Below are 68,856 nucleotides of genomic sequence, written 5' to 3'. Positions count from 1 at the left end.
GCTGCAACAGTGTTTGCCACTCCTCCTACTTTTGTGTCGTCTGCAAATTTAACAAGTTTGCTTACTATACCAGAATCTAAATCATTAATGTAGATTAGGAATAGCAGAGGACCTAATACTGATCCCTGTGGTACACCGCTGGTTGCAAAAGTTTTAGGCAGGTGTGAAAAAATGCTGTAAAGTAAGAGTGCTTTCAAAAATAGACATGTTAATAGATTATATTTATCAATTAACTAAATGCAAAGTGAGTGAACAGAAGAAAAATCTACATCAAATCAATATTTAATTTATAATTTCGTAGTTGCCGAGTAGCATTGTTAAAAGAACCACGTAGCTCTCTGCATGTGTAGTTTGGATTTGAAGCCCCATGATGTCACAAAATGTCTTTATTGACACACAATCTGTGACTTGGTTACATTAAATATTTACATATATTAATCTTTGATCTAATGTGTGTGTAAAATTATTTCAAAAGGTTTGATTGTTTTCAAGTTCTGCCAGTCAACTATCACCAGTTTTGTGTTAGGAGTTGAAACTAGATGAGTTCATTTTAACACTACCTGATGTTTAATTCTTTCTTAAGTAATATTGGCTACAAATGTATGAACATGTTATGCACCATAGAGTAAGAGGGCTAGTACAGAACATATATGTATTTCTGGGTTACAGAATGTGCTGTATATCTTTATAAGCCACTTTTCACAATTTTTCTCTTGTATGTAATTATAAATATGTTGGTATAACCATAAGACATTTTCAGTCAGAAAATGTTGAGGCAGGTGGTCGCTTTAATAAGGGCTTCAGTCACTAGTCTGTATTTCTTTGAAAAAGCTGTTCTGTACAAAGTACTTTGTTGATGATAAATTAATGATTTCAATAATAATCTGTATCAGTATTTGTATTGCAAAATATATATTTTATATTTGGTAATAATGTTACACTGGATGTGTGTGTGTGTGTGTATATATATATATATATATATATATATATATATATAGATATATATATATATATATATATATACACATTGACAGATATTATTTCCAGTTAACTTTACCCAGGTTTTTAATCCTGGGATAATCTCTTCCAAGGATACACATGTGGTCTCGGTATGCTATATCAACCAGGGCGGTGGGATAGGGTTTGGTATCCCCATGTATACAGGTAATCCCTGTACTGAGATCATAATTCAATCGGGAGGTAGGCACTAATTCAGCTACTACGAAATTGCATTGCCTGTATCAATGAGAGCCACGACCTCATGTCCATTTACTTCTGCTGGGGCAAAGAAGGGGGCCCTGTCCTCTAGCTTCCCTGGAATTATTATACTACCACAAAAATAATCCCCCATGTTACTTTGCATAGGCTCATCCTGTGTGCAAACCCTAGCAATATGACCCATCTGACTGCATTTATAACAGCGATAAAAAGAGTGATCTATCCCATCCCTACTCCCAGTGGCCTCCTGTCTCACTGATTGTCCCTTCATGATAGGTAATCACTTTTCAGTTGCCTTTGAGGGTGGCTTACCCATCTGGTCGGGAACCCAAGGTTTCCAACGGACGTCCCGGAGTTGTCAATCTGCAACTCAAAGCTACAGGGCGCACTAGCTCTTCAGCCGCTAGTTGGTGCTCTACTAAGGCAATGAACTCATCCAACGTACTGGGGTTCTAATGGCCTACCTATTTCTTAATGGTTGGGGGTAGTGCTCAGTAATTAAACGTCCATCACCAACCATTCAACCTTTTGACTGTCATTCATTCTGGTTTTAACCATTTTTTGGCCAAATGGATCAGATCAAACAGCTGGGACCTGGGTTGTATGAACCCCTTGCAGCTCCAGCTGTGGTACTTTTGTGCTGGGAGAGCAGTAGTAAGGTCGGCAATTTGTCCTCTGCCAGGATTAAAAAAAAAAAAAAAACCTTCTGTAGGTCACCTGCATAAAAGCCTGCAGCTCTCTGCCCTCAGGGTGGCAGTACACTCCTGAAGGAGAGTACAAATCGTGATGTTCGCACTCCACTCTCTTAAAATTAACAGGTTCATCTCCAAGTCGGTTCCGCCAACGGCAATTTGTCAAACGTAAGCAATTTTGTTTAACAAATGTTAGATTTCACTCTGTGAGCCACTCGGTTCACAAAAAAAAAATTGTTGTCTTAAATAAATAACAACAAGAAATTTTGGTTTGGTACGCACAAGCAATGGTCGCACGCAACGGGCAGGGGAAGATTATCGTCAGGATTGGTTCACGTGGTACACATTTGCCTTCAAAATCACACACCAAGTTAAGCTGGCCTCCACCTGTGTTAAATTGTAGTGATTCACATGATTTCACGATAAATTCAGCAATTCCTGTAGGTTCCCTCTGCTGGGTAGTGCATTTCAAACCATGAGCACCAAGGCACTTTCAAAAGAACTCCGGAACAAAGTTATTGAAAAGCATAAATCCAGGGGATGGGTTTAAAAAAATATCAAAGGCCTTGAACATCCATTGGAGCACGGTCAAGATGATTATTAAGAAGTGGAAGGTGTATGGCACCACTAAGACCCTGCCTAGATCAGGCCGTCCCTCCAAATTGGATGACCGAGCAAGAAAGAGACTGATCATAGAGGCTACCAAGAGGCCAATGGCAACTTTGCAAGAGCTACAGGCTTTTATGGCCAAGACTGGTCAAAGTGTGCATGTGACAACAATATCCCAAGCACTCACAAATCTGGCCTGTATGGTAGGGTGGCAAGAAGAAAGCCATTACACAAGAAAGCCCACCTTGAATCCCATTGAAGTATGCAAAAAAAAAAAAAAAAACACTCAGGAGATTCTTTAGCCATGTGGCAAGAGGTTTTGTGGTCTGACGAAACTAAAATGGAACTTTTTGGCCTAAATGCAAAGAGTTATGTTTGGTGCAAACCCAACACAGCGCATTACCCAAAGAACACCATTCCTCCTGTGAAGCATGGTGGTGGCAGGATCACGTTACGGGGATGTTTCTCATCGGCAGGGACCGAGGCACTTGTCAGGACAGAAAATGAATGGAGCAAAGTATAGAGAAGGTATTAAGAAAAACCTGCTGCCTTCTGTAAGAAAGCTGAAACTGGGATGGCAGTTCACCTTTCAGCATGACAACAACTCAAAGCACACAGCCAAAGCTACACTGGAGTGGCTTAGGAACAAAAAAGTAAATATCCTTGAGTGGCCCAGTCAGAGCTCAGACCTAAATCCAATTGAAAATTTGTGGCATGACTTGGAAATTGCTGTCCATCAACACTCCCCAAGGAACTTGACAGAGCTTGAACAGTTTTGTAAAGAAGAACGGTCAAATAATGCCAATTCTAGGTGTGCAAAGTTGGTAGAGATCTATCCCAACAGACTCACAGCTGTAATTGTTGCCAAAGGTGCTTCCATCAAGTATTAACTCAGGGGGGGGTGGAGACTTATCCAATTATGATCTTTCAGTTTTGTATTTTTAATATAGAATTTTTTTTCTCAATAGAAACTTCTTTCCCCTTACAGTGTAGAGTAAGGTGTGGACAAAAAATCCTCATTTAAATGTATGAAACTGAGGCACTGACACAACAAAATGTGAAAAAAGTTCAAGGGGGTGTAGACTTTCTATAGGCACTGTATGCCTCACTTAGGCGAGAAAACATTTGCGATGTCTTGCTGACTTGCTTTATTATGATCAGATGTATAACATGCAGATTTGTTTTTAATTTGCTCTGGTGTTAAATGTAAGGTCGACTCGCCATGTTGTACTTTCTGTTTTGCTTTTGGAGCAGGAGTGTTGATGACATTGGTATGAACGTTCACTTAACAATGAATTAGAAAAGCGAGTCAAAGGTTAACGGCATAACTTTGTTGTTTTAATTGGCCATGATTATTTCGCTGGCGTTACAATGAGAGAAACTACAGTGCTTATATTTACTTTTGCTTGGCTGGGGAAGTTGGCGGATGGCGGACAGCGGGGTGGCGATATAATGGGTAAAAATAGCACTGTTTTTATATTGGTGACATTTGTTCAGAGAATAGTTGGCGATATGCGAGGGTGGCGTTATAATGCAGGACAACTGTACTAAAGTATTATTTAACCATGTTATTGCACGGATTGGTGTTTAGGTACCAAACACAATTTTCGTAATGTATTAAGCCCTATTGACCATCTGTGACAAAGTGCCCGCCCCTGTGTATATTATCTGTTATATGTTGCGTGTGGTGTGTTAAATGTTGGTGTATAGTCATTGGTACACGGGATATAAATGGGTCTGTGTAACACGAGTGTTTAAAATGCATATTTGTATTTAGGCATGAGGATTGCACAGCACTTCACGTGCAAGTAAAAAGTAATAATATGTGAGCATGGGGAATTGCACTTTATTAATTCACGTGCAGTTGTACCGAGACTCCAATTGAATGATTGATTAGCAATCGAGTCTTGGTACAGCTGCATAAAAACAACATGTTTTCACCCACTTGGGGTTGGGTGTTCGGTGAGTAGGGAACGGGAGAGAGAGAAGGAGAAAGTCAGATATATCAATTGCTATTACGTGCTGATGGGACCAGCACGATACTTGTTTATTTAAACTCACCTTTTTGTTAAGTTTTTGTTTGTATATTTATTTTGGTGTAAAGTGCCGTGTCCTGCCTTTTTGTCTGTTTAAACTGTTTATTTTCAATAAACCGGCGCAAGCAAGCGTCCTCATCATTTCAATTCACCCGTGTATTTTATTTCCTGGTTCTGACGCCGCCCACTTTGACTGTCTTTGTGACACGTGGTGTCCTGAGTGGGATTTAACAGTGCCTCCAAGCATCAGACCAACAGAGGTGTTTTGTGGGGTGGGGGGGGGGGTGGAGGACAAACATGGGGAAAAGTGGCCAGAGAAAGCAGGGGAAAGGAGAAGAGGAAGAATGCCTGCTGGTGTTGCCTTCAGAGGGAGAGGAGCTGTGTCCAGCACCAGAGGGAGAAGTCCCACCACTGTCTCCAGAGCCGCACTAGTCCCCTGCAAGAGAGGCAGAGCCACACCAGTCCCCTGCAAGTGAGGCAGAGCCACACCAGTCCCCTGTAATAAGAGTAGACTACATGCCGCTCCCACCTCCACCACCACTAGACTACACGCCGCTCCACTTCCGCCGCCAGCCAGGAGACTACACACCTCCTGCCACCTCCATCAGCAGGAACAGAGCAGCAGGAGCTGCCACAGCCTCCGCCACCTCCACCGCCAGGAGCAGAGCAATAGGAGCTGCCTCTGCCTCCTCCACCAGCAGAGGGTGAATGCCTGCTGGGTCAGTGTCCACCAGCAGAGTGAATGCCTGCTGGTATCGCTTCCCCCACTGCCAGAGGGTGAATGCCAAATTCCGTACACCAGCTTGTCCAAGGATGCCTGCCTGCTGGTATCGCCTTTCCCCACCAGCAGAGGGTGATTGCCTGGGGTTGCCACTTCCCCGCATCGCATGAGGAGAGGAGCTGGAGCTGCCTCTGCCTCCATCACCATCAGGGGGAGAGGAGCCAACCCCAGCAGCAGTTTGCTGCCGGAGATCGGGGGTCTCTTGTCTGGAGTACCAGGACTTGATGCTGGCATTCCTCAGCAGTCACTGCATAGTCTGCTGAGGGGAGCCTTTTAGTCTGCAGAAGGGGGCACTATCATGCCACCAGCCAGCTGCGGGGTGTCTACTAAGAGGCGCCGTCCCGCCACAGCCAGTCCTGCGGTGGGGGTTCACATCGGAACCACTTGGTCCAGTGAGTGACCGCCTCCGTACGCCCACAGTTGCCAGTCCTACGACGGAGACGTCCGGTGATCGGCCACCCCTGGCACTTCGGAGCGTAGCGGACTGTGGTCGCTGAAAGGCGTAGCGGACCCCCGCATCGCGGTGTCGCTCCCTGAACCGTCCCTGTACCTAGCCATTGTGGCCATGTGTGCCAGCAAAGCAAGGGGGACGAGGTATGGAGACCACCAACCCCAGCAGCAGTTTCGCCACCGGAGATCGTGGGGGAGGTCCGGAGACCTGCTCCCACTGCAGCTTCTTCGCTACCAGAAGTACTGTGGTCGGAGCCCCACCAAGGGGAGCTGCAGGCTCCGAAGGAGGGAGGTCAGGAGACCACCCCCCAAGCAGCCTTTCTGCTGCCAGGACTACACTGGCAGGAGTATGCCACCCAGCTGTCAGCATTGCTGCTGACAGCCTTACTACCTGTGGGCCCCTTGAAGCCTCCGGTCCTGGCCCAGGACTTTGTGCTGGACTTTTGGGCTTTTAAGGGGGGAGGTGGCCATTGTGGCCATGTGTGCTTTGCACAGAGTGGGTTGGGGGGAGTGGGGTATATGTGACAAAGTGCCTGCCCCTGTGTATATTATCTGTTACATATTGTGTGTGGTGTGTTAAATGTTGGTGTATAGTCATTGGTATACAGGATATAAACGGGTCTGTGTAATACGAGTGTTTAAAATGTATATTTGTATTTAGGCACGAGGATTGCACAGCACTTCATGTGCAGGTAAAATATAATATGTGAGCACGGGGAATTACACTTAATTCACGTGCAGTTGTACCGAGACTCCAATGAATGATTGATTAACAATGGAGTCTCAGTACAGCTGCATAAAAACAGCAAGTTTTCACTCATTCGGGGTTGTGTGTTTGGAAGTGGAGAATGGGTGAGAGTTTTGATTAGAATAACAACTGCTACAGCGTGCTGGAAGTGCCAGCATGGTACTTATTTGTTGGGTTTGTCCACATCCGTTTTGTCTGTTTGTTTGGCCAACGCACCCTTTATTTTCAGTGTTGTGTGTTTTGTTTAAATCTTTTGTTTGTTTATTATTTAATAAAACACTGGATGCCGTAGCGTCTCAGGTTCACCACCATTACCTGTTTTGGTTTCTGTGTGCTTCCGGGTCTGACGTCACCACTACAGTCATCCTTGTCATACAGGGTAATGATAATAACGTTTTCTACACATGAAGGTGGACTCAAGTTCTCAAGCAGCACTTTTCTTACTTTGCCTATCTGTAAATTTCGATTTACTAATCAATAGAAATATTTTTTCATCTGTTTGTGTGTGCAGTGAAATCAACGTTTACCTCGACAAATCGAATCCTTCCAAGCCTAGAAATAAACTATAAACTGCAATTACTGCATGTGATTTGTTTGGGGAAATTGTACAGTTACTAACCTGAACCTAGCTAAATAATTATTCGTATTAAAGGTAAAGCGTTACAAAACGTGATTTTTTTACCATGAGATTTTGCTTCATGAGCAGGAAAATGCCTATTTGTTATATTTACATTATATAGTGGCAAGGTAAGCTGATAGCTAGATACTAGGTCTGCCTTTTTGTGAACAACGAGAAAGAGCACCTTGCATTCAATATAACATTTAACTGTATATATTAGCATATAAATGATTTTAGTTGAACGAAACAGAAAAAAAGCATACTGAACATGACACTTTTGCCTTAGAAAGTGTTCAACACAGAGGACCAAATATATAACAGTTGCTTATATTTTGTAACTGAATTGAGCACTAAAATGTCCTACAATGAAGTGAGCATTAAGGATCAAGTAAATCCATGGCAAGTTGTGGGGTAAAACATTTGTTCTATGTTATTTTTTCACATTCATTAAGAGTAGTTGCAGGGGACAGGTTCATGGTACCACTGGTGTACCAGCTGTGCTTTTTTAAAAAAGTATTCAGGTAATATGATCAACAAATTAAAAAATCTAAACAATTACAATTTTTTATTTTTTTGTCCTCTCACACAGGCATGTTTTTTCAAACTAATAAGGGTACCAAAGAGTTAAATATTATACACTTCAAGGAGATCATATTGTGGCTTTGTCTCAGTACACTCAAGCAGCTTCAGATCCCAGGGTGTCAGAACATTTTCCCCTGATAGAGATGGATACACTTGGTAAGTACATCATACTCGGTACATTTACTGTGTGGCCCTTGGTACTTCATACCCAGATCAGGTTTATTTAAAAAAAAAAAAACACTTGCTGTTACAAATGTAAGGTGAGAAACAGTAACCATGTAAGTCTTGTTACAAACTTTCAGTACATTGTTCTCAAGACATTACGATCAGTTTCAAATGATTAGTCAAATAGTTACTACGAATTGTACTGCAAAAGTTCATAAGAGTAATTGATTACAAAGGGTGGGGGATGGTCAAAGTGTCACCATTATACGTCCCAGATATTATTATAGTCAGTTTATAAGGGTATCACATATGCTGCAACATAGGCACTTATAATATATATTATATATTTATATATATATAAGCCAGTGTACATTGAACCAAAAACCCAAACGTGCATATTTGTGGATGTTATATGTGGTCTGCACAGTAGTCCTGTTTCACTATGAATTCAGCTGTGTATTTATTGCCTTGGTCACAGCTGTCAGCACAGGTATAGACTGCTAGGGTCCCCCAGTCAATACTGGCTTCAGGACTGTCAACCTTCAGGTAATTCAGCAACTGAGGCATAATCTGAAAAAAAATAGCAAGAGAAACAATTAGGAGGGACAATGATATTATAAAGAAACTGACTATGTTCCCACTAAAACAAAACTAAAATACTGTAACAATACTGACTTTTCCTTTAATAGAAACTTTGTATATACAGTCACAGACAAAAGCATAGGCACCCTACACTTAATTCAAGAAAACATGTTAAATACAAGCACTTAGTAAACATTAGTCACTAATTAACAAAGACCAAAATACACAATTTCTGGTAGTTAGAAAGAAAAAAAGAAAACACACAACAAAAGCACTCAAACATGGATTACTGAAAAATATTTCAAGAAAACATTTTATTTATTTATTTATATATATATTATATATTAACAATACCAAAATACACAATTTCTGGTAGTTAGAAAGAAAAAAAGAAAATACACAACAAAAGCACTCAATATACTGAAAAATGTACATATATAATATATAAGTTATTAAATCAAAAGATATTATTGTTTGCATCACGTTTCCGTGATTGATTGTGTATATATATATATATATATATATATATATATATATATATATATATATATATATATATAATATATAATCAAGTAAGACAGTAGCTCATCGAATGATGACAGTAGCTATACTGCATTATAAAAGTTATTAAATCAAAAAGACAATTATTGTTGGCATTCACGTTTCAGAAAAGCACTAACTTCCAAAGACAATTACTAGTACAGCAGGTAGGATAAATCGTCCGAGAGCACCTAAAAAACAAAACTAAAAGACTAACAGCCAAAGACTTCAAGAACGATTTAGAAGAATCAGGCATAACTGTGCACGAAAGAACTGTACCAAGTATGGACGTAGACCTCTGCAAACCAAACATTTAAAAAATAATTTATAAAACAAACTAAAATTTGAATCTGAAGAATTCTTCAACAACATTCTCTGGTCGAATGAGACTAAATATAACTCCCCCCCCCAAAAAAATGGACCACAGCATGTTTTGGGGAAAAAAATTAAATAAAAAAACAACCTTGTACCTACAGTTAAATATGGAAGTGGATCGATCACGATAAGGTGTTTTAGCAGTTCGGAGACCGGAGAAATTCATGTGATTGAAGATCGAATGAATGTAGCCATGTAGCAAAACATTCTACAAAGTACAATGATACAATCTGCTTGTAGGACAATTGGTAGATAGTTTATCTTCCAATATGACAACTACCTAAAGCATACAGCTAAATCAACACTGGAATTCTTCCTGAAGTAAATATGCAAAAGTGGAGGCTCCTTAATTTCAATTTCAAAGTGAAAAAAATTTATTCTATAAATATATATATATATATATATATATATATATATATATATATATATATATATATATATACACACACACACACACACACACTTGTATTCAAAAGTTAACATACCCCAATGGAAATTTATAAGTTCTAGAAATTTCTCAAAAACAAAGAATTTTTGGAGAATATTTGTAGAAAAAGTTTTGCTTTTGTGGATGAGGAAAAAAAAGTTACAATAAATAGTGTCTACAATTATTTATTTGAGCATTTTTTGAATTTTGCAAAAAAATTGTTAATCCAAAAATATTCATACCCCGACAAGGAACATTTAATTAATAGCTAGCCGAGACACCTTTAGCAATAAGAAACCTCTTTTAATGATTAGGATATTTGTCATGAGCTTTTGGCTTGATTCTTTAGTGATTTTTGACCATTCTTCAACACCAAATTCATTCAGTTAATTCAAATTCAGAGGAAATCTCTTGTGCACAGCCCTCTTTAACTCATACCAAGGATTCTCAATTGGATTTAGACTAGGCCATTCCAGAACCTTCATTTTATTTTTCTTTAACCATTCTAAAGTAGATAAGAACGTAAGAAAGTTTACAAAACGAGAGGAGGCATTTTGCCTCATCTTTCTCGTTTGGTTGTTAGTAGCTTATTGATCCCTGAATCTCATCAAGCAGCTTCTTGAAGGATCCCAGGGTGTCAGCTTCAACAACATTACTGGAGAGTTGGTTCCCGACCCTCACAATTCTCTGGAAAAAAGTGCCTCCTATTTTCTGTTCTAAATGCCCCTTTGTCTAATCTCCATTTGTGACCTCTGGTCCTTGTTTCTTTTTTCAGGTCGAAAAAGTCTCTTGGGTCGACATTGTCAATACCTTTTGAATTCTGAATGTTAGAATCAGGGCGTGCAGTCTTATTTGTCCAAGACTGAATAGATTCAATTATTTTAGCCTGTCTGCATATGACATGCCTTTTAAACCCAGAATAATTCTGGTCGCTCTTTGCACTCTTTCTACAGCAGCAATATCCTTTTTGTAGTGAGGTGACCAGAACTGAACACAATATTAGATTATCTTATTAATACATTATACAGTTATAACATTACTTCCTTTGGACTTAAATTCAACACTTTTCACAATATATCTGAACATCTTGTTGGCCTTTTTTTATAGCCTCCCCACATTGTCTAAATGAAGACATTTCTGAGACAACTCCTAGGTCTTTTTCATAGATTCCTTATTCAATTTCAGGTTAGAGGTTTGTAAATTACTTCTTTAATTTCATTGAGTGCTACTGGGAGGATCTCATCCAGCCCAGGGGATCTGTTTATTTTAAGAGCTCCTAGGTCCTTTAACACTTCTGCTTCGGTTATACTAAAGTTATTTAAAACTGGAAAGGAACAGGTTGACATGTGGGGCTCGTTGGCCGTATCCTCCTTTGTAAAAACTTGTGAAAAGTAAACAATTTAATAATATATTTGCTATTTGTTTTCTTCTATGATTTTACCATTTGTACCTCTTAGACATTTAACCTCCTCTATGAATGTTCTCTTGCTGTTATAATATTGGAAAAACATTTTGGAATTGGTTTTATCCCCCTTATGATGTTCATTTCTATCTCTCTCTCGGCCTTTCTGACTTACTTTTTGACTTGCTTTTGCAGTTCCAAGTACTCTTTCTGTGTACTTTGTTTTTGGTCCCTTTTAAACACTCTGAAAGGTACCTTTTTTCGCTGAATATTTTTTTAATTGATCTATTAAACCATTTTGGCAATTTTGTTTTAGATTTAGATTTGTCTACTTTTGGAATGTAATTGTTTTGTACCTCTAGTAGTACATTTTTAAAAAACAGCCATCCTTTTCTGTGGATGTTTTCTCTATTTTACTCCAGTCTACTTCTGTTAGTCTCCTGTTTCATAACTTCATAATTTGCCTTTATAAAATTGTAAACCTTAGCTTTAGTCATTACTTTTTGGGTTTTAAAAATCACTTCAAATGAGACCATGCTGTGGTCTGAGTTTGCCAATGGTTCTCTGACCTCATTAGTTATTCTGTCTTCGTTATTATAGAAACAATAGTTGAAATTGGGATACTCATGCTTGTAAATCTTCTTGTCTCTTTCTTCAGCTTTACGACAATAAATAATTTTCTGCCTAAGGTCTTCAGATTGCTCTTTACTTTTTCCCCCCATATTGACTTATTGGTAATGACAGCAATCTTCCTATGCCTAACCCTTTTATACTCTAAGAATGTTCACCTACAATGTAGAAAATTCTAGAAAATGCTGGAATTAGATTCTGCATTATCATATTGAAATTTATAGCACCCTGTAGACAATAATATACTTTTGAATTAGTAATTTGGGAGTTTTGCAAAAAAAATTTATGAAATAATTGTAGACATCTCTTGTAACTTTCCTCTCACAAAAGCAAAACTTGCTACAAAAGATTTTTCTAAAAATCTTTGTTTTTGAGAGACTTCCATTGGGGTATGTAAACTTTTGACTACAAGTGTGTGTGTGTGGGTGTGTTCACATATACAGTGCCTATAGAGAGTCTACACCCCCTTAAACTTTTGTTCACATTTTGTTGTGTCAGTGCCTCAGAGTTTAGTGCATTTAAATGAGGATGTTTTTTCCCCACTTACCTACACACCATACTCTACACTGTTAAGGGGAAAAAAGTTTTTATTGAGAAAAAAAATTATATATTAACTCTTTGCGACCAGGTCCGACATCATCGAAAAGGCAAATAGCCAAGTGAGACCGATAGGAGCCAAATTAAACCGAAAAAAGAGAGCAATAGCTCTAGCAGCTGCATCACAAAGACAAGCGGACATAAACAAAGGAGTTAGCTGCTTCCGCATCCAGCGATCAAAGAATATCAGACATTTGCAGAGCTTTTTTGAGCATTATTTTATAATAATAAAATAATGACTTGGATCTCATTATTGAGAAGTTTGGCAATAAAACGAGTGATCAGGAGAGGATTTATCAGTATGCACGTCTATAAAGAGATATGTGGAAAATACAGCAAATAAGGGGTGGGGCTTGGCTGCAGATGCAGCACTGATGTCATTTTGACATGCAATCCCCTTTAAATCTGTTTTGCTCTGAAAAAAAGAAAAATTAAACACCGCGTGTAAAATAAACAGCACGTGTGAAAATAAATTCAACCTGACTCGTCTAACAGGCGCTGAATAAATAGACTGCAAATGGTCAAAAATACAAAACTGAAATACATAATAATTGGGTAAGTCTCCAACCCGAGGTAATACTTGGTAGAAGCACCTTTGACAGCAATTACACCTGTGAGTCTGTGGGGTAGGTCTCGACCAACCTTGCACACCTAGATTTGGCAATATTTAACCATTTTTCTTTACAAAACTGTTCAAGCTCTGTCAAGTTTCTTGGAGAGCGTAGATGGACAGCAATCTTCAAGTCATGCCACAATTTTACGATTGGATTTAGGTCAGGGCTCTGACTGAGCCACTCAAGGACATTCAACTTTTTGTTCCTTAGCCACTCCAGTGTAGCTTTGGCTGTGTGCTTTGGGTCGTTATCATGCTAAAAGGTGAACTTCCGTCCCAGTTTCAGCTTTCTTGCAGAGGGCAGCTGGTTTTGCCCCTTCTCTGTACTTTGCTCCATTCATTTCCCCTTCTATCCTGACAATTGCCCCAGTCCCTGCCGATGAGAAACATCCCATAACATGATGCTGCCACCACCATGCTTCACAGTAGGGATGGTGTTCTTTGGGTGATGCACTGTGTTGGGTATGCACAAAACATAACGCTTTGTATTTAGGCCAAAAAGTTCCATTTTAGTTTAGTTTCGTCAGACCACAAAACTTTTTATCACATGGCTACAGAATCTCCCAAGTGTTTTTTTGCATACTTCAAAACGGGACCCAAGGTGGGCTTTCTTGAGTAATGGCTTCCTTCTTGCCACTCTACCATACAGGCCAGACTTGTAGAGTGCTTGGGATATTGTGTCACATGCACACTTTGACCAGTCTTGGTCATGCAAGCCTGTAGCTCTTGCAAAGTTGCCATTGGCCTCTTGGCAGCCTCTCTTATCAGTCTCCTTCTTGCTCGGCCATCCAGTCTGGAGGGACAGCTTAATCTAGGCAGGGTTTTGGTGATGCCATACACCTTCCACTTCTTAATAATCATCTTGACTGTGCTCCAAGGGATATTCAAGGCCTCTGATATTTTTTTATACCCATCCCATGATCTGTGTCTTTCACAACTTTGTCCCAGAGATCTTTTGAAAGCGCCTTGGTGCTCACCGTTGGGTCTTTGCTTTGAAATGCACTACCAAGCAGAGGGAACCTACAGGAACTGCTGAATTTATCCTGAAATCATGTGAATCACTACAATTTAGCATAGGTGGAGGCCACTTAACTTGGTGTGTGATTTTGAAGGTGATTGGTTACACCTGAGCTAATTTAGCATTGCTATTACAAGGGGGGGTGGACATTTATCCAACTAAGCTATTTCAGTTTTTATTTTTAATTTTCTACAAATTTCTAGATTATTATTTTCACTTGGAAGTTGTGTGGTAGGAAGTGTAGATAAATGAAAAATATATATATATATATATATATATATATATATATATATATATATATATATATATATATATATATTTTTTTTTTTTTTTTAATGCATTTTAATTACAGACTATAAGGCAACAGAAGGTGAAAATTCTGGAAGGGGGTGTAGACTTTCTATGTCTGTGAGGTGGATGATCTTGACTTTCGTTAGCGCCTCACCTACGGTTGGGGACACAACTCCAATTCGTGGTCATCTACCACCATATCGACAGGCTCTATTGCTTAAATAGTGGTCAGGTTGAAGCAAGGGTGGAGGGGAGGGAGAGGACCTCGTGGGATCGTATACCGTGTTAGCTCCCTTTGTTATTGCTACTCTTTTTTCATTTAGATTACTCGTAAGATCTTTTGATTGTTGGTTGCTGATCTGTAAATTAATTTTCGATACTCATGAATAATTTATCGCTATTATCCTTGAAAGTACAGCATCTGAACACACCTCACAAAATGTACAAGCTGTCGATCTCTAGTGTAGGGAAAGAGTTGACACTGTCATGTTTCAAGAAACGCATCTCATGCAGAAAGACATTACTAGACTTGCTAATAGATAAGATTTGCGTGTGTTGTGGGATTCAGTTAAATGATTTTATCAGGAATAGTTCTACATCATTTGCTTCTAACCTTAGTAAGTTGCGACAGCAGAATTAATTAACTGGAATCTAAAACTGGCATTTCTAGAAAATACTTTGCATACTAATTTCTTTGCTATCACTGCATTGGAACAGGATTTAATCATAAAAAGATCTTACTCTTTTACTCAGACAGTGTGCTGAATTCCTTATTTACAGAGCTAAGCAGCACTATTATTTCAAAGGCTCGATACCCAGTCATCTTCTATCCTGGAGACTCCGGGCCAACAAGCACTTTGCAGACATTATGTATATTAAATCTCCGAAGGGAGATATACTTTCAGACACCACAAATAAATTTGATATTTTCGGTGATGTGGGTTTAAAACTACACATTCATAAAACAAAGTCATTTAAAAGGAAAAGTACTTTATAGATCATAAGATTAATAGAAATGAAAGAAAAAAGCCAAAAAAAGTAGAGATTAAAAAAAATATATATATTATTGTAAATCAAGAGCAAATAATCCACCTCTGCCATTGTGTTAGGGCTGCTGGAAAACTGACTTACCATAACCCTGGTACCCTGAATTAAAAATGTAATCATTACTGAGGGATCAAAAGTACTGCAGTCACAGATCTCAATGTAATTTTTCCTTCAAGCCTGCTGCACATAATGGGTGCAGCGATCTTGAACGTTAATGGTTACATTTCCGTTTCAGGGAACCAGGTTTATGATAATAACCTAACATTAACTTTCAAAATACGAATTCCCTTTATCGAACGGGTTAGTGTACCCAAGCCGTCGCAAGGACATGATAGCAGAAGGACCGGAATGCTGCATTCAGAACCCCGATAACAAGTAGCTTGGCTGAAAATTTGTGGAAGAATTTCATTTCTATGCCTGTTGTAACTGTCGACTGGGAAGCCACCCTTAACACTAGTTCCAAAACCAGGGATTTGAGGATCCACAAAAATTGTTCAGACTGCCTCTGTGAAAAATAAGCAGGCTTTCGCAATAGGGAATGCCTGCATGTCCCTCACCAGCTTTAAAAGATAGCCATTTCAGTTTAGTTGAAAGCACGGGTTCAAATTGAGGCTTCATGAGTGTATTAAGCACCAAGTTTAGCCTCCAGCGAGGGACAATGTCCTTGCGACAGAGAACGAATGCACCTTGGTTATAAATCTCCCTCCCAACCTGTGATGGCGCTGTGTAAAAGGGAACAGTGTGCCACGGACTGGATGGTTTCACAGTTTATTCCAGGGTCAGTCGGAAGTCGGCCATTCAGGAAGGGGTTGGAGCCATAGTACATCAAGTCATAGCCCCAGATGGCAGTGGCAATTGCAGATTTGAGAAAAAAACAATTGTACTCGCTAACCAAGGGGGCGTGGCTGAAGGTACTATAGGGGAAGTGGCCGAGCGAACTGCTCCTTTTTTATGGTTACGAACGAACCGCTGAAGGACTCTGAAAGTATTTAGTGTTAGTGTCATGCTATTTGTAAAGTCCAGCACCATCCTGGACATCACTGCATCATTGTTCACAAAGTAAATATATTTCACCACTTGCACTTGAAAAGCACTCATTTTGGAATTGTGACCATGTCTGTGTTCGGTGTGTGTATTTACAAACATTATTTCGGGACTAAACCTGAGGTGGGATTCTGAGCATTACACATTGCTGTGTATTGCCAGTTTTTGTTTACAGTTGTCAAGTGACTTTGGATTAGAGTTTACCCACCATTACACAGTGAACGTTGTTGTTTGTCATTACTTGAGTACCACATCACCTCCACATCTGCACACAGTAAACCACCTGGCCACAGTCTTTCACAGGCGGACAAAGCAGCCGAGCCCTTTCAAAAATGGCCCTGCCAGGAAGTGAGCTCCTGGGGAGACAGAGTCAATCTTGACATGGCAAGCTGAAATAGTTAATTAACATGGAGGGGGATTTCCCCTTGTCAAAAAGTGCAGTATAACTGCCATGGAACAAGTCATGGGGTGGAACCACGTCTGGAAGATGCAGACGTCCACGCGTTCCCAGTATGGGTACAAGCGAGGCAGAGATGGGCCAGCTGTTTCCACCAAGAGTGTGCCCTTAGATAGAGGTGAGACACCGTCAATAGGCGGTTGGGGTTCAACGTAGGCTAAAAGACCCTGAGGTGAATCAGGCCTTCAGAGGGTGCATGTGCAAGATACCCAATGGAAGGGTCAGGGTAGCTGCTGCCACCAGGTCCAGAAGTTTTTGAAACGTTTCTACCATGAGCACTCAGTTGAGCTGAGAGAGCTCCAAGCAGGCGGCTATCTCTGGACTCTGTTGTCTGACAGAGTGACCAGAACGGACCTGGAGTCCAACCACCCTTCAAGATAGGAAGCTGTCTGGGAAGGTGTGAGCTGGCTATTCACATGATTCACTGTGTGACACCCGTCGCACATAATGAATAATTATTAGTGGTCCACAATAGCTCTGGCCTGGCCAGGCATTCGAAAAATAAAATGTGTTAAAAATAAGGCATTTCCCCTTTAGAAGTTTTGGCAATCCACCTTCTCTGTGGCCCTCGGGGATGCTGGAAAGTTTATTTATTAGTAGTTTTGTAGTAAACTACTATTGGCTCTGCCGTGCTTGCTCGACTCATCCTTTTTTGTTTTATGTCACAATGTAAACATACTAATTAAGCAACGTTGCTGTCTCAAGTGTGTGCATTGATTCAAGAAAAAAGAAAACTTCACTGCAAAAATTGGGATTACAGCTTGCCTGCTGTTTTTTTTTTTTTTTTTTTTTTTAATTCACGTCGGATTACTGGACAGCTTTGTTGACTGGTGAGATCAAACCACTTAATATATATTTTTCTCTGCATGGTTTGTTTTTGACTCCATTATTCTTTTGATTTTTTTCATTGTGGATCACAAACAAATTCTAGTTGTTTGATTGGAACCAGACGCAACTATAAAGGAAAACTGATTTTTGTTACGTGCGTTTGGAGAAAGGGGCAGAAAATGTGCATAAGCTGCGATTAACCAGTGCCTCCTTCGCATGCTCTGGCCCCAGTCAGGAAGAGCACCTGTCGTGCTTGTCCTCCATATGCTGACTGGTCTTGCATGTCTCACAGGGATAAAACCTGGACATGATGCAAGAAGCAAGCAATGCAATGTACAGTATAGGCTTGTACAGATGTTGCCTTAATCTGCTTATATATCGACCGGGCAGGTCAAGACCTGAGCGGGACTGGTTTGGTTCGGTGTACTAAATACCGGGTCAGGAATGGTTTGGACCTGGGTCAGTACCAGTTCGGTGACTTCGGTACTGGTGCGGTGGCCACTAAGCAGTTTGAAAGCAGGTTGACGGCTGCAGAAGAAACTAAACTTCAAAAAAAAAAACCCTCAACATGGTCTTCAAGCCAGTAATCTGTGACACCTGCTTGATGTGGGAAATCCGAGAAAACCCAGCGGAGCTAAACCAAGTGTGCGTAAAGTGCCGCACGATCCAGGATTTGCATAAACTAGTAAGCATGCTAGAAATGGAGCTGGAGGAAGTGAGACAGCAACAGGATCTTGAGGAACTGGCACACCCACAATTCATGGAAGTCTGCATCACCCCTAACAGACTGAAAGCCACCAGGGAGATAGAAGGTCAGAACAGCTGGGTTCAGGTAGGCAGAAGCAGGGAAAAAAAGAAACTTCGTCAAACACCACCAGAAATCAAAACAACCAACAGATTTGAGTCACTTCAGAATGGTGATGAGCAGAACCAACAACAAGAGAATGAAAGGAACAACATCCAGGACCCTATTGACAGTGGTGACAAGACAGTAAAAAGAAGGGAGGTCATGATTGTTGGGGACTCCATATTGAGAAACACAGCAAGTTCAGTTCGCAGTTTGGACCCCCTTACTACAACAGTGTGCTGCCTTCCGGGAGCCTCGGTCAAGCACATCACTGAGAACGTGGACAGGCTCCTAGAACGAACAGGAGACGACCCGGTAGTAGTCGTCCACATCGGTACAAACAACATTGGAAGAGACAGACCAAAATCCCTGCAAAACAAATTCAGAGAGCTAGGAAGGAAATTAAAAGAGAAAACCAAAACTGTGGTATTTTCTGGTATACTACCCGCACCTTGCAAAGGACCATATGGACAGCTGGAAATAATAAATCAAAACGAATGGTTGAAGACGTGGTGCACACGGGAAGGCTTCACCTATCTTGATCATTGGACCACTTTCTACAACGAGGACTATCTGTATAGACGGGATGGACTGCATTTAAATAACAAGGGAACTAGTCTACTTGGAGAAAAGATCCTCGAGCAGGTTCGGAAGCATTTAAACTAGAAAGGAAGGGGGGAGAAATGAACAAAAAAACAGAAGGGAGACCGCATCAAAACAAGAACAACAACTCAGGTAAGACAACCATTAAATGTATTTATCTAAATGCTAGAAGTATCAGAAACAAAATTCTAGAACTTGAAGCTACTGCACTAACAAGTAACTATGATGTGATAGGTGTTACAGAAACGTGGTTATCTGAGAGTGATGGGGACGAATATAATATTTGTGGGTATACACTGTATAGGAAAGACAGGCAGGACAGACGAGGAGGAGGGGTAGCGCTATACATAAGAAACAGTCTTGAAGCCCAGGTGTTAAACCTGGACAAAGAAAATAAAACCGAATCAATATGGGTCAGAATAACAGACAAAAATTCAAAAGGCATAATAATAGGAGCATGCTATAGACCGCCAGATTCAGACGGTGAGCACAATAATCTGTTATACAATGACATTAGAAATGTGTGTAGCAAAGGAGAAGCCATACTAATGGGGGATTTCAACTTCCCCCAAATAAAATGGGAAAACCCGGTGGGTAGCGCGAAGGATGAAATAGAAATGGTGGAAATGACAAATGACTGCTTCCTAACACAATTTGTCAAGGCACCGACTAGAGGGGAGGCATGCCTTGATTTAGTCTTTTCAAATAACGAAGATAGAATAACTAAAACAGAGGTCAGAGAACCACTGGCAAACTCAGACCACAACATGGTCTCATTTGAAGTGTTTTTTAAATCCTCAAAAGTAAAGACTAAAGCTAAGGTTTACAATTTTAGAAAAGCAAACTATGAAGGCATGAAACAGAGACTAACAGAAGTAGATTGGAGTAAAATAGAGAAAACACCCACAGAAGAAGGATGGTTGTTCTTCAAAAACGTAGTACTAGAGGCGCAAAACAATTATATCCCTAAAGTAGACAAATCTAAATGTAAAACTAAATTGCCAAAATGGTTTAATAGATCAATTAAAAAAAATATTCAGCGAAAAAAGGCACTTTACAGAGCATAAAAAAGGACCAAAAAGAAAGTACACAGAAAGAGTACACAGAACTGCAAATGCAAGTCAAAAAGGAAGTTAGAAAGGCCAAGAGAGAAATAGAAATGAACATTGCTAAGGGAGCTAAAACCAATTCCAAAATGTTTTTCCAATATTACAACAGCAAGAGAACATTCAAAGAGGAGATTAAATGTTTAAGAGATACAAATGGCAAAATCATAGAGGAAGAAAAAAAAATAGCAAATATGTTAAATGATTACTTTTCACAAGTTTTTACAAAGGAAGATACTGACAACATGCCCCACATGTCATCCAGTTCCTATCCAGTTTTAAATAACTTTAGCATAACTGAGGCAGAAGTGTTAAAGGGACTAGGAGCTCTTAAAATAAACAAATCCCCTGGGCCGGATGAGATCCTCCCAGTAGTACTCAAAGAAATGAAAGAAGTAATTTACAAACCGCTAACCAAGATCATGCAGCAGTCTCTTGACACAGGGGTGGTACCGACAGACTGGAAAATTGCAAACGTAATACCGATCCACAAAAAGGGAAACAAAACTGAACCAGGTAACTACAGACCAGTAAGCCTGACTTCTATTATATGCAAACTTATGGAAACTATAATAAGATCCAAAATGGAAAATTACCTATATGGTAACAGGGTACTGGGAGACAGTCAACATGGTTTTAGGAAAGGGAGATCGTGCCTAACTAACTTGCTTGATTTTTTTGAGGATGCAACATCGATAATGGATAATTGCAAAGCATATGACATGGTTTATTTAGATTTCCAGAAAGCTTTTGACAAAGTCCCGCACAAAAGATTAATTCTCAAACTGAACGCAGTTGGGATTCAAGGAAACACATGTACATGGATTAGGGAGTGGTTAACATGTAGAAAACAGAAAGTACTGATTAGAGGAAAAACCTCAGAATGGAGTGTGGTAACCAGCGGTGTACCACAGGGATCAGTATTAGGTCCTCTGCTATTCCTAATCTACATTAATGATTTAGATTCTGGTATAGTAAGCAAACTTGTTAAATTTGCAGACGACACAAAAGTAGGAGGAGTGGCAAACACTGTTGCAGCAGCAAAGGTCATTCAAAATGATCTAGACAAGATTCAGAACTGGGCAGATACATGGCAAATGACATTTAATAGAGAAAAGTGTAAGGTACTGCACGCAGGAAATAAAAATGTACATTATAAATATCATATGGGAGATATTGAAATTGGAGAAGGAATCTATGAAAAAGACCTAGGAGTTTTTGTTGACTCAGAAATGTCTTCATCTAGGCAATGTGGGGAAGCTATAAAAAAGGCTAACAAGATGCTCGGATACATTGTGAAAAGTGTTGAATTTAAATCAAGGGAAGTAATGTTAAAACTGTACAATGCACTAGTAAGACCTCATCTTGAATATTGTGTGCAGTTCTGGTCACCTCGCTATAAAAAAGATATTGCTGCTCTAGAAAGAGTGCAAAGAAGAGCGACCAGAATTATTCCGGGCTTAAAAGGCATGTCATATGCAGACAGGCTAAAAGAATTGAATCTGTTCAGTCTTGAACAAAGAAGACTACGTGGCGACCTAATTCAAGCATTCAAAATTCTAAAAGGTATTGACAGTGTCGACCCAAGGGACTTTTTCAGCCTGAAAAAAGAAACAAGGACCAGGGGTCACAAATGGAGTTTAGAAAAAGGGGCATTCAGAACAGAAAATAGGAGACACTTTTTTACACAGAGAATTGTGAGGGTCTGGAATCAACTCCCCAGTAATGTTGTTGAAGCTGACACCCTGGGATCCTTCAAGAAGCTGCTTGATGAGATTTTGGGATCAATAAGCTACTAACAACCAAACGAGCAAGATGGGCCGAATGGCCTCCTCTCGTTTGTAAACTTTCTTATGTTCTTATGTTCTTATGTTCTTCAGCACATGCGTTTTGAACCGGGACGTCTTGGCACCGGTTTGATTTACTTAACACTGGATCAGTACTGGTTTGGTAGCGAGTTGGGATTGGACACGGGTCAGTGACCTCGGTACCAGTTCAGTATTGGTTCACCAGGTCGCAGCTACCACTCGGTTCAGCAAAATAATATTAATAAACAAACAAGAAATAGTTGAACAAATCAAAACACTTCTCAGAAACAAAAAAGGTACGGAGGCCGAAACAAATAACTAAAACAAGTATCGTGCTAGTGCTGAACCAGCACAAGTAGCAATTTTTTCTTTACCTCTCTCTACTACCGTTCTCCAATCCTGAACACTCCAACCATGTTCAGCCAAAGCTGCTTGGTTTTATAACTGGCTATTAATTACCTAGTGTATCCCTGTGACAGAAATATGAGTTCTGGTGATAACACTGTGTAACAATTTTTTTTTTTTTTTTGTTCCTGGGTAGTAAGTGTTATTTCCTAATTGCTTATGCCTCAAAAGTATAGAAAACTACTCACTGCTCACTTCGTTTGGGTTAAACGCTCGGAGAGAGAAGGTCTGAGAGAGGAGCTCTCAGAGTGGATTGTGCTCGTATTTTGTATTGTTGTGTCTGTCCGTGTAACTCTTTGTTTTTGTATTCACCATTAATTAGACAGTTAAGCACACCTCCGGAGCTGTCAGCAGGGTCAGCATGATCCGGGGCACCACTACACTCCACACAAACCTGTGTCTGCACCGAGCACCTGCATGTCTGCACGCACCCAGGACTGGTGACCGTGTCGTGTTTTGTTTGGGACTGTGCCCTGCTTTGTTATCCCCGCGCTTTACACATTGTTGGGTATAGCCGGGGATTTATTATTTAACGGTCACCAGACACGGATTAACAATTAAAGCACCTTGTTCACTGAAATACCGTTGTCTGCCTGTCACTCCTGCATCGCATCACCGCTACACCTGTTCCCCTTACCAGCCACTTTGCCACAATCCCTCTGCCACATTCAGCACAGGGTTTCTCATATGCGGGGTCAGCAGCTAGACAATAATCACTTGCTAGTGACCACAAACTCATGATTCTATCTGGAAATACACACAGGGCAGGGTGTACACGTCACAGTAGCCTACGCAATGTCAACATTCTTAATTTAACCATGCACTGCTTAAAAACACAGCACAACTTAAATGGTTCACTTAATAAAAATAAAAAAGATTTTCCAGTTAAATTTCCGGTTACAAAATTGTCAAACTTGAATTTGTTACTTACTTAAAAGACAGCACAGTAATTAATTTCTGCTTCAAAATTCCTCCGAATACACCCGCTACCAATGCAGATTAACCATTATTTCAATCATTATTTACTTATTTAGCAGAAGCTTTTATCCAAGGCGACTGAGAGACTAGGGTGTGTGAACTGTGCATCAGCTGCAGAGTCACTTACAACAACGTCTCACCCGAAAGATGGAGCACAAGGAGGTAAAGTGACTTGCTCAAGATCACACAGTGAGTCTCTGAGAGACTGGATTTGAACCCGGGAACTTCTGGTTACAAGTCCCTTTATTTAACCACCAGACCACACAGCCTCCTTGTACACGGAACAAAAATATAAACATAACATGCAACAATTTCAAAGATTTTACTGAGTTACAGTTCATATAAGGAAATCAGTCAACTGAAATAAATTCATTAGGCCCTAATCTATGGATTTCACATGACTGGGAATACAGATATGCATCTGTTGGTCACAGATACCTTAAAAAAAGAAAGGTAAGGGCATGGATCAGAAAACTAGTCAGTATCTGGTGTGATCACCATTTGCCTCATGCAGCGCGACACATCTCCTTCGCTGGGTTGATCAGGCTGTTGATTGTGGCCTGTGGAATGTTGTCCCACTCCTCTTCAATGGCTGTGCGATGTTGCTGGATATTGGCAGGAACTGGAACACGTTGATCCAGAACATCCCAAACATGCTCAATGGGTGACATGCCTGGTGAGTATGCAGGCCATGGAAGAACTGGGACATTTTCAGCTTCCAGGAATTATGTACAGATCCTTGCGACATGGGGCCGTGCATGATGCAACATGAGGTGATGGCAGCGGATGAACGGCACGTCAATGGGCCTCAGGATCTTGTCACGGTATCTCTATGCATTCAAATTGCCATCGATAAAATACAATTGTGTTTGTTGTCCGCAGCTTATGCCTGCCTATACCATAACCCCACCGCCACCATGGGGCACTCTGTTCAAAACGTTGATATCAGCAAACCGCTTGCCCACACGATGCCATACACGCTGTAAGCCATCTACCCGGTACAGTTGAAACCAGGATTCATCCGTGAAGAGCACACTTCTCCAGTGTGCCAGTGGCCACCTGAAGGTGAGCATTTGCCCACTGAAGTCAGTTACGACGCCGAACTGCAGTCAGGTCAAGACCCTGGTGAAGACGACGAGCACGCAGATGAGCTTCCCCGAGACGGTTTCTGACAGTTTGTGCAGAAATTCTTCGGTTGTGCAAACCCACAGTTTCATCAGCTATCCGAGTGGCTGGTCTCAGACGATCCCGCAGGTGAAGAAGCCGGACGTGGAGGTCCTGGGCTGGCGTGGTTACACGTGGTCTGCGGTTGTGAGGCCAGTTGGACGTACTGCCAATTCTCTAAAACGACGATGGAGGCGGCTTATGGTAGAGAAATGAACATTCAATTCTCTGGCAACAGCTCTGGTGGTCAGTCCTGCAGTCTGCATGCCAACTGCATACTCCCTCAAAACTTGAGACATCTGTGGAATTGTGTTGTGACAAAACTGCACATTTTGAGTGGCCTTTTATTGTCCCCAGCACAAGGTGCACCTGTGTAATGATCATGCTGTTTAATCAGCTTCTTGATATGCCACACCTGTCAGGTGGATGGATTATCTTGGCAAAGGAGAAATGCTCACTAACAGGGATGTAAACAAATTTGTGGACAAAATTTGAGAAAATAAGCTTTTTGTGCGTAAATTTATGGATCTTTTATTTCAGCTCATGAAACATGGGACCAACATTTTACATGTTGCGTTTATATTTTTGTTCCGTGTAGTAACAATATAACGACCCTGCAGTCAGTGCTAACTAAGTGGACTTGTTTTGCTGTTCAGGCACAGAGAGGTTGAGCAGCAGGGGGCAGGCAAACACTCCAGTCTTAAATATTCAAAGAGAGCTTTTTAAAAAAAAAAGCATCAGAATAATATTGTACTCACAGTTCATCTGTGGATTTAATTTAGCATCAAGTCTATTCTGCTGCACACAACTATACACTTGCACTTTTTAAATAAAAATAGTTAGTGTCGCTGTAGTCTGCAGTGACAGTAAAGCCTTTGAAGAGCCCAGAGATATCAGCGGGACTAGGGAATTAATGTGTACACACAACAAGGGATGAAATTCATTTATTTGCGGCAAAGCAGTGTGTAAAAGGCCTACATAAACAATTACTCGTATGATTTTAACCGAGGTCAGGGTCTGGCCATATCTGGCTACGGCCTTGCTATTGTTGTCTTCAGATATTTTTAAAAAATCCAAACACCTTTCTTTTGAGACATTTTTACTGCAGATTGATTGCACATTACACAGCAATTGAAAAATTACCGTCTTGGTGATTAAGTATGCCTGGCCAAACATTCAATTATATACTGGAAGAAATTCGAGCATGAATATCGGTGTACATGATCATAAAACAAAAAAAGTGCAGACAGCCGACTTAGTTTTTTTCCTTGTAGCATGAAGATAGGCTACCAATTATCGATGCACCTCTAAAAAACATATAAAATGTGAATATACAGAGCAACACTACCCTTGTCTGAAGGCGGTGCGCCGATCAGGTCAGTCTTGAAAGGAAAAATGGCACTGAGATCTGTGACTGCAGTACTTTTGATCTCGCAGGGGTGGGGTCATGACTGCTTCACAGGCTCAATGAGCAGCTTTGGTATAAAGTATTCAGGATTCTGGTCTTTAGGAGGTAAATACCCACCCAGTAATGGTTACATTTCATACTTAAAGGGAACCACTTAGTATTGTAAACTATTTCAAGCAAGTTGATACTAGGCTACAGCATGCTGAAACATCTGCATATTATTGACACGGTTCTCCAAGATGTTGAAAAAACTATGACTACCAAAAGCTGAAAAACATACTGGGTCTCGCTCACAAAAAGAACAATTGATGATTGTAGCGCCAAATTTAGATGGCTTGTAATTGCTCCAATACAGAAGATGGTGATGAGACGTTGCGGAATGACAAACCGAAGATTTTGCTGTACAGACACCAAATGGGACAGTGCATTTGCTAAAAGGGGTTCAGGTTTGTTTTTTATTTTACATTATCATGCCTCCTAAAAACAGCTATTTAAATATAGCAAAGTAAATGTGTAGTTTACAGCAGCTTCAGTTTCATTTTTATACGGTGAGGTACTTGGAGATACATTAGAAGTACATGAGAATGTATCACTGTACACATTCATACAACATAAAATGAATTACTGTATTAATTTTGTGTGAAGTTTAATCTTGTTTAGGAACTGTAAGCATGTTTGGAATTTTACTAGAATGAGGGAGTAATTCACTAAATCAATCCTGTACAAAATTTTACCTTGAAATAAAGTTTTACTAATTGTGACTTATTTTATTAAAATCAAAAAGACTACTGCAGTTTCTATGCAATTTAAAATGATTAGTGCTGACCAGGGCTGCAAAATGTTCGCACCCACGCACACAATGTGCGCCAAAGGATTTGGTCGGGAGCTGAAGTTTATTCTACACCCACACTCCCCACAAAACTTTTGTCTTTGCCCGGTGCCAGTAGCCCCCCAACCCACCCCACCGCAACCACGGTCATTAGGCTCAGATTCTTTGCGTCTGAACGCAAATACACACTTTTCATTTTAATAACCATGCTCTGCTCCGGGGTGTATTTACATAAACAAGATAACAAAGCATGATGTAATTGTTTTACCCTGCATATTGTGTACTCGCAAACACGTGACTGCAGTAATACAGCCTCGGTGGTAATACAAGCTTTTTGCTATTTTGTAAAATGTATTTTTATGTATGTTTATTATTAAAATTCCACCTCCACGTCAGAGGGTGAGATGTGATTATTGTAAAAAGTAAGTGACGAGATGGTGGGTATTTGGTTAAATGCATTATACCTTTCTATATTTTCATTCCATCAAAAGTTCTCAATTATAAATACAGTATTTTAAATGTATAATTCACATTTCACACTTATAAATAATGTTATCATTGTATTCAACTTTCTATTTCCTTTAGGATTACCCCTGACACTGTTTCCACTCAGAATAAAAGTCAATGATGATGTTTGAAAAATATTGTCTTGTATAATCCTAATTGGTTTCAAATCTATAATTCGGACTTCTGATTTTCTGTGTTTTACCAGGACTTTTCTCCTGTCCTTTAAGAATTCAGTTGATATCTGTTAAGCCATTTGTGTATCTCAATCACAAATGAGAAACGTGTTAATAGAAAAATTAGTTTAAATATTTAAATGTGTTTCTGTGAAAAAAAGTTGCAATTAAAAAAAGTGTGATTGCACTATTACGTGTGCTTGTGACAAAGTGCCCGCCTGTGTATATTATCTGTTATATGTTGTGTGTGTAAATGTTGGTGTATAGTCATTGGTACACTGGATATAAACAGGTCTGTAACACGAGTCTTTAAAATGTATATTTGTATTTAGGCACGGGATTGTACATCACTTCACGTACATTTAAAGTAGTTAATATGTGAGCACGAGGTTGCACATAATTAATTCACGTGCTGGGATAAAAGTGAATAATTAATTAGTAATTGAATCCCAGCACAACAGTATATATAGATGCACGTTTTCACATACTCGCGGTTGGGTGTTCGGTGAGTGGAAAACCGTATTGGAGACGGAGGAAATAATAAGTAATAATAATAATAATAATAATAATAATAATAATAACAACAACAACAACAACGTAAAGTATCTGCTCACCGTGTCTAGTCCGTTTTGTTTGTCTTTTTGTTTTGGCGAAGTGTGCCGTGTCCTGTGTTTTCTGTTTGTTTAAACCTTTTATTTTGTAATAAACCGGCGCCAACAGGCGTCTTCATCATTTAATTTCATCCTGTCTGTTGTATATTTCATTCCTTCCTGGTTCTGACGCCGCCCACTTCGGCCATCTCTGTGACAGTGCTACAGTACCCAATTTGACTGTGTGTCATTTTTTTGGTAAATTACTAATGCTAATACTAACCAAGTTGTAAAAAAATAAATACACACAAATAAATAAATGCACTTTTCCCTAAATTAGTAAAAATATTTACTGAAACAAACAAAAACCTCTCAAAATGAGGCATATTTTAATTTTTTCCAATAAACAAAGAAAGAAAGAAATGTTTGTTTTAAGACATCCTCGTTACAACACACAATAATGCTTTCTCTCCCCTGCCCGATCTAGTGTCCGGAAGGTTTGTAGTCTGTGCCCCGAAGATTTTGTCATTCTGCTACCCTGGTGCTAAACACATTTCTGGGATAACTCGCAGTAGCACCTACCTGGAATTCAAAAAGCCGCTTGGCGCCACACAAACAATTGGGGATATCTGTTTCTTTAGGAACATTTTCATCAGAAACCCAGAGTGGATGTCCCATTCTGCAATAACGCAAAACCTAAGGTTCACAAGAAAAAAGGTGTTTAGTTTTGTCCTCCTTTTTCAGCTATGGTCACAGACAAGAGTATTGGCACCCAACACTTAATATAAGAATTCAAGAAAACATGTTAAATACAAGCATTTAGTGAACATTAGCATGACAAAGACCAAAACACACAATTTCTGGTAGTGTATCAAACAATCGTTGTTAAAATAAATAAATAAATAAATAAAAAAAGCACATTTCTAATATTTGTTTATGACAACTGTTGGCACCTTTACATTAAAAGTCTATAAAAATTAAAATGGAACTAATTAAAAAAAATATGCATTGACTGAAAAGCATTACATGGTAATCAAGCTGATTACAAATGTCAATAGCCATAAACATCTGCTGAAGTTTTGGCAAAACAGCAGATGATGGTTAAGACCAAGGAGTTTGATTCATGTTTGAAAAGCATTTATTGAAAACTACAAAGGAAATGGCTATTGAACACTATCAAAGAAATATGTAATACCAAAACCCACAATCAGAGCAATAATCAAGTACCACCACAGAACAAATTAAACTGAAATGCTTAAAAGAAGAGAACGACCAAAGAAAACTATAGGTACAGCAGGTAGGAGAATCATCCAAGCAGCTTAAAAAAAATCCAAGATTAACAACCAAGGACTTGTAGAAAGATTTAGAAGCATGAAAGAAAAGTTATATGCATGTAGACCTTGCTGTAACCCCCTGTAAAGAAAATCCTTAAAACAAAACCATCTAAAATTTGGTGAGAAATATGAACGGGAATTATCTGGTAAAATGAGACTAATAGAATTTTCCCCCAAAAAATGGACCACAGTATGTTTGCAGAAAAAAGGGAAAGCATTCAATGGAGAAAACCTTGTACCTATAGTTAAACACGGACATGGTATGATCAGTTCAGGGACTGGAGACATTCATGTGACTGAAGCGCAAATGAATGCAGCCATGTATCAAAACATTCTCCAAAGGACAATGATAGAATCTGCTCACAGGCTGATTAGCAGACAGTTTATCTTCCAAGACGACAACGAGCCACAGCTAAATCAACTCTGGCATTCTTGAAGAAAACAAAGATTTGTAATGGCTATCAGATCTAAATCCAATAGAAATGCTTTGGGCTAATCTGAAAAAAGCTGTAGCCAAGCATTGTGCATCCAATCTGTCTGAGCTGAAGGAAATACACAAGACAGAACAGATTTTACCAACAAGATGTAACATACTGGGTAAAAATTATCAAATGTCTGAAAGCTGTAATTAAAGCAAAAGGACACATGAAATACTAAAGCAGGGCTGCCAATAGTTTTGTCATGAACAAATACTTGAAATGAAATAAGTTTGTTGATAAAGATTATTTGTAAAAGTACTAGAAATTATACAGTACCAGTCAAAAGTTTGAGTACACCTGCTTGAAACCAGGTTTTCCGTGATTATCTACGCTTTTAAACTGTATAAACTTGTCTATAAACACTTAATATTTCATTATATGATACACGTACTTATATAAGCTGATAATCATAAGAGAACTGCAATAAAAAATTTAATTTTTAAATGAAAATGTAAATCTTGTCAATTTCAATGAAACGGTCACCCAAAGCAAGGGGATTTCAGTCTGAAGCCCAAGTCAGTTAAAAGTCTGAAATGTGTACAACATGGTGTTAGAACACTGGCCTAAGTACAAAAGTGTCTTTGTTAGATGTTCTCCGAGTTAACTAGCATGTTACCTAATTAACCTTCTGTCACCAATTATTGTTAACAGGTGAGGGTCCATGATTACTACAAATACAGGTAGCATAGGCACAAGTTTGTCATTCCTGAATGTAAGGGAGCAGAAAATGGCAAAATACGCTCAATTAAGCAAAGAAAAAAGACAGTCTGTAATTACTTTAAGAAATGAAGGTCAATCTTTAAGACAAATCACAAGAACTTTGAAAGTGTCTGCAACTGCTGTGGGCAAGACCATCAAACAATTTGAAGAAACTGGCACTCATAGAATCAGAGGACAAGTTCATTCCAGTCACAAGTCTGCAAAACCAGCAATTAACTGCCTCTGAAATAGAAGCTCAGCTAAATCCTACTAGAAGTACAGATGTTTCAACATCAACTGTTCAGAGGAGATTGCGTGAAGCTGGTCTAACTGGACGAATTGCTGCAAAGAAACCATTGTTAAGAGTGCAGAATAAGAGGAAGAGACTTGCCTGGGCCAAAAAACACAGAAACTGGACGTTAAGGGAGTGGAAGTCGGTCTTATGGACCGATGAGTCAAAATTTGAAATATTTGGGTCCAACCGCCGAGTATTTGTAATACGCAGAGAGGGTGAGCGCATGAGTTCTGCATGTGTGGTTCCCACTGTCAAGCATGTAGGAGGCAGTGTCATGGTCTGGGGTTGCTTTGCTGGTGACAGAGTTGGTGATTTTTACCAAGTCCATGGCAAGATCAACCAGCATGGCTATCATAGCATACTTCAGGGGAGGCATGCCATTCCATCAGGATTACGGCTAGTTGGGCAGTCCTTCATTCTTCAACAAGATAATGACCCGAAACACACCTCAAAGTTGTGCAAGAACTATCTGACGAAGAAGGAAAGTGAAGGACAACTCAATCTAATGATCTGGCCTGCTCAGTCTCCAAACCTCAATCCCATAATACTTGTATGGGACGAACTGGAGAGAAGAGTCAAAGCAAAGCTATCCACAAGTGCCCTACATCTCTGGGAATTGCTGCAGAAGAGCTGGGAAGACATGTCGGGTGATTTCCTGCTGAAACTTGTTAACCGAATGCCTCATGTTTGTGAGGCTGTTATTAAGGCAAAGGTGGCTATTTTGAGGAATCCAAGAGTTAGAGACAATTTTCAATTTTCTTGAACATTGCTTTGATACTCCTTATGTTTTGTATATTGTAACATGTGTTTTCATTTTCAAGTATTTACAGAAACGTATACAACGTAAAACATTGTCAATTATGAAAAAAACCTAGTTTCCAGCAAGTGTACTCAAACTTTTGACTGGTACTGTATATTTAGTTTTTTGTTTTATTAAACTGGTTAAAGTTTACTCAATGCTTGTCCTTAATCTGTTACCTTGAATTATGGAATAAGGCAGCAGGAGGTAAAGAAAAGGGTTTGTAACCAGGAGGTCCCCGGTTCAAATCCCAGCTCACTCACTGACTCACTGTGTAACCCTGAGCAAGTCACTTAACCTCCTTATGCTCCGTCCTTCTGGCGACACTGGTGTAAGTGACTCCGCAGCTGATGTATAGTTCACACCCTAGTCTCTGTACGTCGCCTTGGATAAATGCATCTGCTAAATAAACAAATCATAAAATAACAAACATAGGGTGCCAATACTTTTGTCTGTGACTAAGTCTGACGATAAATTATGTTCTCATTCTCTTTAGACGAGATAAGCCACGCTATTTACATTATTTTTGCCCATTCCTATCTGAAGCACGGATGCAATTCTCATTAGACAAAGTAGTGTTGTGTCAAACAGACCTGCTCAGGTTCAATTGCTGTTCGCCTTTTAAATTTCTCAAACACCTTGCTTTCTTTCGATTCATGCTCTGCCATGGCTTCCAGATCCCTCTCATCCACTGAATCCAAAACTGTGATGAAGACAGAGACAAATAAATGTAATAAAATTATTTTTTTCCGCTTGTTTGCAAATAAACAGGCAAGCATTTTATGATTTAACAATCCTTTGTCAAGTGCACACTGAAATAGGTGTTTTCAAATTCAGATACAAGTACCTAAACTTTGTACCAAAAAAAAAAAAAAAAGACGACACAACAGAGTCAATTGCAACGAACTTGTAGATTTAGTACAGAGTTGTGTACAAAGTTGTAGATTAGCTAATACTGTACTCTCAGGATCATCCCCAGCTGCGTTCCAACTTAGTAATTGTTTCATTCCAGAGACTTCTATTTTATGTTTTTGTTACAAGAAGAAACCCAACATCTTAATTAGTGTTGATTTTTTAATTTTTTTTTTTTTTTAAGTTAAGAAAATGGATGTACAGAAATGTATTTACACAGGAAAGTAAATACTAAGGCTTAACTGCATAAGAATATTTTCTTAAACCAAAATTCACATGTATAATCTCATTATCCTAAAACACCACCGTAATTAATTGAAATTAATTAAATAATTAAATTAACTTCATTAGAGGATAAACAAAACTTTTTATTAGTTCTCATTATTTAATTCACACACAAAACCAATGCATTCTTTTATAGGATCAAACATGTACTGTTGACTATAAAAGGTGTAAATCCAATCAGAAATGCTAATGACATGTTTCAGGCATAGCATATAAAAGCTTATTTTCTCAGTACATATGAATGCAGTAGTTGTGTCCAAAATTATACAATGGAACAAAAACTTCATTTCAGAGAGTGTAGATTAAAATTTTACTGATATAACAGAAACGATTCAACAGCAATTCTGCAGCACACAACTGCATGGAATACACGTGTAAGCACACTGAATACACGTGTAAGCACACTGAATACACGTGTAAGCAGACTGAATGCTGTCTTCCGTGAGAGGAGGCCAGGTACAGCAGAAAATTAAAAAACAAATCTGTGGAAGAGGCTGAAAAGTAGGGACACTGAAAAGTCATACTGGATTTATTTATTATTATTATATAATATAAAATGGGGATTGATTTTATTCTTAATACAAGGGCAGTAAAACACAACAGTAATGGATATCTGAGTGCTAACTGTATATCATTTTTGGTTATGAATAGTTCATGATACCACAAGTCTTTAGTCTACAGAAATTACTGGACTAACTTAGCAACGTGTTTTAGTATCCTCTAGAGGGCAACATCAGTTTCTTTGGGTTCATTGCAATTGATAATTTTTAATACGCAGCTCTGGACATATCTTGAGATGCTTAGTTCGTTGCAATTGGTATTAACTTGCATACTAGTTTAGTACCATCATCCGCACTAACCACAGGATCATCTCCAGTGAATACACTCCTTTAAGTTCGTTGCAATTGACCCAGAGAAACTAGGGATGCAACGTTTATGTTTTTTGTAAAAGCAGAATTTTACAGAAACAAAACCAACATTTTCATAAAATTAAAAATAAAATGATACTGACAACCAACAACATATAAAACTGAACCTAAACCAAAATTTGTACACGATAAAAGCGCGTTGGCATTCTCAGCATTAAGTCGGCAGCATTTTCAGAAGCTCATCGCACATTTTTCTGCATGTAGATTATTCATATTAACATTCCTTAATAAACGTAATACAGTCAGCCCCAGTAGAGATACAAGGGTGTTGACATGTCTAGGGCTGTTTCTTTTCAGGTTTCTAAAGGTGCTGGTGCAAATACAAGCAGGCATGATACTCTAACTTAAACCATGGTGAAAAGAAAAAATACATCCTAAGAAGTGAAAAGCGGAGTTAAAAAAAAAGTTGTGTTTGTGCCTGTTAAATTACTCTGTGTAAACTGTAAGAACAATTTTATAATTGATAGTTTATCGTTTTATTTAGGTTGATTAGTTCCCTTATAAAAATATGGTGTAAATAATACTGTCCTTAATACTGTCCTGCAATACAGATACAGTATATAACTGTGTATATTGCCCGTGCGACAAGTGAGGTGGGTAGCGAAGCATTTACAAATCATTCTGCCATTCTTCTGTCTTTATCATAATAGACAGATTGATTTAAATCAAGGTTATTTGCTATAAGGGACGTTTATGGTTTTACACTGTTAATAGGTGGTTAATTGTATGTTGACATGAGGCATTCACTGCAGCAAATATTTATTTTTACATTTTTTTTTTTTTTAAATAAATTTAGTCGTTGCCAATTATTATTATTTTTTTGTTATTTTATCCCAATTTGAAATGCTCAGTTGTTATTTAGGATCAGCTCACTGCTACCACCCCTGCGCTGACTCCGGAGCGGTGAAGATAAACACATTCTGTCCTCCGAAGCGTGTGCCGTCAGCAGACTGCTTTACATACTGTGGATTCACCATGCAGCCACCCAGGAGCTACAGCGTCGTTGGACAACGCAGCTCCCAAGCAGCTAACAGGCAAGCCCACAGGCGCCAGGCCAGACTACAGGGGTTGCTGGTGCACAGTGAGCCGAGGACACCCTGGCTGACCTAACCCCCCAGCCCTCCGCCCTCTGGGGGCACTCAGTCAATTGAGCGCCACCTCCTGGGAACTCCTGAGCACGGTCAACTGTGGAGTAGCCCAGACTTGAACTGCCGATGTCCAGGCTATAGGGTGCATTCTGCGCTCACGCAGAGTGCCTTTACTGGATGTGCCACTGGGGAGCCCCTGTAGCAAGTATTTCTCAGTTATGCATTATGTAGCCAACAAAAAAATAAAAAAACACATGGCCTGCTGTGTTTTGTTTTGTGGTTTTTGCGGCCCTCTACCTCAAAGTTGTCTATCCCATATCATTACATGCCATTACTGAACTTTTACCCTGTTGAGGAAATATATATTTACATTAAGGCTGTCAATCTGTTATTTAGCACCCTGGAATTTATTGTGGGTTTACTGGAGGTTTTGACTGGATCGGCAATAATACTTCCACCAATCAGAAGGCTGCTCGTAGCAATCCCGCCCTCTGGCAGACTGGTATGCAGAACAGATTAAAGAAGCGCTGGACAAGAAAAATAATGTTTCAGATAACAAAGTGGACATGAGAATGGCAGTGATGAAGCCAATTTCCTTGAAAACATTAAAAGTAGATCGAACATTTCCATCAATGGATTTAAAAAATGTATTTTGCGATCAGAAACCAAGAGGCAGTGTAAACTGCCTGCTACTGTACTGAATTTTTTTAGAAGGTGTTAATTAAGTGACAGCCAAAATTGCTTATGCCAAACTTGCTAGAAAGTGTGTAACAAAATGCTGCAAATTTGATTTGGATTGTTACTGCTGATATGCTGTAGATACTGCATTACTATTACTGAAGACACCATCGGTGTATACAGTAATCGACTGTGTTACATCAGTGAATAATAGCTTTAAAACTGAGAGCAAATGCTTATTGTTAAAGTATAAGAATGATAAATACTATAACCAATTTTTAGAAGCCTTTTGTTGTTCTCCAAGTTGCTGCAGTGATATTACAAGTCCTATAACAAGTTACTGTAAATGAGATATTGTTTTAACAGACAGATTTCATCAAGTAAACATATTTTAATGTTTTTGGAATTAAAAGTATAAAAACTGTGTGACATTTTTCTTTGCGAATGTGCCAAGTGAAAAACGGCAATTCAAAAAACGTCTATCCCCCAAGGTAGTAAATCCACCGAATTTATACAGTACTTGTAATTCTAGCACAACACTCTTAACTTCTGCACAGATCCAGTCCCATCAGTAAACACTCACAATGTTCAAAGCAAACTAAATTGAAAAAGTTCAACAAAAACATTCAGAATTACTGTGGGTGGAGTTACTGAACGCAGTAAAAAGCAAACATCCATAATAAACAGAATGATGTAGATTGTGACTGTGAATACGTATAACACGACTTTAAAAGGAAGTTGTTTTTTTCAATATTAATTCAGAGCATGCATAAGGGTAAATGAATTATGTATAGGCTTACCAGTACACTCTTACACAAATAATTTACATAGCATTTAAACGTTCAAAAATATACCAAAAGAACACCCCTAAGCCCTTCTGGTATTCTTTCTTTATTTAGTGGCTTAAAGTGTTACAACATTTTCACTAGTCTGGTCACCTTTATAGTTTTAGTGTGCTATGCTATAAAGACAGTTATGTTTTCTGTTCAGTGCATTTATACTATTGTAGCAACACAGCAGCAAGTTAGTTCAGTGTAAGAAGACTGTGAAAATGTAAGCTGCCCAAAGACAAAAAGGTAGTGATCAGTGGAGTCTGTAGCCCGTCCACGACAAAGAAAATTCTGAGGGAACATTGCATGTGTGTATGATATGTCCCGTTCCCTTGGCTGCACAAATGAATTCGGGTTTCTAGGTTTTAAACTTTCATTTCAGTTTTACCAAAAACCCCGACTGGATGTCAAAAACAGAGTTGCTAAGAATCAGAACTGATCATACCTGACTTGCATCAGTGAAATAAACTAAAAAAGAGAATGGCTATTAATGAGGATATAAAATATGGACCAGTCTGTCTGCAATTTTCTCTTTTCAACCAAGATTGTCTAAAGCATACTTTAGACAATCTAGTTAAACAGTTCAAAACAGAGCAATTTCAGGTTGGGCAGCATGAATTCTATGCCCTAAAGTGTCCTTACCATCACCAGCTGGAGGCTTAGACTCCAAATAGGTCTGCATTTCTTTTAGCTGCTCTTCCTCAATTTGGCCATCACCATCTGCCTCTAACTGCAGTTCTTCTGGCTCGGTCACCACTTCATACTCCAAGAACAGAAACTTATGGTCCAGCAAAGATACACCCACTTCACCTAAATGCAACAACAATTAAAGTAGGTATTTTTTACTTCAGGCTGGTCTTTTTTTCTTTTAGATCTCAGATTCTAATATTGCAGGATCCTTCAAGGTACTAATTGTCAACTCCTAAATACATGAACAAAGTACCTTAACTCAGGGAGGGAATATCTGTCTGTCTGTCTGTCTACAAAAAATTACATCTAGGTTAAACCACCCCAAACAAACTGATTACTTATTTTCTGTTTTACTGGTGTTTTGTTTATGTATTTTTGTTAACATTTTGATCACATTTAAAAATTATTTATTAAATTAAGAAAAGGCCTCTACATAAATTACCTCAAACATTTAAGGCTATATTAACAATAAAAGGAGACATTTACTGATTTTTACTGTACTATACATACCATTTTTTGAGCATTCTTTTTTATGTCCTGCTTTCCAGTCAATTGTCTGGTGCTCCCGGCTACAGTAATTGGCACTGTGACACCTAGAACACGACTTGGGTCCTAAACAGCCACAAACCCTGCACAACTTTACTCCAGATCCAAGCTGCAGGATCTCACTGTCAGTGCTGTGTATGTCAGCAGCCTCTTCTTCCACTGGGGGGTCATATGAATAGAAGTCATTCTTTCTTGGTAGCTGACTTCTGTATACTGGAAATAAAATACCAAATACTGACATTCCACAAAATACCTTTATAACAATAATGTACAAAATGCATTCTCTTTTAAATATGGCCAAAGGATCAATTAAAGTACACTGCTACATATTTAATGTTACAGTAAACTATCAATTTTGCCAAATTATTTCATTTGTGGACTGCACTGGAAAAAATATCCAAGGGCATGTAATGTTAAGGGAGAATTTATTTGTATTTGTATTTTTTTACTGGCTGCATACGTGTTGTGCTATATATTGAAAGTAAACATTTTAATACAGTAACCAAGTCTAAAAGTGTTGCTGATAATATAACTGTCAAACTCTTCATGCGTTACAAACTAAAAAGCACTAATCCAGTTTGCGTAAAATACAATTAAAATGTTTACTTTTTTTGTTCTGTTTTTTTCTTCTTACTGTGTAATGTGTTAGACGTTCTAACATTACATTTCGTACGAATCCGTGCTATTTAACTTTACTTACCTTTAAAACAACGACTGTCGTTGTGTGAATAGCATGCGGTATTTTTACAGCAGAACACGAAGCATGTTCGATGAAAGCTTCGAGCCTGTCCCGGAATCGGAGCGTAAACCTGCAGAAGAAAAGCTGAAGGCTGTCCGCACTTCTGACAGCTGAGCTCGCTAGGACTAGGAAGGCCCAACTGACTCAGCCACGCTGGTCTTCCGCCCACTTTACTGTGAAATTGTTTACTTCGAAGGCTAAAGGACTCAAATTCTTCCACAAAGCCAAGCTCCACTCCAATCTGATCACATTCGTTTTTAGCCATCTCTACGTTCAAGTTATTTAAATAAACACAACTCCACTCCACGTGTGAACCTCCACTACCTCAGCAGTTCTACAGTCTGTACTGCCCCCAAGACAACAAAAAACGTGAACGTAATGGATGAACATGACGGAGCTATTGGTTGCACAGCTTGCTGGGCCGGCCAATAGAGTAAAGCTAAAAGATGTACGCGTCCCATCTTCTCCTGATTGGAGGAAGTTGGTGCATGCCATCTAATGCAGATGATGCGCGCCATCTAACGTCGTTCTACAATATCTTCGTCTAGATACATCCCTTTTTTCCAGTAGTCAGTGTGTGTTGTGCAGTATGTGTTTTTCTTTCCCTTTTTGTTTTCCAGTGCCAGTGCTTCAGCAGTAAATATAAATAAGTGATCAGATAATCAGATAAACAAAACTGTAACAACGGGATTGATACGAGACGGGTAAAACAAACACTGTTAAAATAGCAGAACATATCGAGATATAAAATAAAGGCAATATTGCATGAAACACGAGTCCAATTAGGAGAAAAGGATAAGGAGAGGGATTTAAAGTGGATTTTTTTTTTTTTTTTTTTTTTTTTCTTAATTTTTTATTTTAAACAAGCTTGTAATTCAATTGACTGTTATAGCACTGCGGTCAACCTATCAGCCGGTTTCGAAATGCTTGTCAAGCTATCAGTCATTTATCTCGTAATCAGAAGCTTAACCTGTATATAGAGTTTCCCAGTTTCAGACAATGGCATTTTCACTCCGAGAGATTTAGTTATTTTCACACTGAGCAGCAAGTCGAGTCAAAGCGTCAGCGTCTAGCGTATTTTGACGCAGTAGCTTTCACACCAAAGGTGTTCAAATAATTAGAACGCAATAGAATCGGAAACGTGATGCACAAGAAGTCGAGTTGTTAAAAAAATATGTATTAATTACTACTCGTTCATGTGTATGATGGAGCACAGCGCAAATATAAGAAAAAATATAATAATAATAATAATAATAATAATAATAATAATAATAATAATAATAATAATAACCCTACTTCTGACTGTTTATTTTCTCTACTTTTTCATTTCCAAATGCTGCTCCAAAAACTGCCTTTGCGGCCTGTATTTCTATGGTTTTATATTTCTTACTATCTGCCCACTCTGTTGTTTGCTCTCTTTTTTCCGAGAAAACTGGTCCCGCAAGCTCTTCCGTCGCTTTTTAACTACATCTGAGTCCCAAGACATGCAAAATAAGTAAAACAAGCAACAGTACAAAACTTTACATGTGGTTCGCTGTAGCACTTTAACCCTATATATCCTATTATGTTTGGAGTCATATTGACCCGACGCAATTTCAAACAAATTTTAAAAGCCTTAAATTGATTAAATGTTTTTATTTGCAAAGGTTTTACTCTTTCATGCTCTTTTAGTCTAGGAGCTTGATAAAAACTTATTTGACTGCCAACCTGGGAGTTCCTCATTTTGGAATGTCTTTACAGGTGAGATGCTGTTGCAATACTGACAGAGAATTAGGCTCTGCCTTGTAGATGTATATTGTTTGTTTTTTTGTTTATAAATATCTCCAGACAGGTGCAGCCATTTCCATAAATAATAATAATAATAATAATAATAATAATAATAATAATAATAATAATAATAATAACAATAATAATAATAATAATAACACATTAAAGAAGTTAGTTTTATTCCTGCACACAAATCTACATAATAAAAGGTCACATCTTATTTGCATACATGACCTGTTCTTAAAAAAATAAAAATCTCAAAGGTTCTGTTTTCTGTGTATAAGTTCATGACCCCAACTTAGGAAATGTCATAAAATATTACACAGAAAATGAAAAGAAAACTTGATTTCTTTTTTTTTTTATCACTCCACTTTACATTGAAATGCTCATTCCCTTATCAGCTGGGTTGTAACCAGAATAAAGATGCTGAGACACATATGTGCCAAGGGAAGTGCTCAACACAGACTGAAGTGTTCTTGGTTATCCTTACAAGCACTACTACAGAGAAAAAGACAGACAGGGAATGGAAGAGGCGTCATCACAGTTGCAGACAAGTATACTTTGGAAAGACACACGGACAACATGCAGGTAAAGCACAGGTAGATGAGGGCGCACATAGACAGACATTTAGCCCATACATACAAGAATACATGAAAGAGCATGAAGCAATATATATCCAACAATGAAGATGATGAACAAGGCCAATAATGGCAATGAGTGCAAGGGATAATGAGAATGCAGGGTAAGTGTATTGGAAGTGACAGTTGATGGGGCAGACCTTGCAAATCCAGGGCTGGGGTGTTGGAGCCTTTTTTTTGGTTGTGCATTGTTAAGGGAATGGTCACAATCCCCTTGAAGTTGTCCAAAGAGTATTTCAATGTAAAGTGAAGTGATGAAAAAAAGAAGCCAAGTTGGAAGTAACAATTGTGTGAATGTTGGGCCCCAGCACCTTTCCCTTGTGCCTATTTGTTTGATGCTTGACAAGGTTGCCCCAATTGCTTCTCCTAACTTGGGCTTCTGTGTTTGATATCACCACTTCAGCGGATGGCAAATGATCATAGTTGGAAACAAAGCTCCTGATAGCCTCTTACTGACTGTGTTTTAATGAATCCTTCAGAGGCTGCAAGTGAAGAAGGAACTACAATGCTGCATTTGCATAGAATGAGGTGAAATTGGGGTTGCTCAAGCTTCTGAATGGATGTGTAACTGCAAGTGTTCTCTTAGATGATTGAGGCTTTTGCTGTTCCTGAACATTAGTGATGGCTCGGTGAATGAAATGCTCTCAATCTTTTACCTTGTGTACCTTGTGCATGTTGGTCTCCTTCAAGCTTATCAACTTAGGGCAATAAATCCCTCTGAGCCTATTGTGCTCTGCAACTGCAGTTTGAGGTGCCTTAATGAAGGTGGGGTCAAAAAGTTGATAAGGTGGTGTGATGGAAATATGAGTTCTGATTGGAAATCTCCCTCCCGACCTGTGAGGGCGCTAAGTAGCGAAAGGGAAACTCTTTGGACGGGCTGGCCAGACAGTTCATTTCCTGGGTCGGGAAGTCGGTCAGCCTGGAAGAGGCAGAGACTCTGTTGCAGGAACATATTGACCCGGAAAGTAAACAAGGTAGCAGCTGCAGGCAATAGAGTCAGCCGCAATCGTTTACTAAGGGGTTGTGCATGATGGCATAAAGCGCCCAGAGAATCATAAATCTTTTCCTTTACTTTGATTATGAAACCTAACTTAGAAGGACCCGTGCAGTGCGCAAAATAAATAATCGTGTTTGTTTTGTTTGTCTTGTCTATAATTGTTACTTTTGTGTTTATGGACGGCTAACACGTTCCAGAGCTGTCGCTATAGGCCAGCAATAAACCCATACAACAACTTCACCACTTGTTCACCACTGTAGCATGTATTTATATTGTACTTCACCACAAGCACTGAGAGCACTCACTTTGGACCTGTGATCCTTCATGTGTGTCTAATTGTGTGTGTTAGTGCTGTGCTTATTATTTGCAGGACTGCAACCCTTTTCACTACTGCTCATTATTGTTTACTGACTGGTCATCAAACCATTGAATTATAAAACCATTAAAAACAAACCATTTCATTCATAATTTGTTGTCTCTTTGTTTCCTGGGATTACTGCACCAGCACCACACCTGCTATACATACACCTGCTTGACTAATTACCACTTTACCACAGGTGGACACTGCTTAGGATGTGGAAAGTGTAACAAAACGTTGTCCATTGGAGGAAATGGAGTTACCAAGATGCATCATAACTATTTTTAGAGTCTTACCCTGGCATTTGTGAATGGTGATTGAATGAGCACCAATGACTGGGAACTGCACTCGAACAATGTAGACTGTCCATGATTTCAAACTTTGAATGTAAGCATTCAAAGGTATGGGTGACTCCATTGTTATGGTTATGGTTTTGACCGTACTTGTGTTTTCCAGATAGTAGGAAACAGCTTGAAGTTTTCCCTTGCCCCTTTGATGAGATCAGTGGCAATGTCAATGTTCTTACGAAGCACCAGTTTGCAGCCTATTTTGACTCGTATGGTAATTTCCAGTCCAGCTGTACGACTGCAGTCAGCCTCGTAGGCGTTCATTTTTTTCAGCACATTTCACATTTCAGTTACAAGGGCAGTCCACAGTCCATAAGATGAATGTACTCTCCAGTCATACGATCAAGCACAGCAGTCTGGATCTGGTTACAGGCATCTACAGTACTCATGACGCAAGTTGAGCCCTCAGGATGAAATAGCTAAGTGGCTATTTTTTTTTTTAAATTAACATTGAGAGAAAACCTGCCAGAACTGACGGACACTATATCTACTATAGATACTAATGAGAGCAAAACAACTACAGAAGAAAAACAAGGGAAACACAGATCTTTTCTAGAAAGCTGGGAGTCTTTGTATTAATGGATTTTATATTTTTAAACGCTGCAATACCAGTTCTGCTGTGAAGCATCCACACTATAATTTGACAGAACAGGTGATTTATTTGCACTGTGCAGGACCTTATTTTCCCCCATTGGTGCTTGAGCCCTACAGCACTCACGGAATCGCCGCCTGTGCACCTATTATCAGTGATTAAAGCCTGGTTTTCAAACAAACTGATTATCATTTACCAATACTGTATTGGTATAAGAAAAGTGTGTTTTTAAAAAAGTAATTTCAGCTTTCAATCACTTAAAATATGCTGAAGGTAATGTAAACAACACCAAGCTACAGACAGGGAGTCCCAAGCTTTAAACGTGTTACTGTTTATCAATAAGAACTCAACTTTATTATAAATTGTGGCAAAGCGTAAGCCTTGCACAATGAGATATGTAGTTTATTGTATGTTTTTGTGTTAATTGTTAATACTGATTTAATTGTTTAGCCGCGTGGAGCAGCAGCTGAAAGCAATCAGCTGTTCCAGCAGGCAGGTGGGCGTGTCTCAACGGAGCGTCAGTATAAAAGCATGGCGATCGCTGTGATCGGGGCTGCTGCAAGGCCTTCCGTTTTCATGGCACCTTCTGAGTTATAGTTTGGGGTATTGTGTTTTATTTTGCACATTTTGTACAGTTTGCTGTATTTGTCCTCTGTGCGTTACCATTGCTGGTTACGTCACATGACCGCCTTTATTTTACTTTCGTTTTTTGTTTTTGTTAATAAATCCTGCGCGCCTGTGCCGGCGTTTCAACACCACCTCTGTCTCTCTGTATGCTTGAACAGCGGCTACCCACACGTGTGACCCAAGGAAGACCCTGTCACATAAATATTGTGTTATTATGTTTTAAGCAACAAACTACGATAGTGTTCATTATGGTAATTGTTTTGTTTATTAGTTTTAAAATGTTTAGTAAAACGTGACCTATTGTTTGACCTTGTTAGTACAACCGCCCCCCTTTGCTAATGACTTCTTCAGTCAGGGTTATAACGAAGTATAAATCTCCACATTTCTGTAAAATGACTTTACACTTACTTCTAAAGAGGCAACGCGTTTCAGTAAATTCAAACGATAAACTTCTCATCCCACGCAGAAGCAGAACAGAAATGGAAAACACCATTAAGTGGGGCTGGCATTGCAAGGGAGATGACGGGAGGTTTCACAGTTCCGATCGAGTGACAGTTTTCTTAGCTTTATTTGTGAATGCTTATTCACCATTGCTACACCCTGTTAGAAAATTTACTTCCCAGCATTTTTTTTAATTATTCATCAAGAATATATACGCTACTATACTCCTGGGCGCTGCCAATAATGAAACCATTTTTAGTATAGGTATACAAATGTCAATTGCTCTGGATAAAAGCATCAGCCAAATCAATTAATATGACATTTTTCTGGCTTGCTATTTATTCATTTATTTATACATTTATAATATAAACATTAATTTTTACATTTATTTATTTAAAAATATGTATTTCTAAATATATTTATTCATCTATGCATTTTTCAAATAATAAATTCATTTCTACCTACTAAATTATTCCTTTATTTATTTTTAATTAAATGAGTAACTACAGGATATTTCAGTTTAAAAAAAAAAAAAAAAAAACATTAAGTATTTTTTTTATTCTTATGTATTCTACTTAGAACACATTTTTACACATGTATATGTATGACTTGAGGGACCATACAATACCTCCTGAAAGGTTTTGTTGAAAAATATTAATGTTTGGGCAATTTACACGACATTGTTTCACCTGAGTGACTGCAATGACATAATACATGTTTATTCTCAGGGGGCACTTAATACTGATTAAAAATGTACCTGATTTCATGTAGTTCACAAAATGTAATCTGCTTGGATCCACTCAGCCAACTTACAATTTTGATGTTTTTATTTTTTTTTTACATACAGTTACTAATTTTTACAGTGTTTTTTTTTTTTTTACTGGATGAAGGTAAAGCAGCAGTGTGTCCCCACCTAGGACTTGGACTGTTCGTGTGACAGTTCGAGTCTGGGGAGCTCGCCAGCGGCTCGACCTACCCAATGCAGAGGCACGGGCAGGGAGCAATGCGGCCACCTGGCGGGACGCCTCACGTTCTTTCCAAAATCTCCTCCACAGCTGACCTGGGGATATGGGCGCGTCAAGCAGCGTGGCCTTATCCGCATCAGGGACCTTGGCTTGAGACAGCCACAGCTTGGCCTTGGAGACTGGAGACTTGGAGGCGCAGCTCCGTGGCCACAGGCTCAGGGAGTGGGGCCAGTCAGCACACTCGCTGTATTAGCCAAGCGAGTTGCCTACACTTCTGCTGTGTGTGCTCGCTTTAAATGTATCTCTGTCACCCTGCATTGAGGGTTCAGGCACGCCGAGTCTTTAATGAGACCACCCACTGGCGGGGCCTTAACCAGGGCCGCGATGATAGATTCTACTGGGGGGAATCCCGCTAGGCCAAGCTTATCCATGCCTTCTAAGGAGGCATGCGGTGTGGCCTGCTCTAGCACACTGGGTCCCAAGCCAGTCCCAGGAGGAGAGTACCTCTTCCAAAAATTCTGGGAAGGCCGGGAATCACTGGGGACGGGGAGCCATCGCCTTCTTCCAGAAGACAGACTGGCGTAGTTCTGCCGCTGGCATCCAAGGGACCTGCAGGAAGGCTGCAGAACATCCCATGAGTGCCGAAATGGAGCTGGACAGCGGGGTGGTACTGGCTTCTGAGACACTCTCAGAACCAAGCTCGTCCTCGGCAAGGGTCTCAGCCACTTGCATCTCCGAGGAGAAAGCAGCCCCGTCACCTGGGGTCGCTATGGACAGCGTATCCTCCTGTGCCAGCTGAGACGGGCCTGCCCACCCTTCCTGCACTCCCATGGCGAGGGAATGTATAGCGATTGGGGCTGCGGGACCTGGGCAGCGGCCTGTGGTGCCTGTCTAGCCAAGAGCTCCACACCTGTCTCTTGCCTGCTTAGAGCGCTTCACCCATCTCACTTGTGGAGATGGGCAGTGACTGCTGGTGGCCTGTGCATTGGGAAAACCTGTCAGGGGTCCCTGGGACAGGTCATCTGGGGTGCTCTGAGCCGCTGGCGATCCGTCTTTAGAGGACACGGAGCTCACCCTTTTGGTTCTCTCCAACCGAGCCTTCTTCATTCGGGGCTGAAGGGCCTCACAGATGCTACAAGCCCCTTCTCGAGGGCCATGGTGGCATGTGGCATCCCCAAGCAGAGTACGCAGAAGGTGTGCTTGTCCTCCTGTGGGATGCTAGTGTAGCAGGCCATGCAGGGATGAGACCCCGACATAGGCCTGGCCTTGCTCATCAGTACTGGGGCACTGCCTACACTGCGTCAAACACTGGAAGTTACAGCTTAGTGTGTACAACCACTGGTGTTGCAGCAAGGGTATTAACCTTGTGCAACTACTGCCGAGTAACCTGTTGCACAGCACTGTGTGTATGTTGACTAGTGCCTACGCAACTAGTGCAACGTGCACCACGCGCAGTGTTTGCACTGTGCGTCCCAAGCGCCGTGTGTATCAGGTACCGTGCACTACTTTAACTGCATACTGTGCGTAATCGCACTAGAGTGGCAGAGGTATCAGCACGTGTGCACACGTGCACTGTGCGAACCGAGTACCACACAGATGTAATACAAAGCGCACTGGATACCGTGCAGCATTATTGTGCACTACCACTGAGGCGCTGGGCACCGTGTGTCGCTTATACTAAGCACCTGTGCGCCGAGATAATAATATTGTGGGCGCCGCGGTACCGCAGTACCAAGGAGGCCGCTACGCAATGTGCCTACCCTAACCACGTCGTCAACAACACACACACACACCTGGTCAGCACGTAACAGGCCGAAGCCATGGCGGGTGAGTTCAATAACACAGTGAAATACAGTTTGTTTACAAGGCTTCACTCACCAAGGTGGCGGGCCTGTGCAGCCAGCAGGGTCTACTCAACAGCGGAGATATAGCAAGACCTAACCCCATGGAGGAGAGTGTGGCTGGGGAAGTCACTCAACAACGGGGGTAAGGCCTAGCCCCAAGGAGGACACGTGCGCTCACAGGAGAGAGAGAAAGAGAGAGAGAGTGTTTACAAGGCCCGGCTCACAGGAGTGGCAGGCCTGTGCAGCCGGCACTGTCACTTGACAGCGGGGATACGGCAAGGCCTAGCCAGAGGACACGTGTACTCTGAGAAGAAAATAAAGGAGAGAGAGTACACTGTTTACAAGGCCCGACTCACCAAGGTGGGGGGCCTGTGTGGCCGGCAGGGTCTATTCAACAGTGGGGATACGACAAGGCCTAGCCCAGTGGAGGAGAGCGTGGCTTTAAAGTCAAACTCGACAGCGGGGGTACGGCAAGGCCTAGCCCTGAGGAGGACACGTGTACTCTCAAGAAGAAAAGGCAATCATTCGCGGATGACTGCACAGGCAGTCGCTCACATACGACAGACAGATAAAAAAGAGCGGCCTACCATGCAAGCGAGGAGGCCACTGAAAGACCGAAAGGACTCTGTCTTTTAAGTCGTTGGAACTACAATTTATCAGAGATTTAGACAAGTAAGCTACATGCTACTCTTCTGTACAGTTCCATTCTATGGTATCCAAACAGGAATCTGGATGTTTTAAACAGGAAATAGAGCATTTCTAGAATCAAAGAGAACCTTTGTTTTCAGCAAAAGCTGGTCATGTATGGATGTAAGCTTGAAAAATGAATGCATGTCAACAACTGCCCAGTGGTGCAGTTGTCTAAGGTCGTGGACTCTTCAAGAATGTCATGTTGCAAGTTCAAACCACAGTAATTTTTTTTTTCTTTTCTGTGATATGTGCTGTTTTAAACATTTAAAAAATGTTTAATATAAATGGTGTGGATATCAAACTGCGTGCGATCTCAGGTTTATTTTGACGCTGACCAACATGTGGAATCACATGATTCGTAGATGTCCAATTATTTAGCTTTTCTGTTTGAATAGTTGCTACACACTCTTAAAAAAGTAAACAGAAGAAGAAAAAGAAGAACAATTTTACCTTAGTTTGACGACTTATATCTCATTGTGTAAAAGAGGTATTTATTTTTTCTTTCACATTTGATGCAGGACAGTCTCAGACCTTAGGTACTTGTACAGATGGTAAGGAACTGCCATTCCTCTCAATATGTAAACTTATTGAAACTATAATAAGTTCCAAAATGGAAAATTGCTTATATGGTAACAGTATCCTGGGAGACAGTCAGCATGGTTTTAGGAAAAGGAGATTGTGTCTAACTAACCTGCTTGATTTTTTTGAGGATGCAACATCGACAATGGATGACTGCAAAGTATATGATTTGGTTTATTTAGATTTCCAAAAAGCTTTTGACAAAGTCCAGCATAAAAAAATAATTCTCAAACTGAATGCAGTAGGAATTCAAGGAAATGCATGCACATGGATTAGGGAGTGCATGTTTAACATGTAGAAAACAGAAAGTACTAATTTGAGGAGAAACCTCAAAATGGAGCAAGGTAACCAGTGGAGTACTAAAGGGGTCATTGTTAGGTCCTCTGCTCTTCCTAATCTACATTAATGACTTAGATTCTGGTATAGTAAGCAAACTTGTTAACTTTGCAGACGACACAAAAATAGGAGGAGTAGCAAACACTGATGCAGCAGCAAAGTTTATTTAAAATGATCTACACAGCATTCAGAGCTTATGTTGATGGAGAAATGTTTTCATCTAGACAATGTGGGGAATGTATAAAAAAAAGGCCAACCAGATGCTCGGATATATAATGAAAAGTATTGAATTTGAATAAAGGAAGGTAATGTTAAAACTTTAGAATGCATTAGTAAGACCTCACTTAGAATACTGTGTTCAATTCTGGTCACCTCGATACAAAAAGGATATTGCTGCTCTAGAAAGAGTGCAAAGAAGAGCGACCAGAATTGTTCTGGGTTTAAAAGGTATGTTTTATACAGACAGGCTTAAGGAATTGAATCTATTAAGTCTCGCATAAAGAAGACTATCTGATTCAAGCATTCAAAATTAAAAAATGTATTGACAATGTCGACCCAAGGGACTCTTTCGACCTGAAAAAAGAAACAAGGACCAGGGGTCACAAATGAAGATTAGACAAAGGGGTTGTGGCAAAGCAAAGCTCTGCCCTTTTTAAATTGGCAGGGATGGGGTTAATTTCCCCTACCTGCCTGGGTTTATTATGTTCAGGTGGCTGGGGTTGGTTAGTTGATTAGCTTAATTAACGATCAATCAGCGCCCATCCACCTGACATAAAAGGAGGCCTCTGCTTCTTATTTGGGAGGAGGGAGCTGAGGAAGCAGGTTCGTGTTTGTGGTTTTTGTGATTTGTGAATCCAGTGAAGGCATTGCCCAGCCTGGAAACCTTAATTTTCTAAGTTTTGTTTTTGTTGTCTTTCTTTTTGTGTTTAAAGATTTTTATTTTGCCCTTGTGCACTTTATTTTTGTGTTTATTTATAATAAAATTAGGATTCTAAGATCAATAAACTACTAACAACCAAAGGAGCAAGTTGGGGCGAATGGCCTCTTATCGTTTGTAAACTTTCTTATGTTTAACTATATATTTATGATGGGACCTCTTGTCATTAACAGGTTAGGAGAGACCGTAAAATAACAAGAGCTTCAGTTAGACAGAAAACTGAAGTGTGAGTTCACCTCACTAGATGTAGTATCAATACTTAATTAATTTGAAAGTAAAAAAAATACAAATCCAAACGTAGGGTATACAAAGTGAAATACAGCACAGTAAAAGTACTGAAAACCAGTATTTTCATTGCACACATTTGTCTTTTACCACCTCCACCACAGCCCCGACCACCACCCCTGTGTCACAGCCTGCCACCTGGGGATTGGATCCCTTGGCCTGGGCTCTAGACACCCAGGCTCTATGTCTGGACCTTTGGTTGCTGGGCCTGACTCCCAGGTCGCGGCACCACCAGGCACAGGAGGTCACCTGGTCTTCTTCTCCGCCCCCCCTAGTAGCCCAGACATCGCTCCTCTGCTTGGGGCTACAGCCGACAGGACACCTGCCTGCACTCCCAATGCCCCATCCACAGCACCTGGGACCCTTGTCGTCAGGACTCGGTCCCACCAAGCGGATGCCGGACTGTGGACTAATCCTGTGGACAAGGATAGGAGGATAAGGACAGTAGAGGACTTGAAGGAGGGTAGAATGGATGGGGGAGGTGGCCGTGGGGGCCATGTGTGCTGCACACAAGGGGGGGGGGGGGTGGTTATGTAGCAGGGCAGCAGGAGAGAGCCCTGCACGTTATTAACAAGGGGGCAGGGACTAGTGGCTTCACAACGTCTCTCCAATGGTCCTTCGCATTCAGTGTCCCTAACATGTTTAGGAGGGAACGATTGAACCTTTCAACCAGATTACCTCTGGAGTGATAGGGTGCTGTCCTAATTTTCTGAACACAGAAATGAATATAAGACATACTAAATGTTAAGCACAACAACACAGTACCTATAAGAAAAGGCAAGATACTTGGAGTTGGAAATAAGTTTTTTTTTTAACTCGACTGCTGTTCAAAGTAAAACATCTACTGCTGACTTTCTGTGAATGGATGGAGTAACGGCAACATTTGCAGTGACCATTAAAAGTACAACCAGTTATAAGAACGTAAGAAAGTTTACAAACGAGAGGAAACCATTCGGCCCATCTTGCTCGTTTGGTTGTTAGTAGCTTATTGATCCCAGAATCTCATCAAGCAACTTCTTGAAGGACCCCAGGGTGTCAGCTTCAACAACATTACTGGGGAGTTGATTCCAGACCCTCACAATTCTCTGTGTAAAAAAGTGCCTCCTGTTTTCTGTTCTGAATGCCCCTTTGTCTAATCTCCATTTGTGACCCCTGGTCCTTGTTCCTTTTTTCAGGCTGAAAAGGTCCCTTGGGTCGACACTGTCAATACCTTTTAGAATTTTGAATGCTTGAATTAGGTCGCCACGTAGTCTTCTTTGTTCAAGACTGAACAGATTCAATTCTTTTAGCCTGTCTGCATATGACATGCTTTTTAAGCCCGGAATAATTCTGGTCGCTCTTCTTTGCACTCTTTCTAGAGCAGCAATATCTTTTTTATAGTGAGGTGACCAGAACTGCACACAATATTCAAGATGAGGTCTTACTAGTGCATTGTACAGTTTTAACATTACTTCCCTTGATTTAAATTCAACACTTTTCACAATGTATCCGAGCATCTTGTTAGCCTTTTTTATAGCTTCCCCACATTGTCTAGATGAAGACATTTCTGAGTCAACAAAAACTCCTAGGTCTTTTTCATAGATTCCTTCTCCAATTTCAGTATCTCCCATATGATATTTATAATGTACATGTTTATTTCCTGCGTGCAGTACCTTACACTTTTCTCTATTAAATGTCATTTGCCATGTGTCTGCCCAGTTCTGAATCTTGTCTAGATCATTTTGAATGACCTTTGCTGCTGCAACAGTGTTTGCCACTCCTCCTACTTTTGTGTCATCTGCAAATTTAACAAGTTTGCTTACTATACCAGAATCTAAATCATTAATGTAGATTAGGAATAGCAGAGGACCTAATACTGATCCCTGTGGTACACCGCTGGTTACCACACTCCATTCTGAGGTTTTTCCTCTAATCAGTACTTTCTGTTTTCTACATGTTAACCACTCCCTAATCCATGTACATGTGTTTCCTTGAATCCCAACTGCGTTCAGTTTGAGAATTAATCTTTTGTGCGGGACTTTGTCAAAAGCTTTCTGGAAATCTAAATAAACCATGTCATATGCTTTGCAATTATCCATTATCGATGTTGCATCCTCAAAAAAATCAAGCAAGTTAGTTAGGCACGATCTCCCTTTCCTAAAACCATGTTGACTGTCTCCCAGGACCCTGTTACCATATAGGTAATTTTCCATTTTGGATCTTATTATAGTTTCCATAAGTTTGCATATAATAGAAGTCAGGCTTACTGGTCTGTAGTTACCTGGTTCAGTTTTGTTTCCCTTTTTGTGGATCGGTATTACGTTTGCAATTTTCCAGTCTGTCGGTACCACCCCTGTGTCAAGAGACTGCTGCATGATCTTGGTTAGCGGTTTGTAAATTACTTCTTTCATTTCTTTGAGTACTACTGGGAGGATCTCATCCGGCCCAGGGGATTTGTTTATTTTAAGAGCTCCTAGTCCCTTTAACACTTCTGCCTCAGTTATGCTAAAGTCATTTAAAACTGGATAGGAACTGGATGACATGTGGGGCATGTTGTTAGTATCTTCCTTTTTAAGGGCTTGTGAAAAGTAATCATTTAATATATTTGCTATTTTTTTTTCTTCCTTTATGATTTTGCCATTTGTATCTCTTAAACATTTAATCTCCTCTTTGAATGTTCTCTTGCTGTTTTAATATTGGAAAAACATTTTGGAATTGGTTTTAGCTCCCTTAGCAATGTTCATTTCTATTTCTCTCTTGGCCTTTCTAACTTCCTTTTTGACTTGCGTTTGCAGTTCTGTGTACTCTTTCTGCGTACTTTTTTTTTGGTCCTTTTTTTAATGCTCTGTAAAGTGCCTTTTTTCGCTGAATATTTTTTTTTAATTAATCTATTAAACCATTTTGGCAATTTAGTTTTACATTTAGATTTGTCTACTTTAGGGATGTAATTGCTTTGCGCCTCTAGTACTACATTTTTGAAGAACAACCATCCTTCTTCTGTGGGTGTTTTCTCTATTTTACTCCAATCTACTTCTGTTAGTCTCTGTTTCATACCTTCATAGTTTGCTTTTCTAAAATTGTAAACCTTAGCTTTAGTCTTTACTTTTGGGGTTTTAAAAAACACTTCAAATGAGACCATGTTGTGGTCTGAGTTTGCCAGTGGTTCTCTGACCTCTGTTTTAGTTATTCTGTCTTCGTTATTTGAAAAGATTAAATCAAGGCATGCCTCCCCTCTAGTCGGTGCCTTGACAAATTGTGTTAGGAAGCAGTCATTTGTCATTTCCACCATTTCAATTTCATCCTTCGTGCTACCCATCGGGTTTTCCCATTTTATATGGGGGAAGTTGAAATCCCCCATTAGTATGGCTTCTCCTTTGCTACACGCATTTCTAATGTCATTGTATAACAGATTATTTTGCTCACTGTCTGAATCTGGCGGTCTATAGCATGCTCCTATTATTATGCCCTTTGAATTTTTGTCCGTTATTCTGACCCATATTGATTCGGCTTTATTTTCTTTGTCCAGGTTTAACACCTGGGCTTCAAGACTGTTTCTTATGTATAGCGCTACCCCTCCTCCTCTTCTGTCCTGCCTGTCTTTCCTATACAGTGTATACCCACAAATATTATATTCGTCCCCATCACTCTCAGACAACCAAGTTTCAGTAACACCTATCACATCATAGTTACCTGTTAGTGCAGTAGCTTCAAGTTCTAGAATTTTGTTTCTGATACTTCTAGCATTTAGATAAATACATTTAATGGTTGTCTTACCTGAGTTGTTGTTTTTGTTTTGATGCAGTCTCCCTTCTGTTTTTTTGTTGATTTCTCCCCCCTTCCTTTCTAGTTTAAATGCTTCTGAACCTGCTCGAGGATCTTTTCTCCAAGTAGACTGGTTCCCTTGTTATTTAAATGCAGTCCATCCCGTCTATACAGATAGTCCTCGTTGTAGAATGTGGTCCAATGATCAAGATAGGTGAAGCCTTCCCGTGTGCACCACGTCTTCAGCCATGCGTTTTGATTAATTATTTCCAGCTGTCCATATGGTCCTTTGCAAGGTGCCGGTAGTACCAGAAAATACCACAGTTTTGGTTTTCTCTTTCAATTTCCTTCCTAGCTCTCTGAATTTGGTCTGTCTCTTCCAATGTTGTTTGTACCGATGTGGATGACTACTACCGGGTCTAGGAGCCTGTCCACGTTCTCAGTGATGTGCTTGACCGAGGCTCCCGGAAGGCAGCACACTGTTGTAGTAAGGGGGTCCAAACTGCGAACTGAACTTGCTGTGTTTCTCAATATGGAGTCCCCAACAATCATGACCTCCCTTCTTTTTGCTGTCTGGTCACCACTGTCAATAGGGTCCTGGATGTTGTTCCTTTCATTCTCTTGTTGTTGGTTCTGCTCATCAAAATTCTGAAGTGACTCAAATTTGTTGGTTGTTTTGATTTCTGGTGGTTGTGTTTGATGAAGTTTCTTTTTTTCCCTGCTTCTACCTACCTGAACCCAGCTGTTCTGACCTTCTATCTCCCTGGTGGCTTTCAGTCTGTTAGGGGTGATGCAGACTTCCATGAATTGTGGGTGTGCCAGTTCCTCAAGATCCTGTTGCTGTCTCACTTCTTCCAGCTCCATTTCTAGCATACTTACTAGTTTATGCAAATCCTGGATCGTGCGGCACTTTACGCACACTTGGTTTAGCTCCTCTGGGTTTTCTCCGATTTCCCACATCAAGATTGAAGACATTGAAGACCATGTTGAGGGTTTTTTTTTTTTAAGTTTAGTTTCTTCTGCAGCCGACAGCCTGCTTCCAAACTGCTTCTAAACTGCTCTGTACTTTTCCACGCCTGTACTTCTCCCACTCGCTGTCGCTTCCACTCGCTGTCGCTGGGAAGACTGCCTCGTTTAACTGCGTTGTTCTGCTGTGCTGTTGGCTCCTCCCCTCGCCTGTGTCTCAGAACGGCGCTGAATTTGAATCAGCTGCTCCGAGTTTCAGCTTGTTTGTTATCAGAAAAACACACGCGGCTGTTTGACTTTGAGCTGCTGCTGTGTTTCCCCAATGTCCTCTGTTTTCTGATTAAAGCAATTCAAGATGCAATTTCTCCTTACTGCTTCTAAACTGCTCTGTACATTTCCACGCCTGTACTTCTCCCACTCTCTGTCGCTTCCACTCGCTGTCGCTGGGAAGACTGCCTCGTTTAATGTCATACTGTACATTAGTAAAAAAAATGCAACTACTCTGTCACGAAAAGGAGTGTTTAGCCATTAAATGGGCTACTCACTCTTAAAGATAGTACCTGCTGGGGCACTCATTTGATCTTGCCACTGACCATGCCCCACTCACGTGTTTAAGCACAATGAAGGACAGCATAGCCCGAATAACTCGGTGGTATCTGGCATTGCAGCCCTTCATGTACCACGAGGTACACCGTGCAGGGAAAGACCACCAAAATGCGGATTATTTTTCCTGGGAGGGGGGAGCAATGGCAAACGTAGATTTAGCTGAGTGTTCCTTCGGCTCCACTCTGAGAGGTGGTTATGTGACAGAGATCGAATGACGCTTGGTGTTAGATCTCCTTCCCAACCTGTGAGGGCACTAGAAAGAAGGAACAGAGTACCCTTAAGCAAATGGCAAGACAGTTTATTCCGTAGGGTAGGTGGAAGTCGGCCATTTAGGAAAGGGGAGGAACTACGGCACCCAAGCTCTCTGACCCGGATGGTAGAGACGTGGCATCTGAGGACTGGAAGAGCAGATGCCCTCATTAACCTAGGGGTCATGGGCGAGGGTATAAATAGGCGGGAGTGGCTTCAGCGATCTGTTCCTTTGCATATGGTTAAGCCAAATAACCTAGAAGGAGCCCGTCTTGTGTGTACTAAAAACCGTGAGTGTTTTGCTTGTCTGTGTGTTAACAGTTTGTCTTGTGTGTCGTTTCTCACCAAGAATACTGAGCACGATCCAGAGCTGCAGCCACATGCACCCGGATATCACCACTCACCTTTCCACTACAGGAACTGTCTTTTTACACCACGAGCACTAAAATCATGCACTGTCGGAATTGTGTCTGTGTTTTGTGTGGGTGAAAGAACCAGACTTTGGGTTACGGGTCAAACCGTGGGATTATAATCAGAAGTGAAGATACACGCCGCTGTACCACTTCCAACACTATTATTGTTTGCAGGTTTGCAATAAGGCTCTGGACATTAAAATCATTTAATAAACACCTTTGCACCTGTAAATCATTTGTCTGTGTGATTAATCCGCTCTGCACCGCACTCACCTGCACGTATTCACCACTTTGCCACAGTTGATTAGTTCTCTTACTAACAATATTTAATTGACATGTTACAAAGATCAAGGATTTGCTATAAACACACATTCACGCACAGACAAATTTTTCAATTCTCGATAGAATCAACAAACAGCTGCAACAAAGTCTTCAGTCCTCAGTATAGGATTCACAACAGCACCCGTCAGGTCTGTCCTCTTCGCTGAATCTTTTAGCTACGCAGGTAGCAGGGCAGCTTCTTTTGGATACTGTGGTTTTAGGTGTACAGCAGACCTAGACTGGTTTGCCTGATAAGTCTCTTTAAGTTTTAAGGCAATCCTCCAGCCGGGCCTCAGTCTTGTTGCTTAAGAACATAAGAAAGTTTACAAACGAGAGGAGGCCATTCGGCCCATCTTGCTCATTTGGTTGTTAGTAGCTTATTGATCCCAAAATCTCATCAAGCAGCTTCTTGAAGGATCCCAGGGTGTCAGCTTCAACAACATTACTGGGGAGTTGATTCCAGACCCTCACAATTCTCTGTGGTAGTGACTTGCTCGCTTGAAGCTTGCTTCCTCTTCTTGGTCAGGCAGCGTCCTGGATGTTGCAGTTTTGCTTAGCAGAGTGACAGCACCTTGTTTAGCATTCGATGTTCAGTTTTGCTTGGATATTTATGGTCTTTTTCACTCTGCTAAATAGCCACTTTCATGAACTCATTTGTGTATCTTGCTTTTTTTTTAAACTCACAGTCTTTTGATGTTTTAATGTTCTTTTCCACTGGGACATCACTAGTTTATGTCTTCTTTGCGTCAAAATGATTACTGTTGCACATGTGAATTATCTGTACATAATTCAACTGTCTGCTCAGCCTAATCCATTTCAGGTGTCGGTCCTCTAATCAGTAGGTCACATACAGTGAATATAGTAATTCATGCATTTAAGTGGGATTTTTTTCCCTTTTATTTACACAACCTACTCAACACTTCGAAGAGGCAAGAGAATTTTTATTGTGAAACAACAGTTAATGAAAAATAAAATAAAAACTGAAATATCTTGGTTAGATAAGTATTCACCCCCCTGAGTCAAAACTAGGTAGAACCACCTTTGGCAGCAATTACAGCTGTGAGTCTTTTGGGCTAAGTCTCTACAGGTTTGCACATCTGGATCATGCAATATTCGTCCATTCTTCTTGGCAAAATTGGTCAAGTTGGATGGGGATGGTTGGTGGACAGCAATCTTCAAATCTTGCCACAGATTCTCAATCAGATTCAAGTCTGGGTTTGACTGGGCCACTCTAGGACATTCACTTTCTTGTTTTTAAGCCACTCCAGCGTTGCTTTGGCTGTGTGCTTGGAGATATTGTCCTGCTGAAAGGTGAATCTCCGTACCAGTTTTAGGTCTTTTACAGACTGAAGCATGTTTTCCTCAAGGATTTGCCTGTATTTAGCTCCATCCATTTTGCCCTCTACCCTGACAAGCTTCAAAGTCCCTGCTGATGAAAAGTATCCCCATAGCATGATGTTGCCACGACCATGCTTCACAGTAGGGATGGTGTTACCTGGGTGATGTGCTGTGTTGGGTTTGCGCCAGACATGAATGCTTTGCATTTAGGCCAACGAGTTCAATTTTTGTTTCATCGGCCCACAGAATCTTTTGCCACATCTTTTCAGTCTCCCACATGACTTTTTGCAAATTCCAAGCAGAATATTACATGAGCTTTTTTCAGAAATGGCTTCCTTCTTGCCATTTTTCCATACATGCTATATTTGTGGAGTACCTCAGCTATTGTTGACAGATGGACAGTTTCTCCCATCTCAGCCATGGAACACTGTATGTCTTTTATAGTTGTCATTGGCCTCTTGGTGGCTTCTCTGACCAATGCCCTTCTTACCCGGCTGCTCAGTTTGGGAGGACAGCCTGCTCTAAGCAAATTCTGGGTGGTGCCGTATACCTTCCATGTCTTAATGATCGACTTGACTGTGCTCCAAGGAATATTCAATGCCTTTGAAATCTTTTTATACCCCTCCCCTGATCTGTTCCTTTCCATAACTTTGTCCCGGAGTTGTTTTGAAAGCTGCTTGGCCTTCATGGTAGTACTTTACTTTGAATGCACTACCCAACTGTGGGACCTAACAGAGACAGGTGTATTTAATCTGAAATCATGTGAACCACTTTTATTGCACACAGATGGACTCCATTTAACTTACTGTGTGAATTCTGAAGGCAATTGGTTGCACCTGAGCTTATTTAGGAGTGTCACAGCAAAGGGGGTGAATACTTATCTAATGAAGACTTTTCAGGTTTTTGTTTTTAATTGATTTGTTTTTTCACCCCCCCCCCCCCCATTTTTTCACACATTGAAAGTGTTGAGTAGTTTGTGTAAATCAAAGGGAAAAAACTCCCATTTAAATGTATCAAGATTTCAGATTGTAACACAACAAACTGTGGAAACGTCCAAGGGGGGGTCAATACTTCCTATAGGCACTGCAGTTCAGTATTTTTTGCAAACCAGAGGCTTCCTTCTCGAAGCACAGCAGTTTGCCCTGTTTCTCAAGACACACAGTTCCATTAGTGAACCCAGTTACATTTCTAATACATGTTCATGTATTATCACATGTAATATGTCCCACACCATTTTCATCATCTATACAAATTACCTTAGAGACCTTCCCATGATCCCCAAAATAAGAAATCAGACATTTTTCTGAACACTCAGTTTCAACTCCTATTATAAACAGGGCATCTGAACTTTCACATTGTATTTCTTACAAATATCCATATTAACACCATTCTGTCGTGCATATTTATGTTGTATATCTAGGATTTATGTCACAACTGTGTCCTCGCCAATTACCAATTACAATTACCTCAATAAGAATTAACAATTCTGGCTTAATTATCCCTAGATTCATGATGAAAAAGATTAACAATTAATATTATGTATGTTTAGGTATTTCAAATCAATCATAAATGTGTATTTGTTATAACACAAAAAGAAACCTAACAATCCAAATTATTATTACATTTATTCATATTCTCAAAGGAAGAAGAATAAAGGTTAGGCTTCATAGTTAAAAAAAAATATGTACAAAGAAGAAACAGAATAAAACATTCAAGGAAAAGTAATGCATTGTTAAATGTTCATGATGAATCCTTGATGTGCTCTCTGGTCATAGAGTTCCGCATTAGTCTTTAGCAGTTCATCACGCATTGTTCGGTTCAATCACGCGTTACGTATTCATGCACTAGCTTCCAAGTGGCTAAGAACGCATGTACAATGTTCCAGCATCTAGTTGAAAAGACGCGCATTACGTATTGTGACGACATCAAAAGCATGGCTTCAGTTCAGTTAGTTGTAAACACACAATATAATTATATAAGTTTGATACTAATTCTGTTGGTGTGATGTTTAAAACAAAGTCTTCTTAACACGGTCATCCTCTCTGTGGAAGTTAGTTGTGCAACAGAGCAGTGCAGTATCTCTGTGAAGGCTGTAGGCAAAAGCGTTCGTTGTTCCGGAGGGAGCCCATCTTCTCCGGGACAGCTTTGAAGATTACATCATTTCATTTCACTTCATTTGATGAGTTTGATGAGTTCAGAGCGATGAGATGTTTTGAAGAAAGAGCGAATCCAGAAAGCTTGAATCCAGAGAGAAAGAAAATCCTTGTTTTGAGTTTAAAAATAACAAGATGTATAGGCGTTCCCTTGTACTATAAACAAGTCCTTGTCGGTCCTTCCATTGGTTTACAGTATTTGATAGACAGTTTCGTGTCACACTAAAAGGGTGTACTAGAAATGGAATGTATTCATCTATTTCGTGAATTTCAGTTCCATTTTTTATATAAAATTATGATTACATGCATATAAAACACATCATAACAAAGGATAATATCTAAAAATAGTTATTAGTTTATAATTTTCATTTAAAACACAATAAACACTTCAGGTTTATTTTGCAAACTTACTTAAAATAAATATTAAACTTGTGTCCACAAGTTATGTAATTAAAAATGATTTTTAAAGCATTTTAACTAACTTTTAACACAATAATGGTACAACTGCATCGTCACTAGGAGGCCAGACAATCAGATAGCATTTTGGAAGGTGAGCTTCAAAGAGTTAACACAGTTTGTGGCCTGTGCTTTGGTCTAATCAACACGCTTATTCCACAAGTGCTCAGTAATAACAATCCAGCAACAGTTCAATGGTGAAAAACAAAGCTTTATTATTTGCTTAAAAATAATACTGGCTATACACATAGAGATATGTAAAGCCAGTCAAACCACGGGGTTCAGTCCCAAAATAATAACAGTAATCACACGAACTAGACACACACATACACACACACACATAAACAGTCACAAGTCCGGAGTGAGCGCTCTTAGTGAAAGTAGTGATTTACAGGTTTATACGTGCACAGTGGTGAAGTGTAGTCCAGGCTTAATTGCTGACTGTTTAGCTTCAGCTCCCAGAGTTTAGCCTTCTATAAATGACAAACATGACAGTTTAATAGAGAGACAAAACAAAACACCACAAAAATGGGCTAACCTTTAATTCTGATTTCCTCACTTGTATTTTCCCATAATTTATTTGTAAATCAGACTCATGGTTTCTTTTTTACAACAATACGTCCTTTACAGGTTTTTCCATAACCATAACAATGGGAACAGATTGCTTGGCCACATCCCCTGATATACCTTCAGTCACGCCCCTTTGGTAGCGAGTGCAATCATGTATCCTCCAATCCATGACTGACACATCGCCTACCGCATTAAGGCGATGACTACTGGTATTGTGACTCCGCCCCCTTTCTAGATGGCCGACTTCCATCCAGTCCGGGGCACATTTTTGCTGTTAGGAGGGAGGGAGATTGTTGATGAGGGTTAATTCGCTCTCTGTCACACAAGTGTAATTACTTTTCTTGAATATGGTGTTTATCTTTATTGTGCAAAGATAAAAAATAAGTAAATCAATATGCACATCAAACATCTAACATTCAGCAATGAATACAACTCAATATACATAGACCACAGTTCTGTGTCCATTCATTTATATAACCATTTCATCTGTCCTACCACTCAGGTCAGTTTTTGATTAGGTGGGCTACTTTTTTTCGGTTGACACTAAGATTTTCATAAAATAAAAGTTGTGACTTTAATTTAGTCAACAAATTATGTGACAATTTCACTCTTTACTGTAAATCTGTTTCATATTTTAGATTTATCTTCATATTACATATCACTTTAACCCTTTAACTGAGGAATACAGTATAACTAAATGAAAGGAGTTTTAACTACAGAAGTGGGCAGGCCAAGCCAGTTTAACCAAGAAGCCTATTCACTCACAGCTGGACTTGCCAATTCACTCACAGCTTTATAATGAACCTACAACTACTGTACAGGAGATATTTATACAAGACCTTTTTGAATGATCAAGTTGATTTAAAAAAAAAAAAAAGAAAAAGAAAAAGAACATTGTTTGAACGTTTGTTTGTTTGTTTCTATTAAAGCTTGTGAATGGATTATGTGTTCATCATGACGGGTAACAAAACAGGCACTGGAGATTGTTATAACAAAGCATTACCCCAAAAACCCATCCCCAGGCTATTAATAGACCTATGAGCCTAATCATTTGCAAGCACACATTGGTGTGAAAACATCCTTCTAGTTTGTATTGCTTCTAGTTAGGAGCATTTAATTTTTTTGTTTAATGCCCATCACAATATTTTTTTATTATTTTTTTATTGGGTAATTTGATGAATATGTGCTATACATCAAATTGCTGTAAATAAAATATAAACATTGTTGGACAATTATTTCTGGAAATACAACATTAATAGAAACAATAATACTAAAACAATATGAAAAATGATTTAAAAATAACAAATGAATAGCTCCACTATGGTTTATAATTTCTGGTTAATTTTATCTCTATTGACATACAGATAAAATTAACCAGAAATTGTAAACCATATATAGTGAAGCTATTTCTTTGTTATTTTTAAATTTGTTATTATTCAAATCTCTTCAACTCCTACTGTACACTATGGGTAATCACAGCCACCCTCTTCATACATTACGGCTGTATCTAGTTACATGATAGCAAGCAGAAATTGTCTTATGGGCTGCCTTTTATGCCCCTATGTCAAAGTAAGAATGGTAATTGGTTGCTTGTCATATCCTTAATTAACACCAATATTCCGCTCTGCTCCAGAGTATTTTTTGCTGCACTACCTGGCCTGACTTTTAGCCACACACAGGAAGGATAGCCACTAAGGAGGCTCACAGCTGTTATCTCTATTTGTGTTTTCTCAATTACAGAAATTGACAAGTGAGTGGTAGTTCCTTCAAAATCTATCTTGGGGATTGCTATTTGTGGTCTCTCAGTGAGCTCCTGGATTTATGGATGCAGCTGACACAGTACTGCAGGGCCCGCTTTATATCCATATAAACAGACAACTTTCACAGAAGCCTTTAAAGGTTTGAGCTAAATCCTGTTGTACAACTTTCATACAAATCCCAAGACTTGTTTAGGCTAGTAAAGCAATGTGGACTTAAACGGAAAGTTTGAATTTCTCATATTAACTAACTAATTGTAACTGTGTATGCTTGCTCCAGAATTGCTGCAGATGCATTCACAAACCTTTTACAATTAGAGGAGGCAGATATGAGGCACCCGAGGCACAGGCCTCGGTAAAAATCATAGTACAAATTATGTATTTAGGCCTATTTACATGTTGCTTCATCACAAAGTAAAAGGCATTTCTTCCCTTGTTGTGTGCATATATTAATTTCTGCTGATATTTATAGACTCTGTGCTCTTCAAAATCATTACTGTCTATTTACTTATGTCGAGTCTATGTTCTTTACACATATATCATATTGCATTACCTCTTGGTCTGAAGCAAGTGAATCAGTAATTAAACCAATACATTCTCTTTATAAGTAAGCTCTACAAATCGTGGATAAAAAAGCTGTGAGATACCATCACTGTAACATTTTGAGTAAGTACCAATTGCTGAGTTTTGATAATTGTCAACTTTTCTTATGCGAAAAAGGTAAGTAAAACTTTGCATGGATTATGAACTTTACCTTTAGATCCAGTTTATTTTCACACGTGCTGTTTATTTTACATGCGCTGTTTATTTTTTTTTTTTTCAGAGTAAAACAGGTTTAAAAGGCACTGAATAGCAAAAGAACACTCAGCACTGCATCTCCAGCCAAGCTCCACCCCTTGTTCACTGTATTTTTCACATACCTCTTCATAGTTGTGCATACTTAAACATCCTCTCCTGATCATTCATTTTATCACCAAACTCCTCAATAATGCAAGCCAAGTCATTATTTTATTAAGAACATAAGAACATAAGAAAGTTTACAAACGAGAGGAGGCCATTCGGCCCATCTTGCTCGTTTGGTTGTTAGTAGCTTATTGATCCCAGAATCTCATCAAGCAGATTCTTGAAGGATCCCAGGGTGTCAGCTTCAACAACATTACTGGGGAGTTGATTCCAGACCCTCACACTTCTCTGTGTAAAAAAGGTGCCTCCTATTTTCTGTTCTGAATGCCCCTTTGTCTAATCTCCATTTGTGACCCCTGGTCCTTGTTTCTTTTTTCAGGCTGAAAAAGTCCCTTGGGTCGACATTGTCAATACCTTTTAGAATTTTGAATGCTTGAATTAGGTCGCCACGTAGTCTTCTTTGTTCAAGACTGAACAGATTCAATTCTTTTAGCCTGTCTGCATATGACATGCCTTTTAAGCCCGGAATAATTCTGGTCGCTCTTCTTTGCACTCTTTCTAGAGCAGCAATATCTTTTTTATAGCGAGGTGACCAGAACTGCACACAATATTCAAGATGAGGTCTTTAGTGCATTGTACAGTTTTAACATTACTTCCCTTGATTTAAATTCAACACTTTTCACAATGTATCCGAGCATCTTGTTAGCCTTTTTTATAGCTTCCCCACATTGTCTAGATGAAGACATTTCTGAGTCAACAAAAACTCCTAGGTTTTTTTCATAGATTCCTTCTCCAATTTCAGTATCTCCCATATGATATTTATAATGTACATTTTTATTTCCTGCGTGCAGTACCTTACACTTTTCTCTATTAAATGTCATTTGCCATGTGTCTGCCCAGTTCTGAATCTTGTCTAGATCATTTTGAATGACCTTTGCTGCTGCAACAGTGTTTGCCACTCCTCCTACTTTTGTGTCGTCTGCAAATTTAACAAGTTTGCTTACTATACCAGAATCTAAATCATTAATGTAGATTAGGAATAGCAGAGGACCTAATACTGATCCATGTGGTACACGACTGGTTACCACACTCCACGACACTACCACACTCTGAGGTTTCTCCTCTAATCAGTACTTTCTGTTTTCTACATGTTAACCACTCCCTAATCCATGTACATGTGTTTCCTTGAATCCCAACTGCGTTCAGTTTGAGAATTAATCTTTTGTACGGGACTTTGTCAAAAGCTTTCTGGAAATCTAAATAAACCATGTCATATGCTTTGCAATTATCCATTATCAATGTTGCATCCTCAAAAAAATCAAGCAAGTTAGTTAGACACGATCTCCCTTTCCTAAAACCATGTTGACTGTCTCCCAGGACCCTGTTACCATATAGGTAATTTTCCATTTTGGATCTTATTATAGTTTCCATAAGTTTGCATATAATAGAAGTCAGGCTTACTGGTCTGTAGTTACCTGGTTCAGTTTTGTTTCCCTTTTTGTGGATCGGTATTACGTTTGCAATTTTCCAGTCTGTCGGTACCACCCCTGTGTCAAGAGACTGCTGCATGATCTTGGTTAGCGGTTTGTAAATTACTTCTTTCATTTCTTTGAGTACTACTGGGAGGATCTCATCCGGCCCAGGGGATTTGTTTATTTTAAGAGCTCCTAGTCCCTTTAACACTTCTGCCTCAGTTATGCTAAAGTTATTTAAAACTGGATAGGAACTGGATGACATGTGGGGCATGTTGTCAGTATCTTCCTTTGTAAAAACTTGTTTAATCATTTATATATTTGCTATTTTTTTTTCTTCATCTACGATTTTGCCATTTGTATCTCTTAAACATTTAATCTCCTCTTTGAATGTTCTCTTGCTGTTGTAATATTGGAAAAACATTTTGGAATTGGTTTTAGCTCCCTTAGCAATGTTCATTTCTATTTCTCTCTTGGCCTTTCTAACTTCCTTTTTGACTTGCGTTTGCAGTTCCGTGTACTCTTTCTGCGTACTTTCTTTTTGGTCCTTTTTTAATGCTCTGTAAAGTGCCTTTTTTCGCTGAATATTTTTTTTTTAATTGATCTATTAAACCATTTTGGCAATTTAGTTTTACATTTAGATTTGTCTACTTTAGGGATGTAATTGTTTTGCGCCTCTAGTACTACATTTTTGAAGAACAACCATCCTTCTTCTGTGGGTGTTTTCTCTATTTTACTCCAATCTACTTCTGTTAGTCTCTGTTTCATACCTTCATAGTTTGCTTTTCTAAAATTGTAAACCTTAGCTTTAGTCTTTACTTTTGGGGTTTTAAAAAACACTTCAAATGAGACCATGTTGTGGTCTGAGTTTGCCAGTGGTTCTCTGACCTCTGTTTTAGTTATTCTGTCTTCATTATTTGAAAAGACTAAATCAAGGCATGCCTCCCCTCTAGTCGGTGCCTTGACAAATTGTGTTAGGAAGCAGTCATTTGTCATTTCCACCATTTCAATTTCATCCTTCGTGCTACCCACCGGGTTTTCCCATTTTATATGGGGGAAGTTGAAATCCCCTATTAGTATGGCTTCTCCTTTGCTACACGCATTTCTAATGTCATTGTATAACAGATTATTTTGCTCACTGTCTGAATCTGGTGGTCTATAGCATGCTCCTATTATTATGCCCTTTGAATTTTTGTCCGTTATTCTGACCCATATTGATTCGGTTTTATTTTCTTTGTCCAGGTTTAACACCTGGGCTTCAAGACTGTTTCTTATGTATAGCGCTACCCCTCCTCCTCTTCTGTCCTGCCTGTCTTTCCTATACAGTGTATACCCACAATATTATACTCCTCCCCATCACTCTCAGACAACCAAATTTCAGTAACACCTATCACATCATAGTTACTTGTTAGTGCAGTAGCTTCAAGTTCTAGAATTTTGTTTCTGATACTTCTAGCATTTAGATAAATACATTTAATGGTTGTCTTACCTGAGTTGTTGTTCTTGTTTTGATGCGGTCTCCCTTCTGTTTTTTTGTTGATTTCTCCCCCCTTCCTTTCTAGTTTAAATGCTTCTGAACCTGCTCGAGGATTTTTTCTCCAAGTAGACTGGTTCCCTTGTTATTTAAGTGCAGTCCGTCCCGTCTATACAGATAGTCCTCGTTGTAGAATGTGGTCCAATGATCAAAATAGGTGAAGCCTTCCCGTGTGCACCACGTCTTCAGCCATGCGTTTTGATTAACTATTTCCAGCTGTCCATATGGTCCTTTGCAAGGTGCCGGTAGTATACCAGAAAATACCACAGTTTTGGTTTTCTCTTTCAATTTCCTTCCTATCTCTCCGAATTTGTTTTGCAGGGATTTTGGTCTGTCTCTTCCAATGTTGTTTGTACCGATGTGGACGACTACTACCGGGTCGTCTCCTGTTCGTTCTAGGAGCCTGTCCACGTTCTCAGTGATGTGCTTGACCGAGGCTCCCGGAAAGCAGCACACTGTTGTAGTAAGGGGATCCAAACTGCGAATTGAACTTGCTGTGTTTCTCAATATGGAGTCCACAACAATCATGACCTCCCTTCTTTTTGCTGTCTGGTCACCACTGTTAATAGGGTCCTGGATGTTGTTCCTTTCGTTCTCTTGTTGTTGGTTCTGCTCATCAAAATTCTGAAGTTACTCAAATTTGTTGGTTGTTTTGATTTCTGGTTGTTGTGTTTGACGAAGTTTCTTTTTTTCCCTGCTTCTGCCTACCTGAACCCAGCTGTTCTGACCTTCTATCTCCCTGGTGGTTAGGGGTGATGCAGACTTCCATGAATTGTGGGTGTGCCAGTTCCTCAAGATCCTTTTGCTGTCTCACTTCTTCTAGATCCATTTCTAGCATACTTACTAGTTTATGCAAGTCCTGGATTGCGCAGCACTTTACGCACACTTGGTTTAGCTTTGCTGGGTTTTCTCGGATTTCCCATATCAAGCAGGTGTCACAGATTACTGGCTTGAAGACCATGTTGAGGGTTTTTTTTTTTGAAGTTTAGTTTCTTCTGCAGCTGTCAGCCTGCTTTCAAACTGCTTCTAAACTGCTCTGTACTTTTTCATGCCTGTACTTCTCCCACTCGCTGCCGCTTCCACTCGCTGTCGCTGGGAAGACTGCCTCGTTTAACAATACTGCTACTATTATTATTACAACTCAAAAAGCTCTGCAAATGTTTGTGATATTCTTTGAGCACTGGATGCGGAAGCAGCTATCTTCTTTTTTTATGTCCGTGTTATCTCTGTGGTGCAGGGCCTATGTGTATCGGACTGGAAAGGGACAATTGTAATCTCGGACCTGGTCCGACATTAGACTACAAAGGGTTAAATGCTGTATTTCAAATGTATGCGTTTTATATTTCTAAATATATTTACTTCATATTTTAAAAGCATTGACGATATATTTAACATATGTACACATTTATATATTTTAAATACAAAAACATATATTTTCCATATATCTTATTGTGGCAAAGTGGTTGGTAAGGGGAACAGATGTCGCGGTGATGCAGTGCAGGAGTGATGAACAGACAACAGTGATTCAGTGAAAAAAAAGTGCTTTTATTTGTAATCCAGGTCTGGTGACCGTCAAATAATAAATCCCCGGCTATACACAACGATGTGTAAAGCGCGGGGATAACAAAGCAGGGCACAGTCCCGAACAAAAACGAACGCACTGTCACCAGTCCTGGGTGAGTGCAGACGTGCTTGTGGTGCGTGAAGACACGGGAATGTTGTAACTGTTCTGTGCAGTGGTGATCCGGAATGTGCTGACCCTGGTCTACAGCTCCGGATAGGTGAGTTGACTGTCTGGTGGTGCAAAACACAGACAATTACAAAACAGACAAAACCCAAAACACAATACACAATACGCTTTTTCTCTTTCTGCACGAGAGCTCCTCTCTCAGTCCTTCTCTATTCTGAGCTTTTACCCAAACGAAGGAAAAGATCAGCGTTACCCTGGCCCCTATATGTAATCCCGCATGATATCTAGGTAAACGGTTGCAGCTGCCTTATTACTTGCAGCTGCCTCTCATTTACCTTTCAAATCAATACGGTCTTACAACAGAGTCGTGCTTCATTCCAGGCTGACCCACTTCCCTGACCCAGAAACGAACTGTCAGGCAGCCCTTCCAGATACTTCTCCTCTCGTTCTTTAGCGCCCTCACAGGTCGGGAGGAAGATTCATCACCAGAACTCATCTTTCCGTCACATATCCCACCGCTCAGAGTGGAGCCGAAGAAACACTCGGCTAAATCTACCTTCCCCATTACTCCCCCCTCCTGGCAAAAATAATCCGCATTTTGGCGCTTTCCCCACACGGTGTACCATATGGCACATGAAGGGCTGCAATGCCAGATACCATCGAGTTATCCGGGCATTGCTGTCCTTCATTGTGCTTAACCACTTGAGTGGGGCGTGGTCTGTGACCAGATCAAATGAGTGTCCCAGCAGGTAGTATCGTAAAGAGTGAGTAGCCCATTTAATGGCTAAACACTCTTTTTCGTCTACGGAGTA

General features: G+C 39.8%; 1 protein-coding gene across 1 annotated transcript; it reads right to left on the bottom strand.

Annotated features, from left to right (window-relative positions):
- Positions 1 to 8,275: 8,275 nt before the first annotated feature.
- On the bottom strand, positions 8,276 to 38,847 carry pdcd2 (programmed cell death 2). Its single transcript, XM_041252800.1, has 6 exons — positions 38,434 to 38,847; positions 37,698 to 37,946; positions 37,140 to 37,307; positions 32,369 to 32,478; positions 28,752 to 28,865; positions 8,276 to 8,470 (listed from the first exon to the last, which is right to left on the bottom strand). Exons 1-6 carry the CDS (start codon positions 38,735 to 38,737, stop codon positions 8,309 to 8,311), a joined length of 1,107 nt encoding a protein of 368 aa, XP_041108734.1. The 5' UTR covers positions 38,738 to 38,847; the 3' UTR covers positions 8,276 to 8,308.
- Between the last annotated feature and the right edge of the window lie 30,009 nt (positions 38,848 to 68,856).

The sequence above is a fragment of the Polyodon spathula genome, chromosome 6 (assembly GCF_017654505.1).
Source record: "Polyodon spathula isolate WHYD16114869_AA chromosome 6, ASM1765450v1, whole genome shotgun sequence".
Lineage (NCBI taxonomy): Eukaryota > Metazoa > Chordata > Actinopteri > Acipenseriformes > Polyodontidae > Polyodon > Polyodon spathula.
Note: the sequence above shows the minus strand (reverse complement) of the source record. Positions and strands in the feature narration are given on the sequence as shown.

Coding starts and splice junctions, on each gene's coding strand:
- pdcd2 (XM_041252800.1), bottom strand. CDS start 38,737: ATGGCTAAAAACGAATGTGATCAGATTGGAGTGGAGCTTGGCTTTGTG. Junction 37,947..38,433: donor CGACAGTCGTTGTTTTAAAG/GTAAGTAAAGTT, acceptor TTTTATTTCCAG/TATACAGAAGTCAGCTACCA. Junction 37,308..37,697: donor AAAAGAATGCTCAAAAAATG/GTATGTATAGTA, acceptor TGTTGCATTTAG/GTGAAGTGGGTGTATCTTTG.